The sequence below is a fragment of the Nicotiana tabacum genome, chromosome 24 (assembly GCF_000715075.1).
Source record: "Nicotiana tabacum cultivar K326 chromosome 24, ASM71507v2, whole genome shotgun sequence".
NCBI classification, from domain to species: domain Eukaryota; kingdom Viridiplantae; phylum Streptophyta; class Magnoliopsida; order Solanales; family Solanaceae; genus Nicotiana; species Nicotiana tabacum.
The window spans coordinates 2,276,081-2,348,169 of NC_134103.1; the positions used below are offsets into that span (position 1 = coordinate 2,276,081).

The following is a 72,089-nucleotide window of genomic DNA, read 5'->3' on the forward strand; positions in this document are numbered from 1 at the left end:
TCGACAAGGCTAGAATCGACTTCTCGAAGTCACTCGAGGATGACCCCGAGGTCGTAGAGTCTGAGATGGATACGGCCGCCCTCGCTAATTTTAGGGCAAAATTCCAAATTCCAGTACACATCGATCTGGTCCCGGCTGTACGTGATGTGGTACAAATTCATCGCTCTGGATATTGCACGTTCTATGCGTATCCATTATATGTGGGCTATTCCTTGCCCATTCTTCCATTGGCAGAGGATTTCTGCCGTTTCTACGGCGTTTGCCCGACTCAGATTTCTTCTTATATCTACAAGCGTATTCTCATGCTGACAAAGTACGTGGAATTGGCTGGCAGCGGGGTCTCTCTTCACCACCTGATGCACCTTTTCACGCTGAATTTCTATAGAGGGACGATGTTGTATCTTCGTCACAGTGGAGGCAAAAGCTTAGTAGTAAAGATGGATGATAAAGCAAATTATCAATTCTGGTTTAATTACTTCTTTGCCAAGACTGAGTACGTGGTGGCGAATGCAAATGGATTTCCCAAGGCGTGGAATTACGCTCGTAAGTATTTTCACTAAGTGCTCATTTTCCTCGTTCTGGTCGTGGTCTAACCGTTCTGTCTTTTTCTCCTCCAACTGAGACCGAGCCCCCTTCTTTGGTCGTGAATATTCATGAATGGGTTAGCCAGATCTTACCCCACATAACGGGGATTCGTGAGTGGCCGGCCTTTTTCTAGAAGTTTGGGCCCAAGCTTTCAGCGACCGGTGAGTTTCTGTTCATTGTCTTTTTATTTATGTCGTCCTGGCCTTGTGGTTGCATGCTCGTCATAGCTTTGATAGTTGTCATTCAAATCATGTTTGTAGGAGAAGGGTCTTCGAATAGGCGAAAAGCTCCTCCTTAGGCATTCCGTAAAAGGAAAACCGTTTCTGCTCCTATTGTTGCGGTAAGACCTGCTCGGTCGTCGACTACCCCAACGGGTGTCTCAACCTCGCCTCTACGTCATCTAGTTGACGAAGATGATGAGGAAGGATCGTCGCCGACTGGTGACAATCTGCATCGCCGCAAGAGGCGATTTGTCGGTATCGGCGAAGAAAGTGTCAGCACGGGAAGTTCGGCGATGGATAGTTTTGTCATAAGAGAGATGGCAACCATAGACCTCAGAGTTGATGCCGAGCAGCCGTCTACGATCCCGCCGCAATCGGGGGCCGAGGGATGTAATTTGCTCCTCGAGGCCTGTACGGGTTTTGAAGGGTCGTCGACGTGAATACCTGACGCCTTACAAGGGGTGAGGCATCAGTCTCTTTACCGACCGAGGACCCTTCCTCTCGGGCTGACAGCATATGCAAAAGTGTTACCGAAAATAATTATGAGACGGGCTCCGATATGGATGCCGAGGAAGTTAGGATGATGGGGGAAGGACTTACCCGGCTTGAGGTGGGGTTGGAAGGGAGCACGCGGACCATTGCGATCCCTTTGAACCGGGACCTATTAGTTAATACAGAAGACGTGCTCCCTTCCTTTGGTCCACTTTGTTCTGATGTTAAGGGCAAGACCCTCGAGAAGTTGAAGGATTCCACCTTGTCAAGGAGCATAGCCGGCCTTGCCCTCAGGGTATATTTGGTATTATGTTTCCTTAGTTTTTTTATGTTGATTTTGACTTTGTTCTTACCCTCTCTGGCTTTCTCTTCAGACCGTGATCTTGGAGATTGAAATTTCCCACCGAGAGGAGAGGCATAAAGCTATCTTCCAAAAGATGGAGCGGAAATATCGAGAATATCGTGATAAGCACTGTGAGCTTTGTCGCTGACTTGGTGGTAGTAAAAACTTCCGAGCCCTCCGAAATGAGCTAAAGGAGAAGGATGAAAAATTGATGAAGGTCATCAGAAAATGTAGTGAGCTCGAGGGGGCGTTGAAGGACAAAGAGGAGGAGCTCGAGGTGAGTAGGGCGGTTGAGGCCCAGTGTGCTGACCTTCAGGTCCAAGTGGTATCGCTACGTGACGAGTTGGAGAAGTGTCAACTTCGAGCGGCCGTTTTGAGTAGTGAGGTTGCCGGGAAGGTAGCGGACCCGGAGAAGGCGGAGTTGGCCCAGCTATCGGATGCGCATAAAGCTACAGCTTTAGAGGATGCGATTCATGTTATCCGTTCTAAAAGAGATTGCGCCATGGATATGGCTAGGCTCAGAGAGGAACGGATGGATGAGCGGACTGGGGAGTTAGAAAAAGAGACTGCGTACCTTAGTGATCGAATTGTTGCCATTGAGGCCGAGAAATCATAGTTATTGGCACAACCGTCGTCCTCCCGAACTGCTTTTCCTGATGTTCCTCGGAATCTGCATGAGGAATGGATTCACGTCGAGGCTTAGCTGGACATATTCAGAGATTTGATGGGGACGGGGGCTGTTTCGGATGCCGACTTAGCGAATGCACGTGTTAAGGCACGTGAAGCTCGGTTTTCTTGTGGCTATGATTCTGCCACACCATAATGTCACGACCCAAACCAATGGGCCGCGACGAGCACTCGGTACCTTACTCAACCGAGAACCAACGTAACATATCTTTCGTATCATACTATCATACGTAAGTGAGCCAGAGATGCTGTCGTGAGATAAGTAGAATAAAATATGAGGAAATACTCAATATAGGGTGACCCAACTTGATATACCGACTTATACATATAACGTACTAGCCTATAAGGCCGGCATGATCCTTAATATACTCAGAACATAGGCCGACAAGTCCATACCAGTATCCGTATAGATAATATCTGTCTACAAGCCTCTAAGAGTACATATATATCATAAAGGTCGGAACAGGGCCCCACCATACCAATCAATACATATTCAAATCATACTTACCAAATAGGCAACTTCGGAGCAAGTGGAGTGCACAAACACCTTCTGTTGAGCTGATAACCTACTAGGAAGACTCTCAACCTGCGTATTGGGACCTGCGGGCATGAAACGCAGCATCCCCAAGCAAAAGAGATGTCAGTACAAATAAAGTACCGAGTATGTAAGGCATGACATTAGTATATAAAAGACATGAAAGAAACATGGAGTAAAGAACTCAACCTGTAATTCTAAATAGCTCTGTGAATCATGAAAATTTATAAAGTCATACATGTGCGTATAAATTCTATACCATGCATAGGTATATGCGTACATAACATCATCAAGCCTCTAAGGGCATCCCATCATATCATCTCAGCCACTGTGGGCAAAATCATCAACGTATACCAGTTGATCAGGTGGTGGTGCGTATATAACGCCATAACCTTTTCCCATATCCCATATACATATAATATATGCGTATATAATGCCATCTGGTCATGGGTCAATGTACATGTATACATGAATGAAATGCATAAGAAGAACGTTAATAAGATTTCTCAAAATGTCATAAGATCACTATGCCTTTGATTAATATCATGAAATAAACTTTATCAACTTGCGTATTTTTCTAAGACCCATGAACATATGATAGAATAATAAGACACATGGGGAATCAAGAATATAGACATTCCTAGTATTTCTATGAATAGAGTCATTTATGAAAGTTGCGTATTTTGCTCGTTTCTTTTGTATCATTTGGATCATGCCAAAAGGAAAGAAGGGATAGCCTTAACATACCTTAACTCCATTGAGTCCTTAATACCTTCCAAGAAATTCTTCAAACAACTCAACTCAATCAACCACAGCATAAGGAGATTCAAAATCAGTGTTGTGTAAAGGCTAAGTTCGCAACTTAAACTAGTGGCTTGTTTACGTAAATTTGGGCAGCATCTCCCCTGTAACTAGGCCCTCCTCCAATACCATATACCAACAACAAAAAGAACACAATAATAACAACATGTAAGCATCATTTTTCAACCTTATCTACATCACAATATACCACAAAACAGCCCACACACCCTAATCACTACATACATAAAACGACAACTAAACTAGTGTCAAACAACCTAAAACAATGTGACGACGAACGACCAGCCCACCATTCCGTCATTATATGGTGTTTATCCACACCATTTGTCCTCCAAAACTATGTTAAACAGTAGCAAAATATAGAGCCCAAAGGCAACACAAAACAGCCCACAAAATAGTCCACTACAAGTCAAATAACTCGAACTCACGGCTTCCAATCACCGTCCCGTGAGTTCTAATTATTAGGAAACAAATTTATCAACCTTCCTTGATATTTAAAAACTCAAATACAGAAAGTACTTGTTTTCTTAACTATGAAGTACCTTCCAAATTTCAAACTACAAAGAAAAAAAGAGGCGATATACTAATACTTACATCGTAGGGATCGTTTTAATGTTATCGCTTCTTGATTCCATGTCCGGGATGATAATCTTGTTTAAAGCTCTTGAATAGAGCTTAAGAGTAAAGTTAGGGGTGTTATTTGAGCGTGATCTCTGGAAAAATGGAGAAAGAGACGAGATGGGATGTAAATATCCCATTTTTTTAAAAAGTCAAAAAGGTGCTACTTGGCACCCTATGATTGGCCCTTCTTCCAATGCTTTATCCGGGTGTCGTATGAATGAACGGTTAAGATCATTGGAAATTAAATTCCAAGACCTTCAATTTGGTATATAATATGTCCCAAAAAGACCCCATATAGCACATGAAATATATTTCTAAAAAAGCTCTGTTACAAGGCAAATCCTTAGTCGGTTTTTCCGCAACTTTAATCCGATTTTTCCCAAACTTCATATTTTATATACAAATATCATATATAGTCATATTATGACTTTAAAATTATTTAAATAATGATTAACAAGTCTCATATTCATTACGGCATCTTGGGACGCACAGGGTGTAACAATCTTCCCGCCTTAGAAACATTCGTCCTCGAATGTTAAACTCCCAGAAATCTATAAACATTTTGGCAGAGTCTCCTCTGTAACGGTACTACTACCAACCTAAAGGTTGTGATGTCTCAGTTTGATCCTCCTCCGGAAGTGGAAACAAGTGAGGATACCTAGTCTTCATTTCTTATTCAGCTTCACAAGTCGTCTCCTCCACATTATTGTTAATCCAAAGTACTTTAACCGAAGCTACATCCGTAGTTCTTAATCTCCAAACTTGTCTATCTAGTATAGAAATGGGAGATTCATCATATGATAGCTACTATGTGACCTGAACATCGTCAATTGGAACGACTCTAGAAGGATCTCCGATACACTTACGGAGCATAGATACATGAAAGACTGGATGTACTGACTCCATGTTAGAAGGCAAGTCTAACTCATATGCTACATGGCCTACTTTGTGCATGATCTTATAAGGTCCAATGTACCGAGGCTAAGCTTTCCTTTATTACCGAATCTCATAATGCCTTTCATCGATGATACCTTTAGCAATACCCAATCATCTACCTGAAACTCCAAGTCTCGTCATCGATTATCTGCATAGGACTTCTGATGACTCTGAGATGCTAATAGCCTTTCCCGTATAAGCTTAATCTTCTCAACTACCTGTTGTACCAACTCTGGTCCTACTAACTTAGTTTCCCCAACCTTGAACCGTCCGATAGGTGACCTACACTTCCGTCTGTAAAGAGCTTCGTATGGAGCCATCTGAATGCTGGAATGATAACTATTATTATATGAAAACTCAATAAGTGAAAGATGATCATCCCATCTACCCCTGAAGTCCATCACACAAGCCCGTAGCATATCCTCCAGTGTCTGAATAGTACGTTCAGCCTAACCATCTGTCTGGGGATGAAATGTTGTACTAAGACTTACCTGAGTCCCTAGTCTTTTTTGGAAGGACCTCCAGAAATTAACTGTAAACTGAGTACCTCTATCTAAGATAATAGATATAGGGACACCATGAAGTCGTACTATCTTCCTAATGTAAAGCCTTGCATAATCCTTAGTAGTCCTAACAAACAAAAAATGGCCTGCTTTTGTAAGTCTATCGACAATTATCCATATAGAATTGAACGTACATCGGGTATGAGGTAAGCCTATGATGAAATCCATATTAATAACTTCCCATTTCCAAGTTGGAATCTCTATAGCCTGTAATAATCCAAAGGGTTTATGATGTTCAATCTTAACCTGCTGACAATTTGGGAACTGAGCAACAAACTCTGCTATATCCTTCTTCATTTTGTCCCACCAGTATATTCCCTTGATATCATGATACATCTTCATCGCTCCTAGATAAATAGAATAACGAGAATAGTGAGCTTCTCTCATAACCTGCTGGTGCAACCTTGCCACATTACAACACATAATCGACCTTGATATCTGAGGACTACATCTCCTGTAATCTTAAATGGTGTATTCTCCTTTTGAGGGGATGTATCTCTGCGATGAGCTAGCACGGGATCCTTATACTTGCATTTCGTCACTTCAGTTACTAAAGAGGATGTTGTCGTGTCCTGAATAGTAACTACGGTATCACCTGAGTCCAGTAATCGAACTCCAAGACTAGCTAGATGATGAATCTCATGGTTTATCCCACACTTCTCTGGCTGTAAATATGACAGGCTACCCATAGATCTACGGCTGAGGGCGTCAGCTACTACATTCGCCTTCCCCGGATGGTATAAAATATCAGCGTCATAGTCTTTTAGTAGTTCCAACCATCTCCTTTGGCATAAATTCAATTCCTTTTGATTTAAGATATATTGAAGGCTCTTATGATCTGTATAGATATCAACATGAATGCCAAACAAATAGTGCCTCCACATTTTTAGTGCATGAGTCATCGCGGCTAACTCTAAATCGTGGGTCGGGTAATTCTTCTCGTGAATTCTTAGTTGTCTTTAAACATAAGCAATTACTTTTCATGGTCGTTCTGCCACTTGTTGCATGAATACATGGCTTATCTCATTGCCCACAAATACTAGAATTTCCTGTAACCCATATGATCTCAAATTTCATCTTTTGATTTTTTTTTTCCCGTTCATTAGCCATGATAGGTGCCACTTTCTTATGGAGTGCATAGAATGTTGTTGTGAGACTGTTGTTACAAGACCATTTCTTCTTTATGTCACTATGCTTAAGTTGAAGCCTTCTTCCTTATTCCCTCAGCTAGTCTTTCTTTGTAGTACTTAAGAGAGACCCTTTGACTCCTGTAAAGCTGCGAGCTTAATACATCGTATACCCGAAAGTATTTTTGATGTTTTTACTCGCCTATAATTATCCTTAATTACTTACCTCCGCGCCCTTGTGCTCGTAAGGTTGATTCTAAACTGAAAGTTTTGACTGTCTTCTCAGTGGCACCATTTTTTTTCGTAACACTTATACGTTACCTTTAATAACCCCAACTCCTATCTGAATATTTCTCATGGATTACGATGTCATCATATTTGCGAGACTGAATTCCCTATGTTAGGTTTCACTATGTTTATCTTGCACAACCTACTGATTTGTCTGTATCCTCTTGTTTAGCCATGCCTAGGCTCTTCCTGAATCAACTACTAACTAAACGTTAATCCATTCTCATATCTATATTCTGCATAATCTCTATTGGGTTATATTCTTTGTCTTAAGTTACCTCGCACACTGGCTCCTTATGTATCCAGTGTTCATTTGCACTTATTTATCAATAACATCTAGTGATGGAACCCTTACTGCCTCTCCCCATCATCATGCTTACATAATGTTCTGAAGTCGTATCATATCCGTAGGATGTGAATAAATGAAATCTCATTCCTTTAGCCTTTCTACCACATTCTTCCTTTACTATTCCATAGTTACCTTAACCACATAACTCCGACTTATACCGTATCACACCATCTTCCCTCTTTAGGGGAGTACTAAAATTTATTGCTATAAAGATTTACCTATAAATGTTTCACCTCTTCATATTTGGCGTCTTTTCACATCTTCACGGACTCTTGCTTGCCTTGCAGTAACCCTTTTGTACCAGGGATAATTTAATTTCTAACACACAAAGGTGACACCTAGTGTAACTGGCACACTTAGTCCTTTAAGCTTAACTTGGCTCACAGTGCTCGCTTTAGGGAAGCGTCTTCCTTAATGACCTTTAAAGGTTATTCTTCTATTGTCCATTTAATTATCGCCAGAACGCGATCTCTAAAATTCTCACAGTGTCAACTATTATCAAATCCTTCAGTCCCGAATTCATGTTCAGCTTATCTTATTCACTAGCCCATACTAATTTCTATTGCTCTGGGGGTCTAACTTTTCCTTCTGGTAATCACATATGAGTCACCAACTCATTTCTCGAAATGGGGACATGACTTTATGACTTATACTCTTTTATTGTCTCAAGGCATGTAACTTATTGTCTTTTCCTTCACTTGACTATAGAATCTGTAGTCCTGTCATATTTTGATTTGCCGTTATCATCCATTTATCACATCTTACTCGTAATGCTTCATTTACTTTCTTCTTATTCTCCTGCTAATATTTCTGTCCATCACCTTATTATGAAAACTTCCTCAAAACATTCTTTCACTTTTAGCCCCCCTTGATTCAACTCACTGGCTCTTCGGGTCGCCTAACACTCTCTCTTTACTAGGGACGGGATCCATACAAAGGTAAATATTTATCCCTTCTAGGATTCCAATGCCAATCTTCTGAAATTTCTGAACATTCTAGATTCATATCTGATTGTACTATTCAAGAGTGCACCATCTAGGTGTCTCACAAGGAGAACCATTACCACGTTTGCAATATCCCTCGAAAATGTGAGCTAATGATAACAATCCATCCACAATTTTGGGTTACTCTAACCCCAGCTGGATGCTGATATCCCATCATTCTCTTAAATTATATTTGCTAGCTCCCACATGGCATAACTGAAATGGGTGTTGTCAAGTGAATATATCTTTGTTATTGTTGAAAGTAACTCAGAATGCTTATATTTCTCTGTCTGAATTGTAAATACAGACAATCTTCACTAACTGGGTACCTCGTATCCTTCTTCACCTATCTTCTTTTACTTGTTGAAACTTGTATCTACCTTCTGATTCTCTCGTTGCTTTTTACCATGGGGATAGATAGATATTCATGCCTTAAGGCTCCTTATCAAGAAGCTCACACGTCGTAGTACACACATAATCTACTGAAGGCCTTACATTTACTCATCATATGCATGATGCAAAATCGAGTTCCTCTGACTCAACTCTTCCACAGTCACATTCAATCTCTTACCAATTGTCTTTATGGACGTAGATGTCATTGTATAACGAATAAAATAGAATTTAGGAGTTTGAATTTCTTGCAACTGATCTCTACAACACGATTTAGAGTAAGAAGAAAGAGTGACAGTCCTAAATGCCCTATAGCCTCATGCTTATAAGTGTGGTGTACAACACACCCATAAACAAGACTCTACTAAACACGGCTTGTAGACTCCCTAGGACAGAACTGCTCTGATACCACTTCTGTCATGACCCAAACCGATGGGCCGCGACGGGCACCCGGTACCTTACTCAATCGACTACCAACGAAATGTATCTTTTGTATCATACTATCATAAGTAAGTGAGCTGGAGAGGCTGTCGTGAGATAAGTAGAATAAAATATGAGGAAATACTCAATATATGGTGACCCAACTTGATATACCGATTATACATATGACGTACTGGCCTATAAGGTCGGCATGATCCTTAATATACTTTAAACATAGGCCGACAAGGCCATACTAGTATTCGTATACATGACATCTGTCTACAAGCCTCTAAGATATATAAATATCATAAAGGTCGGGACAAGGCCCCGCCATACCAATCAATACATATTCAAATCATACTGACCAAATAGGCAACTCCAGAGCAAGTGGAGTGCACAAACACCTTCTGCTGAGCTGATAGCCTACTAGGAGAACTCTCAACCTGTCTATCGGGATCTGCGAGCATGAAACGCAGCGTCCCCAAGCAAAAAGGACGTCAGTACAAATAAAGTACCGAGTATGTAAGGCATGTAGTATATAAAAGACATGAAAGAAACAAGGAGTAAAGAACTCAACCTGTAATTCTGAATAGCTCTGTGAATCATGAAAATTTATAATGTCATACATGTGCGTATAAATGCCATACCATGCATAGGTATATGCGTACATAACATCATCAAGCCTCTGAGGGCATCCCATCATATCATCTCAGCCATTGTGGGCGAAATCATCAACGTATACCAACTGATCAGGTGGTGGTGCATATATAACGCCATAACCTTTTCTCATATCCCATATACATATAATATACGCGTATATAATGTCATCTGGTCATGAGTCAATGTACATGTATACATGAATGAAATGCATAAGAAGTACGTTAATAAGATTTCTCAAAATGTCATAAGATCACTATGCCTTTGATTAATATCATGAAATAAACTTTATCAACTTGCGTATTTTTCTGAGGCCCATGAACAGATGATAGAATAATAAGACACATGGGTAATCAAGAATATAGGCATCCCTAGTATTTCTATGAATAGAGTCATTTACGAAAGTTGCGTATTTTGCTCGTTTCATTTGTATCATTTGGATCATGCCAAAAGGAAAGAAGGGATAGCCTTAACATACCTTAACTCCGTTGAGTCCTTAATACCTTCCAAGAAATTCTTCAAACAACTCAACTCAATCTACCACGGCATAAGGAGATTCAAAATCAGTGTTGTGTAAAGGCTAAGTTCGCAACTTAAACTAGTAGCTTGTTTACGTAAATTTGGGCAGCATCTCCCCTGTAACTAGGCCCTCCTCCAATACCATATACCAACAACAAAAAGAACACAATAATAACAACATGTAAGCATCATTTTCCAACCTTATGTCCATCACAATATACCACAAAATAGCCCACACACTCTAATCACTTCATACATAAAACGACAACCAAAGTAGTGTCAAACAACCTAAAAGAATACAACGACGAATGACCAGCCCAACATTCCGTCTTTATATGGTGTTTATCCAAACCATTTGTCCTCCAAAACTCCATTAAACAGTAGCAAAATATACAGCCCAAAGGCAATACAAATAACTCCTACTCACGGCTTCCGATCACCGTCCTATGAGTTCTAACTATTAGGAAACGAATTTATCAACCTTCCTTGATATTTAAATACTTAAATACAGAAAGTACACATTTTCTTAACTATGAAGTAACTTCCAAATCTCAAACTACAAAGAAAAAGAGAGGCGATATAGCGATACTTATATCGTAGGGATCGTTTTAATGTTATCGCTTCTTGATTCCATGCCTGGGATGATAATCTTATTTCAAGCTCTTGCAGAGAGCTTAAGAGTAAATTTAGGGGTGTTATTTGGGCGTGCTCTCTGGAAAAATGGAGAAAAAGACGAGATGGGATGTAAATATCCCATTTTTTTAAAAGTCAAAAAGGTGCTACTTGGCACCCTATGATTCGCTCTTCTTCCAATACTTATAACTTTTTATCCGGGTGTCATATGAATGAACGGTTAAGAGTGTTGGAAACTAAATTCCAAGACCTTCAATTTGGTATATAATATGTCCCAAAAAGACCTCATATAATACACGAAATGGATTTCTAAAAAAGCTCTGTTACAAGTCAAATCCTTAGTCGGTTTTTTCGCAACTTTAATCCGATTTTTTCCAAACTTCATATTTTATATCCAAACATCATATATAGACATATTATGACTTTAAAATTATTTAAATCATGATTAACAAGTCTCATAATAATTACATCACCTTGGAACGCACAGGGTGTAACACACAAGCTGGTGATGCTGAGGAAGATGTGGAAGGGATTGAGCAGGATGCCTGGTATAATGATGAGTATCCCGGCGGCGATGGTGGAGAGATGGGTGGATATGGTGCTGCTGAGTTAGGTAGCGTGTAGTTGTTTTTCTTTCTTTTGCTTGTAATTCTTGAACATACTTTTGCTAGTATCTGTTTTAGCCTTTGTAAGGAACATATTTGAAGTAAGAATTGTCGATTTAATCATAAAAGTTTGTTTTTGGAAATGGTCGATTGTGAGTTGATTCGAACGGGGACGAATGTAAGCTAATTCAAACGAGGTCAAATGTGAGTTAATTCGAGCAAGGTCGAATGTAAATTCGAGAGGTTGAATGCGAGTTAATTCGAGCGAGGTTGAATGTGAATTCAAGCGATGTCGAATGTGAATTAATTTATTGTGGTCGGGTAGACATTGAGGCAAACTTGGGTTCTGCTCATACTTGGAGAAATTTACTTGCTCATAGTTGGAGAAATTTACATGTTTTTTGGGCTGGCATTCCAGTCTCCGTCTATCTAGTCCCTTCATTGGGTGACCTGAAGACGTGTTGAGAGGTTGGCCAATTAACTAATCGTCTGGTGTCTCTTTCCTTTCACATTTCGACTTGGAAGTGTCCCGCTTGTCGCCTAGTTAAAAACCTCCTCGAGAAAACCCAAATGGGACAAAACTCAAGCGAGGGAAAAAGAGTGCGACTTGGAGGATGTTTTTTCTTAAAAGTTGAAGTACTTGAGGTGGGCGATGTTCCAGTTATTTGGCAGTAGTTTTCCTTTCATTGTTTCTAGTTGAAATGGCCCTTTATTTGTTGCTGCCATGATTTTGTATGGGCCGTCCCAATTCATCCCTAGTTTTCCTTCCCGCGGATCTTTACTTGCTTGTGTTTTGGCCTTGAGCATGTAGTCCCCGACATTAAGTGGTCTGATCTTGGATATTTTGTTATAATAGCGTTATGCCTGCTGTTTTTGGGCCAACATCCTTACGTAGTCCATATCTCTTCGTTCTTTGACTTTGCCGAGCTCTTGTCTTCTACTTTCATCATTCCTCTGCCCGCTCTCGTGGGAGTATCGCAAATTGGGCTCTCCGACTTCGACTAGTATTACCGCATCAGTCCCATAGACTAACGAGTATGGTGTCTCTCATGTACTCGTCCTTGGCATTGTGCGATAGGCCCTAAGCACTTCTGGCAATAGCTCTAGCCATAAACCCTTGGCGTCCTCAAGCTTTTTCTTCATAATGTTCAGTAATGATTTATTGAAGGATTCTGCTTGCCCATTCCCCACCGGGCGGTACGGTGTGGAGAGTATTCTTTTGATATGCTACTTGTCAAAAAGTTCGGCGACCTTTTTACCAGTAAATTAGGGTCCGTTGTCGCAACTGATTTCTTTGGGGAGGCCGAAACGGCACACAATGTTTCTCCATATGAAGGCGATCACTTCATGTTCGCGTATTTGGGCGAATGCTCCTGCTTCTACCCATTTTGAAAAATAGTCAGTTAAAACCAAAATAAATCGTACGTTACCTCACCCCGCAGAGAGGGGGCCGTCGATGTCCATTCCCTATTTGATGAAAGGCCAAGGGGAGGTGACCGAGTGGAGATGCTCTCCAGCTTGATGGATTATTGGGGTGTATTTTTGGCATTGTTCGCATTTTTTCACGAAGTCTGCGGCCTCTTTTTTCATGGTAGGCCAATAGTAACATGCCCGTATGAGACACCTGACCAGGGCTCGATTACCTGAGTGAGCTCCACAGTGGCCTTCATGGACTTCTTATAGGAGGTGTCGTGTCTGATTCGGGCCTAAGCATTTCGCTAGGGGCAGCCATACATCCTTTTGTATAGGTCCTTATAAATGATGTTGTACCTGGACGCTTGTATCCGGAGCTTCTTTGCTTCCTTTTTGTCATCTGGGAGTACGTCGTCCTGCAGATATGCAACAATACGGTTGCGCCAGTCCGAGGTTAGATTTATAGTTCTTACCTCAATTCGGTCTATCGATGAGTGGAGGAGGGTGACCACGTTTCCTTCTCCGGTTATGCTTTTAGCTGCTGCCGCTAATTTGGCGAGGCCGTCTGCTTCGATTTTTGTGCTAGAGGGATTTGGTCAAACTGGCACTCATCGAACTCGGGCAATAGTTTGCAGATCTCGGCCTGATATTTTTTCATTCTTTGCTCTTTGATCTGGAAAGTCCTTGTGACTTGGTTAAAGACGAGTTGAGAGTCGTAGTGTAGGATGACCCACCTCGCCCTGTATTTGAGTTCTAGCCTTTACCCTGCAATCACAGCCTTATACTCGGCGTCGGTTTTAGTCATGTCCGGGCAACTTATTGCCTGGCGAACCACTTCGCCTGTCGGGACTTCGAGTACAAGTCCCAATCTGGTCCCCGATGCATTGGAAGCACTGTCGGTGTACAAAATCCATAGATATTGTGGTCGCAGAGAAGTGTGGGAGGCTTCTTTTTTGACTTCGGGCATTATTTTTGCGCTGAAGTCCACGACAAAGTCGGCAAGGACTTGTGATTTTATCGTCGTCCATGGTTGATAAGTGATATCATGCTCGCTCAATTATATGCCCCACTTAACTAATCTTCCCGATAGCTCGGGCTTATGCAAGATGCTTCTCAAGGGAAATTTTGTGACTACTGAGATCGGATGGCATTGGAAGTAGGGTCTAAGCTTTCTTGAAGCTATGACCAAGTCCAAGGCCAGTTTTTTGAGGTGGGGATACCTCGTCTCAGTGTCGGCTAGGGTTTTGCTAATATAATAGATGGGAGATTGCGTACCTTTGTTTTCTCAGACCAGGGCTGCACTCACCACTACTTCGGATATGGCGAGGTAGACGAGCAGATGTTCCCCTAGTTCTACTTTGGCGAGTAACTGTGGTGATGATAGGTAGGCTTTTAGCTCCTTCAGGGCTTGAACACACGTGGATGTCAATAGGAGGTCGTTGTCCTTCTTGAGCACACCGAAAAATTTGTGACACCTATCAGATGATCTTGAGATGAATCTCGACAAGGCAGCGATGCGGCCGGTCAACTTCTGAACATATTTTTTGCTGTTTAAATATTCTGGTATTCCCTCAATGGCTTTGATTTGGTCGGGATTGACCTCGATGCCTCTTTGTGATACTAGGAAGCCCAGGAACTTTCCTGAAGTTACACCGAACGCACACTTCTCAGGGTTCAGTTTCATCCCATATCGCCTGAGTATGTCGAAGGCCTCTTTCAGGTGGTCGATGTGATCTTCTTTCTTTTTGGACTTGACGAGTTGGTCTTTGAATATTTTGGTCACCAACCTTTGGTATGTCACCCCCGCGTTTTTCAGTCCAAAGGGCATCACCCTGTAGCAGTACGTTCCTTGGTGTGTGATGGATGTGGTCTTCTCCTGGTCCTCCTCTTCTATAAGGATCTGATTGTAGCCCGAGTAGGCATCTAGGAAGCTCAGCAGTTCATGCTCGGTCGTCGTTACGTCAATGAGCTGGTCAATGTGAGGTAACGGGAATGAATCTTTGGGGCATGCATTGTTTAAATCCATAAAGTCTACGCACATCTGCCACTTTCCGTTTTTCTTTTTTACCATGACCACATTGGTAACCCACTGGGGATATTTTGATTCCTTGATGGAGCCGTTTTCTAACAATTTCTCGACCTCCTCGCGGATTGCATTATTTATAGTAGAATTGAACTTCCGCCTAACTTGCCTTACCGGGGGGTTGAACGGGTCAACGTTCAACCTATGTGTGGCGATTTCCTTCGGGATACCTAGCATGTCTGCATGGGAAAAAGCAAACAAGTCCGCATTAGCAGTTAAGAATTGACGGAATTTACCTAGTTCTTGAAGCTTGTGGCTGACGTAGGCTATCTTGTTGTGGTCGTTACCATCAAGTTGGGTGGGGTTGAGGTTTTCTACGGTTGATCCCACGGCGTCTATCGTTTCGGGATCTCTGATAACATCCATTTTTTCGTCACATCCCGACCTCGACACTGTTAATTGCTATGCATCCTCTGCTTTACCTCTCATCTGTTGGATATATGTACAATCCTGGGCGATGTGATAGCATTCTCGAGATGTGCGTTGTTCTCCTTGTATGCTGAATATTCCCCATGGGGTTAGATATTTGATAACTTGGTACAAGCTGGAGGGGATAGCCCTCATGGCGTGTATCCAAGGTCGACCTATTACGGCGTTGTACATCGTATCCTGGTCCATGATGTGGAATGTGGTTTCCATAGTGACGCCGCCGGCAAGGACGGGGAGTGTGATTCCCCCGGATGTTCATTCAACTGCATTGTTAAAACCTGTTAGTGTGATGCAGCGCGGTACTATCTTATCCTCGAGTTTCATTTGTGCAAGTACTCGAGGATGGATAATGCATGTGCCGCTCCCATCGTCTACCATAATGCGACTTACATCTGTATCTAATATTCGTAAAGTGATAACAAGGGCATCATAGTGAGGGAAAACCAAACCGTGGATATCTGACTTATTAAAGATGATACTTTCTTCGAGTTTGTCGTACCGTTCATGAGTGATTGACCGTTTGAGCTTGTAAGTTGTAGAAAACTTTACGTTGTTGATTGAAACGTCGTCGCCGCTCCCAATGATCATTTGAATGGTGTGGGTTGGTGAGGGCGATTTCGGCGGTCCCTGGTGTTGTTCATGTCCTCGAGCAAAGTTGGTCCTTCCTCGGTCGCTCAACAATTCTTTGAGGTGTCCTTAACGAAGCATGTTCATGACCTCCTGCCTTAGGATAATGCATTCCTCGGTTTTGTGACCTCGCTCTTGGTGGAATTCGCAGAGGGCGTTTGATTTTCTAGTGCTGGGATCTGACCTCATCTTTTGTGGCCACTTTACTTTTGGTCCTAGCTTCTCCGGTGCATAGACTATTTCTGAAGGTGACACACAAAAATTATGAGCGGATAGTAAATGGGGCATACCTCTCTCGTTCCGGTGAGTCCCTGTCCTTGGCCTAGAAGGGCCCTCCTCGTTGCGGGAGGGGGGCATAATGGAATTTCTGACATATGGCTGATGCCTTTCTCGGTTGGATCGTGGAGCTGCAAGATCTCTCTTGGCATCATTTCTTCGATCCTTTCTTGTTTTGGCTTGTACCGAGGACAATCGATGGGTTGGTCCATTCAGGTCATCTTCGTCGGCACGGACCTCGGCACAGTAGGCATTATGTATCTCATCCCAAGTGGTTGGAGGATTTTTCATTAGCCGACTTAATAGTTTTCTGGTCGCCCTTGAGCCATTCCTGTTCAACCCGTTCTGGAAAGCTGCTACATGCATTCCTTCCGATACATTCGGTAAGGTCATCCTTACTCTGTTGAATCGAGCGAGGAAGTCCCTCAATCCCTCTCCGGGTGATTTTCTGATGGAAAATATATCGTTCAGTCTTGCTTCTGCCTTTTTAGCCCCAGCATGGGCCGTTACGAACTTGTCGGCCGTCTCTTCGAATGTTTCAATAGAGCGTGTGGGCAGCTATGAATACCAAGTTAATGCTCCTCTGGTAAGGGTCTCGCTGAACTTTTTCAACAAGATGGAGGAGACTTGTTCTTTGGCGAGATCATTGTCTTTTACCGCAGTGACATAGTGAGTTACATGATCTTCGGGGTCGGTCGTACCGTCGTAAATTTTCTGGTAAGACGGCATCTTGAACGTCTTAGGTATGGCATGTGGGGCAGCTTCGTCACTATAGGGCGGCTCGACGAACCGACCAGCGTCTCTTTTTGGCAAGAGTTTTGGGGCACCCGGTATTTTGTCGACCCTCTCTTGGTGTTCTCTCATTTGATCCCGAAGTATTTTGTTTTCATTTTTCATTTCTTCCATTTCCCTTAGAATGGCCGTAAGGTTGTCGTTTCCTGCGTTATTAATATTGTGAGTGATACCTGCTACTGAAGGGGAAGGGTCGTGCTGCTTGGCCACTGTTGGTGCAATGCAAGTCCATGCATTTTCTCTATCTGCCTCCTAGCGGGCTTGTTTAGGATGTCGAACAGCTTATTTTTCAGCCAGGCCTCGAGTAGCTTCTTCACCGCTGGTGGCGCCTCTTCCGTTGTGGACATGGAAGCTCCTTTACCACGGGATGCTGTGATACTGTTGTGAGGGAGGGGTGATCCACTCCATCGGGAAGAGGTGTTAGGCATTGTGTCTTCGCCTTCTGTTTCAGAGACCTCATTGATGGTGTTTAAGAGGTTGGTAGTGAGATTGGCCACTGCCTTCATCCTTTCTTCTCCTCTTTCTGCCAGTCAGGTCTGGGTGTACAAGGAAGTAGAATCCTTTTTTTTTGTGAACTGTGCCAGTTATAGATCTAGAAAAAACTAAAGATTAAACTAAGAAATCCCCACAGAAGGTGCCAAATTGTTTGACCCAGAAAAGTAGATGTTTGATTAAACTAACTAATTTAATAAAATAAAGAGGCTAAATCTAATTGATGATAATAACTTCAGATCTATAATTGATTGACACAGATAATGCTAGAGCAAAATTGAAAGAAGGAGAAAAGTGGAATGCGTTCGATGTTCCAAGATTCTTGATGATGGAGGAATATTGAGTAATAAATAGCAATAAATGGCATTAAAGAAAATAAGGAGAATGATTCCTCCAATACTGAATGAAAGGGATGATTCTTCTTCTAACAATAATGAATGAAAGATCGGTACTAGAATGTAAGGACCTTTTTTGGATCTAAAAGAAAAAGTGTGGAATAATAGATCATTCCCTCTGTTTAGAAAGGTAATAGTTGTCTTTTGTTCAGAAAGAATGTTAGTCTTACAAAGTATGTTTTCCCTATGAGAGCCCCCTCTCTTACCCCTCTCCTTTTTCTATTCACAAGGACATGCCCCCAACTAATTCTAAAAGTACAAGTATAAAGAATATCTAACGGAATATTCTCTTAAGGTTCTATTATCAAACTAGTTGTTACTATTCCTTATGATACTTGATCTCGGTCATGATTGGCTTGCTCCGCGATGGGTCCCATTAGTTACTGTTCGATCTCGACCATATCGCTTTTCACGATACAGCTTTGCGTCAAATCCTAAAGGAAGCAGATTTTTGGCCCATACACAACTAGCAGTTAATACTATTGAAGTTCGTTTCTTCATCATATTGAAGGTAACCAAAATATGCAGAGATAAACCTGGAAATTAGCAATGAACAATAAAGCAGAAAACTAGAATTTATTTTCTCTGCCATGATCGCACCCACATTAGGGTCGTGAGACTCAAACCCAAGACTTCTGGTTAAGGATGCAGGAGTAATAATTACTCCACCACAATCCTTATTGGTGATTTTACGATCATTGCTAGCTTTTTCTTTGAATAATTTTAAACAAAAAACTTGATACTAATTGATAAAACAATTAAAACAACCTAAAAATAATCGAATACTTTGGGGTGTTTTGTCAAAAGGGAAAGGCTACATAGTTTAAGTTTAGTTAATAGATAGAAGGGGCGACAATATCGATGGTCACTTGAGAGAATATAATAAAGAGAACAATGTTGGTGTATCTTTCAGCAAGGGACAAAGAGTGTTTAATTTCTTTGAATACAAGAGTTGGTAAAATTCAATCAATTCGCATCATAAATCGCAACCTCTTATAAGTTGCATTTGTAGAATACGATTTATAGTCTCAATTAACGAATTTGACTTATAAATCGCAAATAGGATCTCATTTGGTAATTGCGACTTGTATATCACATTTGTTCTTTCATGCTTACATATCCATTTTGATTTTGCGATTTAATTGACTTATATATCTCATTTGTTCTTTTATACTTACATATCCATTTTGGTTTTGCGACTTATATAAGCTTATCGAATGCGTTTTTCCTAAGTTTCCTGATTTAAGAACTATATTTCAGCTAGTGACAAAGAGTGTTTCTTTCATACAAGAGTTGGTCTAAGTTGAACGCTCTCCGTTTAGCTTCCGATTTTTAAAAAACAATTTGAAGTCATTTTCTGGTAACCTTGAAAAATATTGAGAAAGTGATCCAATAGGTATGAATCTCATAAATTATCATTACAATCCATGTTGAAAATATAAAAATAAGATCTTTGCAATCAACTGCAATATAAACTATCAAGATATATGGTTAAAGAGTCCATAATTCAAATGGTCACTTAATTATCCCTAATTATCTAGTAAAGTTATTTTTCTTTCGTTTATAACAGAAAAGTCACTTAACTATGCATATAGCACTCAGAATGTCACTTAACCAAATTTCTCAAACTTTTGATGGCTAAATATCTATTTACCCTCTAAATTTTTATTTTTATTTTTGTCTTTGTTTTTAAATATCATGATTTTTTTCTTTTTAATCTATATTATAAACTTACCTATAGAACAAATAAATTTTATTATAAAGTAAAAAGTGTAAAATATTTGTTAAGCATATATAATATTGAAACAATAAATAATTGAGCATAACTTTTAAGCATATATAATATATATTATAAAATATATCTCTATTTTAAATTATTTATATTAAACGTATGGAATATAAGTTTTCAAAATTTTTATTCTATTTTATTTTCAATTTTGTAATTTCTTTTTTGAGTTTTTGCCATTACTATCAAAATCATTTATGCGAATAGATTATTCTAATTAAATTTTTTATTGTGCTCAATTATTTTATATTCCAACATTATATATGCTTGAAAAATATTTTGCACGTTTTACTTTATGAATAAATTTATTTGCTTTATAAGTAAGTCCATAATATAAATTAAAAATAAAAAATAATATTTGAAATGTAAAAGAAAGAAGATAAAGGTTGATAATTTATAGGGTAAAATAGATATTTGACCTTTAAAAGTTTGAGAAATTTGGTTGAGTGACATTCTAAGTGCTATAGGCATAGTTAAGTGACCTTCCTGTCACAAATAAAAGAAAAATGACTTTACGGATAATTAGGGATAATTGAGTGATCATTCGAGTAATGAACTTTATTGTTAAATAGATGAGATCGCTCTTAACTTGAAATTTGGTAGGGAATGCATTTAAATTAATCGATTTTTTTTTGTTTCCCCATATTCGTTGTGATCCGACTAAATTCGAATTAGTGAAATTATTTTTTAGTCGAGTCAGTATTCTACTCTACAAATATAGTATTTAAAAAAACGAAAAAAGCTAAATATGCTCATGTACTATGAGAAAAGGTTTAAATATGCCCCTCGTTATACTTTGGGTCCAAATATACCTATGCCGTAATACTATTGATTCAAATATACCCCTCTTCCGTTAAGTTTGTCCAAGATAGATATCCAATCTTACGTGGCACTAAAATTTGATGAGGTGGATGTCACGTGACATGCCACCTCAGCACCCCTAACTCATTTTATAAAATGGATTAGGGGCAATGGTGGTAGAGGGGAAGAAAATTTTAATGGTGGACAAAAAAATAGAAGGGAGGGGTAAAATGGGTTAGGGGCGCTGACATGGCACCCACCTCATTAACTGTTAGTGCCACGTAGGATTAAATGTCCACCTTAGACAAACTTAACAGAAGAAGGGTATATTTGAAACAATAATATAATGGGGATATATTTAAATATTTTTTTCATAGTACAAGGGTATATTTGGACCTTTTCTGATAAAAAAGTTGCAAAGTACAAATAACTTAGACCAGGGAAATAAACAAAAAAAAGAAGAAATTGCTCGACAAACCAAAAAGAAAGTGGCATTTGGTACTTGTACTTAGGGGTGTACATATGTCGGATTGGTTCGAATTTTTCAATTACCAAACCAAACTAATTGTGTCGGGTTATTAAATCTAATGACCAAACCAAACCAATAAAAGTCGGATTTTTTAATCTCGATTTTTCTTGGATTTTTGGATTTTTTTCTTCATAAGGTCTTCATAGCATAAAACGTAGAATTTACGCTCCAAATATTTCTTTAATCCTAGTATGGAAGAACTATGCAAGGTATTTTTAGAAGAAAAAAAATATGAGATGAGTCATGACATTGTACTAAAATATTCAACAATAAAGATAATAAAATCGTATAAAATAAATATTATTAATAATCCATAATGAGGATTACATAATCTAAAATTACTAAGTTGTTAAAATAAGTACGACTAATAAGTACTACTACCTCCATTCCAATTTATGTGAACCTATTTTATTTTTGGTCCGTTCCAAAAAGAATGACCCAATTCTAAATTTGGAAACAATTTTGCTTAAACTTACAATTTTACCATTAATGAGAAGCTTTTATAATCACACAAATACTTTGGGTCCCTTTTTGAATTGTTTAGGACCACAAATTCCAAAAATTTTTATTTTTTCTTAAACTTTGTGCCTAGTCAAACAGGTTCACATAAATTGGAACGGAGAGAGTATTATTTTACTTAAACTTACAATTCTACCATTAATGAGAAGCTTTTATAATCACACAAATACTTTGGGTCCCTTTTTGAATTGTTTAGGACCACAAATTCCAAAAGTTTTTATTTTTTCTTAAACTTTGTGCCTAGTCAAACAGGTTCACATAAATTGGAACGGAGAGAGTATTATTTACTTGACTAAATGCCAAAAAAAATAAGCTATATATTTTATCTAAAACATGAAAAAATTAAAAATAGATATACAACACTATTGTCATTCTTAATACACTTAGATGGAACGTCTTTTGTTAGCATTAGTTTCGATTTCATTTTGGTTTGGGATTTATTTGAGTTACTAATATTTATGAACTATAAAATTTATTGGAGCATTCAAAAATTATAAGTCCAAGCTTGAAATAATACGTTAAAAGATAAGATTATGAAAAAATTTAAGAAATATTTATAAACGACACTACAATAAATATTTTAATGTATTAAATATATTAAAAAGTTCTATACATGTAATGTTGGGTTGGGTTGGTTTCGGTTTAACTTTTTTTTAGTTAAAATCAAATTAAACCAAACCAATTATGATCGAATTTTATTTTTAATATCAAACTAAATCATAGTTGGGTTTTATTTCTCGGTTTGATTCGGATTGTCACTTTGGTTCGGTTTATCATTTTTCTTTATACACCTACTTGTACTAACAAAACCTTAAAAAAATTGTACTTTCTTTAGTTATTACCAAAATCAGATCGAAATCTTTCCCTAAATCTCTGAAACTTCTATACCTCAAATTTGACCTTCATCTTTGTCTTGTTCTCCCCCATTTCTGTAACTTTTTTGACATATATAACCTCTTTTTTTTCTTTCACTTTACACAAAATTTTGGTCATGACTTTTTGCTCTGTATTTTTACTGCTATTCTTGATTCTATTATTTTCAAGCTTTGAACAATCAGTTTCAGTTTCAAGTGGATCTCAACGTGTGATTCTTCGATCAATCATAAAGGAGAATAACCAAGATGGTGACTTTGCTATTGATTTAAATACCACCAACTTTGATACTGTTCTTAAGGAGACTCCTGCCCCTTATGTTATTGTTGAATTCTTTGCTCACTGGTCAGTTCATATAAAAAAAATTATTTTTTGTTGGCTTTTTTTTTCTTTTTGGGTTTTTGAGAATTAAATGTTTCTTGGAGGAACCATGTTGTTTAGTGGAGACAAAGTAATATAAATAAATAAATCTTTTTTTCAGGTTTGTTTTGTAAATGGGATTTTATGGATGAGTTTTTTGTTCTCTTGGGTTAATAACTGAAAATCTTAATGGCCCATTTTAGATTTTTTTTTTCTTTTTTTTTTTTGTTGTTATATTGATATAATGTAAAAATAACATCTTTTTTTATAGCAAATTATGGGATCTACATGTTGAAGGTATAGTCAAGACTTCTCTATAATAGCATTATGTAACAGTAATTAACCGTAAAAACTAAGTTTTTCATTCTATGTTATGTTATAATATATGTCCTATATAATAGCATTTCATTATAGCAGCCAAAAAATATCGGAACAAATGAGGCTGTTATAGAGAGGATTGACTGTAGTTTGTATATAATGTAAAAGTAACATCTTAGTTTGTTTCTGTTACTTGGTAAAGTTAGGATGTTCTTTTGTTTTTTGTTTTTGAGTTTGTGTGATTCTGGGAAGCTGGTGAGCAAAGAAGACATTATAGGTTTTGAGGGGCATATATAAAGATTGCGGTTTTTAAAAAAAAAAAATATTCTTTGATCAGCTAGAATACAAAGATTGTAGCTTTGTGGATGAGGGTTTAATTTGGATTGACTAAAAAGCTTAATTTATTGGTATAAATTAATCATGTGCTGGTTGGTAAAATCTTTCATTATGCTGGTGCTAGTCTTGTATTTTCGCTTCGGTTTTCTGATTGGTTCGCTTGTTGTTGCTCTTTACTTTTATTTTTCCTGCGCCATGGGTTTACCGGAAACAACCTCTGCCTTCTTAAAGGTAGGAGTAAAGTCTGCGTACACACTACCATCCCCAGATCCCACTTGCGAGATTACACTAAGTTTTTTGTTATTTTTGTTGTTGTATGGTTAAATGTCAATATAAGAGTTGGCTATGTTCTTTTTATTTCACCAAACTAAGAGTCGAAGGTGCTTCACAAGTTTTTGCAACTATTGGTTCTATATTCTACTTCTTAGTTGTTTAACATTCTTTAGTCAACTTGTTTTGCAATGAATTTCCAAGCTAGTAGAAACCGAATTCAGCGATGCTGAATGCAGTTTGTCTCAGTATAGGGAAAACGTAAAACGTTATCTTTACTTGTGTTTTTTACTTTGTAATCGTTGGCTGACTAATCTTGAGGTTGCTAGAGTCTATTCGTAAATATTCCTTTGTATTTCAAGTTCCTATTTGTATGCCATGTGATTCTTACTTGAATCATTTTTACTTGTCTTGCAGGTGTCCCGCTTGTAGAAATTATAAGGTATTACCTCTATCCCAAAAATGATGATCGGATTCAAATTACAAGAGTCAGACTTTGACAAGTTTCAATGTAGATTAAACATTAGGTCTTATATTTATAAAGTTATAACAATATAGTTGTTACTTATATTTATTTAGTTGTTACTTCTTGTTGCCACTGCTTCTTTCATATTTTCTTTAGCTGAGGGTCTATCGAAAACAGCCTTCTCTGCCCTCCCAGGATAGGGGTAAGGCTGCGTACTACATCCTACCCTCCCCAGATCCTACTTGTGGGAATCCACTGGGTTTGTTGTTGTTGAATACCCATAGACTAATAAATTCATAAAGATACTAACAAAACAGATAAAAACCGAACACTTGAGAAGTTAAAAGAAGAAAAAATTCAGACGGATAAAAAACAAATGATGATGAAGTCATGTTTCCAAATGAAAGTGGGTAAAATGGGATAGGATGAGTAGATTTTTGTTGTAATGGTTCTCATAGAAGTAGCAATAATTTTGCAGCCACAATATGAAAAAGTTGCAAGACTCTTCAACGGGGCAGATGCTAGTCATCCAGGAATCATATTAATGACAAGGGTAGATTGTGCATCGACGGTATTGCTCTATGCTTTGTTTATGCTTCTAAGAAAATGCTCAATATTATCGATAATCTTTTCTTTTGCTTGATATGTTATTCTACGCCATTAGGAAGCATATTGATACCTTTTCCATTTTTCTGATGATTTCCCGCGTTAATGAAAATTGTTCGTCTTTGCTTAGGTCTTTATGATTTCAAAGTTGTTTCATATCATATGTAAAACCATGAGTTATGCTCTTTTACGATCTACTTAACCTAACTGATTTATTCCCATCACTTATCACCTTTTTGGCAGCACAGATAAATTCTAATCTTTGTGACAAGTTCTCTGTGGATCATTACCCGATGCTTTTTTGGGGTCCTCCTAAGAAGTTTGTTGGTGGTGGTTGGGGTCCAAATCAAGAAAAAAGTGAAATACTTCCGATTGAAAATGGACGAACTGCTGATGTCTTGCTTGGCTGGATCAACAAACAATTGGGAAGGTATAAATGAATGTCGTTTATAGGTTCTTTCCTTCATTCTTAACAACAATGAAGGAAACGTATGTTGCTAAGTAGTTAACAGGAGAGACTATGTTTTTTTTTTCGTTTTCGCTTTTAAAGGATAAAGTTGTAAAGTTCAAAAGTATAAAAGTTAGAATTTTGGCTTTATATTCTGTTCGAACTGGACTTCACTTTGGGACCGCTAAGAAGGTAATGTGAGCATTCCGTTTAGTTGGAGTAATTAGGAAGCGACAGGGAGGCTTGGACGGGCTTTATATATCATGAACTGCGTAACAAAAAAGATCTCTGCATCATCAAATTCGAAATAATGTTTCGATCTTCGACAACCACAACACTATAGGATGATGTCCTCTGAGATTTCAGTTGGATCTTGAAATTAAAAGAAAAATAGTAGTCTCAACTTCTAAACTACCTGGCGGAGTTGTACAAGCTATGAACAATAGATTGGTAATCCCATATTTCTCTACAACAATGATGCACTGGTAAAATTACTCATACAACTATATATCTAGTGATGTAATAATGTAACAGAAGTTGAGGTTCTCCGTATTGAAGAATGTGAAACTTGAGTGTATTTTATCACAAGCTATTGTTCACGTTATCATTCATTGTGCACTACTGCATAATAAGATGCTCCACTTAAAAGTTATTCTCTGATATGTCTTTGACTAGCTTCTGCATTCTTCTTTCCTTCAACTTTGAACTCTCAGCTCATATGGCTTGGATGATGGAAAATACGAGAATGAGCATCTTCAGACAAACACTTCAGATCCTGGCCAGGTTACTAGACCATGACTTTTGATTCTTACATAAATGAAATTTAGGCTGCCTCTTATATACTTCTTCTTACTTCTGCAAACTTTTGCTTGTGAAGATTGCCAAAGCTATCTATGATGTTGAGGAGGCAACATCTACTGCCTTTAGTATTATTTTAGACCACAAGGTAAAGGGCTGAATCCTCTGTCTTTGTTAGATCAATAATTTATGTCGACCAACTTTAAGGTGTTAGTCCTCAATCCGTGCAGATGATTAAACCAGAAACTCGGGCATCACTTATAAAGTTTCTTCAGCTTTTGGTTGCTCATCACCCTTCTAGGAGGTTTTCTCCTATTCTTTGGTGCTTTTCCGCATTATTGTAGGCTTATAACAATAACCACGTTTCCCTTACATGTGGAGTCGTATACTTATACTAGGTGCCGGAAGGGGAGTGCAGATGTACTTGTTAATTTTGATGATCTTTGTCCATCATCTACGATGTTGGTTAACAATGAGGAAGCTGAAAGTTGTAGCAAAAAGGGAGCTATAGGAAATTACCAGATTTGTGGTAAAGAGGTTCCTCGCGGATATTGGGTAGGTTACTTAACCCTGCTTCTTTACTGTAGCTGATGCATCTGGTGTTATTATTTAGTTATATATTCTTTAGATTTTTTCTGTTTCAGTTTCTTACTGAAAGAGGGAGTGTAACTAAGATGAAGTTTTTATGATGTAAAACTTATTGTTAAGTAGAAGTGATGTAATGTGTAAAATGTTTCTCCACAACCATGTTAAAAATAGAATCTTTTTATTCCGGAGGTTACTCATAGTAGAAGATTTATACTTCAAAACAACAACAACAACAACCCAGTATAATCCCACAGTATAATCCCACCCTGGGGTAGTGTGTACGCAGACTTACCCCTACCTTGGGGTAGAGAGGCTGTTTCCGATAGACCCTCGGCTCCCTCCCTCCAAGAACTCCCCACCTTGCTCTTGGGGTGACTCGAACTCACAACCTCTTGGTTGGAAGTGGAGGGTGCTCACCACTAGAGCAACCCACTCTTGTCAAGATTTATACTTCAAAAACTAAATGAAAATTGCAAAGCGCCAATCAGGGCAAAAGCTTGCCGAGGGACTCTAATTTTCACTACTTAGGTGAAGTTTGTGAAACACTTAAGTTTATGAAAATATGCTTTCTATATCTCGCAAATTTGTGTATGACAATTTATTTTCTACTGCAGATGTATTGTCGTGGCAGCAAGAATGATACTAGAGGTTTTAGGTAATGGATCATTCATGTAGTCTCTTCTTCGCATTACAAATTTTGTGATTGTATATTCACCAAAAACTGTAGTAAAAAAATATGTGCAGGCAAATGAAGCCTAAAGTGCCCGTTTTCTACCATCTGCTTATTTCCGCCGTCTTTTGTCTTTCCATAACTTCTTTTGATAACTAGCAGAACATAAAACAGGTCAATCAAAGAGAAAGGCTGAAGTTTGATCGTTCAGTGATAATATGCTTCTATTAACATAATACGTTCACAACTTTAATAGAGTTGTTGTATAGATAAAATTTGCTTTGGCAGTTTCCTTAGCCACATGACGTTTGTTTCTTTGCAGTTGCGGTTTGTGGGTTTTGTTACATTCACTCTCCGTAAGAGTGGAGGACGGAGAAAGCAACATGGCATTTAGAAGTGCATGTGATTTTATACACAACTTTTTCGTTTGTGAGGAGTGTAGGCAACACTTTTACGAAATGTGCTTAAGGTAAAAATGTTGTTTAGATTCGGTTTGTTTGTCAACTTATTCTGTCCGATTATTACCTTTTTGCTATCTGCTAATCCAAGTCAGGTAATGGTAACTGTTCTGTTCGAATATTCCTAATTTTCAGCGTGTCTACTCCGTTCAAGAAAGCACGTGATTTTGCCCTCTGGTTGTGGCGTGCTCACAACCAGGTTAACAAAAGACTGATAAAAGAAGAAGCATCCCTCGGAACTGGCGATCCTGAATTTCCAAAAGCTATTTGGCCTCCAAAACAGCTTTGTTCCTCGTGTTACCTCAGCCCAAGCAAAACAAGTGAGGAAAATAATAAGATCGATTGGGATGAGGACGAGGTCTTCAAGTTTTTGGTCAGTTACTACGGGAAAGAACTAGTAACTCTTTACAAGGACAATGAACAGCAAGGCGGTGGTAAGACTGAAAAAATAGTTGCCGAAGAGTTGGTAGCCTCGACAAATGCAGTTGTGGTTCCAGTTGGAGCTGCGTTGGCTATTGCAGTTGCGAGCTGTGCATTCGGAGCGCTTGCGTACATCTGGCGCTCACGACAAAAGAATCGGAAGTATAAATATATATACTCTTTAAAGAATATATGATTACATTGTAGGTATAACATATAATTGATATGTAGGATAGAGATAGAGGAGTTTCTACTCATGGTAGGTTGACATTCTTATCTTTTTGTCTCTTACCGGAACATTTCAGGCCACGAAGAAGCTGGAACTGAGTTTGTTAAACGGGACAGATCGCTCATCGCTGTAATTATATTTGACAAACAAGTCAAATGAGGCTTTATAGAGAACAAGTTGAGAGGATTGTATTGTATCACATGTGCTGGAAATTCATGTGCTTCTTTCCTTTGCCTATTATTACCGTCTTTTGGGATGAATAATTGCAATATAATTACACAGGCTATGGCAAGAAAGGGCAGCCCAGTGCACTAAGCTCCCGTTATGTGCGAGGTTCGGAAAAGGAACGGATCACAAGGGTGTATTGTATGCAGTCTTATCCTATATTTCTGCAAGAGGTTGTTTTCATTGTTCGAACACGTGACCTCTCAACTGGCAGCAACTTTATCAGTTACGCCAGGGCTTCCCTTCAATTACACAAGTTATGCTGATAATGAATATCTTTTTGGACACCGGCGGTGTCACGGCCAGCTTACGCACCTTGACTATTCCATCGGGTACCTGGGAAGACCTAGTGTTTTAAGTTTTTGCCGGGATATGTTATTAAATGGGTGCATTTTGATGTTTAAAAAAAAAACTCAAATGATTACATGTTGGGTTCAAGTTGGGGTCTTCTCTTTCTCTTTTCACACCCTTTAATACATAAAAGTTAGCTTTAGGCATTGCAGTGGCGAAGATTGGATCAGCTTTGCGAAACGTCAAAATATTTTGAAACAAATTCAATTTCTCGGAATAATTAATAATTAGTAGATTATTTGATACTGGAAGGGTTTGTAATGATTTATGAGATATTTCTTACTTGATGTTTACAGTATCCTCGATCTCATTGATTGAGCTTACATTTTTAAGATAATGTTTGATTTAAATGTGTCTCTTTTCTAGTCAATTTGTAAACAACATTGATTGTGAGTTGTGACAATGGATTGTACTTTCTTTAATATGTTCCACTCACAGACGAGGGTACCTATTAGGTATTGGATATTTAGTCACGACACGTCTCATATTATTGAATCATTAATAATTAGAGGTCAAATATGATTCATGCAGTCACAACGTAATGGTAGATCAATTATCCACCATTCATAATTGATGCCCTGTCGAGAACGGAAGTAGCGAATCTCTTTCTCTTTACTTATATAATTTCGAAATTATCACACAAGAAAAATTCAAGTGAAACAAAAAAATTTATTTTAAATAAGACGCCTTCAAGATGTTCAAACTTGGCAGAAGTAAAAAAGAAAAATTCCGACAAAGGGTGTTCAAGATGTTCAATATATGTTATATATATCTAAAATTTAATATTTTACTTATATACACAGTATAATTTTTCGTAATATCTCGAACAAAGAATGTTCTAGTAAATAGAAGGTGATCATTCAACCACCTGTGATACTAAGACCAATAGGTTCAAAATGAATTTGTGCCGCAAATATTAAGCAATCTACTCTATGTAGGTGTCCTTTATTTCATTTATGAATAAGGCTGGTCAGCCACTTTTCTAGACCAAGATCAATAATTTCTCCTAAATATCCTTAGTTTCCTTTTTTTATTTTTTGTAATCTTATATTTTGCTTATTTATTTGGTGAGTTGTGGAGGGTGGAGGTGGATTGGGTAGGTTTCTTTAGACAGTAGAAGAGGACTTTGAACAAATCTAAGTTTTTAATGTTTGAGTTAGTGGAATAGAACTTCCCCCCTTGACCATTCAAAGAATATGAGTCTTCCCTTTCAACATAAAAATGAGAGTTTCTCTATATAGAACCACATGGTTCCTTAAAGGCTTCACATTGTCTCTTCTTTCCCAAATAATTAGATATAGTAAATAAGTTAGGCAAACAGAACTTTCTCAACCATGAAACACCAACTTCAATAGAAATGCAAGAAAAGGTTGCGTACACTATCCATTGAAATAATTTGTGCACGAGTAGATCATATATATACCGTCAAGGAGTGCGGTGGGATAGTTAAAATGTTTTTACCTAATCAGAAGCATCGGATTTGAACTTTATAACTAGAGCTGTCAAAACGAGCCAGTCCGACCCAGCCCAACTCAAGCCTCGTGGGTTTTTAAAATTTGGTGGGCTAGGACGGGCCAGCTCGCCATATAAATTGGCCTTAAAATGGCCAGCCCAACCCAGCCCTAAGAGGATCGCGGGCTAGGGCGTGTCGGCCCTTCAATTTCTTTTATTAAAAAAAAAAATCTTTAATCCTTAAATATTTTTTCTGTGACATAGTCGATTAATCATGTAAACAATTTCTGTTTACTTAGAGCGTACAAAAAGTTTAATATTTGACTAGGATTCTCGTAATTGAAATTCAAATTCTGTATATCTCTAGCTCTTCTTTTTTAAAGTTACATGAATATTTTCTTAATACTTTTCTTTCATTTTTCTCAGATTAAAGGATTGCTTCAATAAGTTTATATGCTGAGATTTTTTAATTTAGGATTAACATCATTTGCTGATTTTATCATTATAATCCATAAAATTTTTAAAATTCTTGAAATTTGCTAGTGGTCAATTTTCTTTTTGTATTTAAAATCGATCTTTTCTATACTGAAGAGCAGTTTAATATTAATAATGTATTAAAGTAATCCAAACTGATCATTGGCCACTTGAAGTAATATTTTCTTTTGAAGAAAGATTATTATTGGCCACCTAAAACTTTTCGAGTTCGTTATTAGTTAAGCAAAAGAAAAATTAATTTTGTCATATTACATGCATGTCAAAAATCTAAATTCTAGTTGATATGAAAGGGTAAATGAGCAATCTGGGGTTGGGGAATATAGTTAATGATTTTTTTAGTTTTTAGTTTTTTTAAATATTAAATATTTAATTAATTTTTGGCCCACAGGCCGGCCCAGGCCCACCTAAAGCCTCAAGGGCCAGCGGGCTATCTTGGGCCGGGCTTATAAGCCTCAGTTTTAAATAGGCTAAAAAGATCCTAGTCCAACCCTACCCAAATAGCGGGTTGAATTAGGCTGGCCAAGCCCATTTTGGCGGCGGTATCTATAACTAAAGAACCATTCCGACTTCCACCGAAAGCCTTTTTCTCTCCCTTGGGGGGTAAGGCACTAATACAGTTTGGTCGGACCGGTGAGTTTCAGATACAATGATTAAATTAAAAAAAAAATCATTTATAAAACACTCACTATTGCACCATAAGGAAACCAACTTTTTTTGGCTAGATTTTCTATTCCATCAATGTGTTCATATACATAGTTGAACTTAACTAACTGTACAAAGATTTCTGACTAATTCACAAACTTGAAACCTTTCTAATTGGAAACTTGAAATCTTGTTCTTTCTATGCCCTTCTTGGTTTCTTCTTTTTTTCATTTTTTCCTTCCTCTACATTAGGTATTTCTTCAATCTACAACTTCTTTGACTGCTGATCCATCTTTCACAATCTGAAACACCAACTGCAGTACGCGCATGCGTTTTCATTTCCCATTCATCCATCCTCTCTGCAGCAATTTTTATGCAGCAGGACGCTGTAATAATAGTAGAGTAAACGTCACCTAACATATATCTACTACTTTCAAGGGGCATCGATGATGGGAGGTTGATGTGACAGTATCACGGGGCCAGATTCTTCATCAGACGAGGAGATGGGCAAAATAGCCTGTATTGAAAGGATGAATAGTTTAATTACTCGGACACAGTATATTGGGGAGGAACCTAAGAGAAAAGATGCCATATCACTCACCTGCTGGCGTTGGCGTCTGTGGCAAGACGTTACTGCTTTCATTATGATGTAGATAGGCAGAACAATGCCGGTAATTCTTAGCATTAGTAGCTGTTGGCAAAGGATAATAAGTTAGATACAATCTGGTGCAAGTGGACGACAATGTGAATTCACATTTTCTCTAGCCTAGTACCTTACCATGACCAAAGGGAACGAATAGTCCCCTCCTTGATTCACTATGATGGGAAGAGTGTGCCGTAAAACTAGAAGCAGCATAAACTGTTAAGAAAAGAACAAAAAGACAGAGAATCAAATTGCTGCATGTAAACTTAGAACATTGACTAAACGGTATCTCCTTGTTTGCGGAGTACAAAAAAGTTGTTCCAAATTCCAATTGGGCTAGTGATACTATAACCAACACAAGAAGTGGTGGGGGATCACATTGATTTACTTGTTTGTATAAAGTTTGGCCAGACACAAATTCTAGTGATTAGAAAACCACGTGTTCTTTTCATCATTTTGTGTTTGCTTATCTTGTTCGGCCAACATCAAATGCACTAACATGTATGCAGATAGAGAGAGAGAGAGATTATACAATTATCGCAACTGAACGACAACACATCATGCTTCTTGAAGTAGAAACCGCATAGTCATCATAGTCAGAGTTGATGAAATCGCGATCAGTTGAAACCACTGCTATCAGACGAGGATTATTCAAGTCTCTTCTGACAATTCCCCAATTTCCCCTGATTAAAGCACCATACACATGGTAAGCTAAAAGCTATATGGAATACGGAACAGAATATTTGAAGTCCTAATAATTACAACAAGAAAGACGAAGAAGGATACCTGAAATTCATCGGGATGCCTCCAAGTCGAAAAATAGGGGGAGGTGCTGTATAACCAGGCCTAAAAGGCTGTAATAAACACAAAATCCAACATAAGGATACTATTTACCAACATCAACTGAAGAACCAAGCACATGTTGTACAACAGAAGTGAACCAAAATTGTAATACACCTAAAAGGAAGGATGGAGAAAAGGTTGCTTTTGTATAAACGCCCGTTTAGCTTGTAACTTTAACATAAAGAAAACTTAGAGAAGTTGCCCACCTGATGGCATATCTCACAAATGGTATCACCCTTCTCATTACACCACCTTTGCACGCATCTACGATGTGCATACTGAAAGAAAACCAAGCACAACCATGAAGAAGTTGCAGAACACAATATGAGCAGAAGATATAATAAAAATGTTAGAATAAAATAAACAATTTTGGAGATGTGGAGAATAGGTAGGAGCGTCTCAAATTCGAAGTTAAAATGACATGCAACAAGTTATTATATGAGCATCACAGAAGAATCAGACATTAGAGAGTACTTTGAAGTAAGTACATAAGTGAAAATCCTAGAGCAAAGGTCTCTTTATCTGCTTCCCCCAACTTCTCTTCCATTTAATACCACATTCTGGCAAATAGGATAAGTTGGTAGGAATAAGAAGATAGCTGACTCAAAGACAGAGGAACTTCTCATGCCAACTAAAGCCAAAAATGCAGCAACATCACCAACCATCTCTGTTAAGCATCTGTACTGAAAACTACTTGAAAGTTGATTGTCTGGCTTCTTCATAAATTCCAAACATTTTTCCATATCTCCTATTTGTTTTTTACTTGCTCCACAATGTAGGAGCGTTGAAACAGGTGCTCCTTCCCCAACTCACCAGGGGGGCAAACCGAGAAAAGATAGAGGGATGAGTTTAAAGCATATTCAACATAATTTATGTCACAAAAGTGTGTTTTACGACAAGAACCTATACCGTTCCTTGAGATAGAAAGCTAATTAGGACAGAGCTAGCGCTCGGAATCGTGAGCTTTTAATGATGTAAAACATTCTAGTACTTAGCTAGTATGTTGCAGTAACAAATTGTAACCAGAAAGAAATTGAAAAAATTAACATGAACATGTGAATGTTTAAGTTAATACATAACAAACGATATTGATTTGGAAGGAAGCAAAAGTTACAGGAACACAATTAATAAAATGCATTTGTAACAATATTAATAATATCTTTTATTTATCCAGACTTGTCAAAAGACAGAACCAGTTCGGCACTAGACCTGACGGCTTATTAGAAATAACATGAGCTAATGGAAGCAAGCAACTAATTGCACACCAACTTTTGAGTAGTAGGAAGAAGAAAAATGTAACTGCAAATACTCAATAGGCACAAGTGCACAACTCACAGTTGATTTTTAAGTTCTAGCAGCATAAACTAGATCCAACAACAGAAAAAATGAAACACCAATAGACAGCATACAACGACAATTATGTATCAATCCCAAGCAAGTTGGGGTCGGCTATATGAATCTCCAGTTTCCAAATCGCTTCATTTTAAGCTCATCTCAGTCAAATATAGATAGCAACAACAAACAACAACAACAACCCAGTATAATCCCACTAGTGGGGTTTGGGGAGGGTAGTGTGTACGCAGACCTTACCCCTACCATGAGGTAGAAAGGCTGTTTCCAATAGACCCTCGGCATCCTTCCCTCCAAGAACTCCCCACCTTGCTCTTGGGGTGACTCGAACTCACAATCTCTTGGTTGGAAGTGGAGGTTGCTTACCATCAGAGCAACCCCTCTTACAGGCTAATTGGGTTACTTTTGCAAGCTCAACATAGAAAAATAGTAACAAGGCTCAACAAACCTTCAAACTACCGCAGCAAGAGCAAGGAGTCTCCATATTTGAATCCATATCTTCATCTTGACATATCCTACATTCAACCATTTTCCTAGGAGTCAAGAAAGGATCAGATTCCTGAGAAGAGCAATCAGCCACTGGATCGTTCGTCGTTGATGTTGCTAGTTGTTTCTGGTTTCTGCTTTCAATTGCAGCCTCCAAAGTTGATTCAGTTAGCAGCCGATCAACCAAAAACACAAAATGATCTCCCATCCTTTTTTTTGTCAACAAATATCAACTAAGCACACACTTTTTCGAAATGTGATGTAACAGAAACAGTGATGCCTTAAACAATCAGCTTTCCACCAGAAATTGCCTGAAATTAGAAAATAACAGCAAACAAGTTGCCTTAGCACACAAAAGTTGTTGCAATCAGAATTGTCAAAAAACCAACCAATTATACAAAAGTACTTTTAAAAAAAAAATAAGGGGTAAGAGTATTAAAGTCATAAAGGAATACCAAATGGCCAACTTCCAACTACAAAACAATACCCAAAAAAAAAAGGCATAAGGTTTGAAATAAAGGACACACAACTTTAATTCAAAAAAGTATGACAAATTTGAATCAAAGACAAAATAAGGAGCTTAGATAAAGAAACTTCCTAAAGGAAACAAAAACACCCAACAATTAAAGAAAGTTACAAAAAACAAAACCAAGAAGAATAAATCCAAGCAAAAAAAAGTGAAAGTACCATGCAAATAACAAAAGGGAATAAAAAAAGATTGAAACTTGGGAACTCCAGATGGCAAAAAAATTAGCTTATGAATAAATTTCAAGCTATTAAGACATAAAAAAACCAAATACCAAGAAGAATAAAAACAAGCCAAAAAAAACATGCAAATAACCAAAGGGAATCAAGAAAAGTTTGAAACTTGGCAACCCCAGATGGCAAAAAGTGATATTTTGAATAAATTTCAAGCTATTAACACACAAACATAAAATTAAAAAAAAAAATAAAAAAAAATTACCCAGATGCCAAAAAGTGATCTTTTGAATGAATATCAAGCTATTATAACAGAACAAACATGAAAAAATATTGAGAATTTAAGGGAATAAAACACAAAATCAATACCAAGAAGAATAAAACTAAGCAAAAAAAGATAGTACCATGTAAACAACAAGAGGGAACCCAAAAAAGGTTGAAACTTGAGAACCCCAGATAGCAAAAAGTGATCTTTTTAATAAATTTCAAGCTATTATCACTCAAACATAAGGAAAAACAAAGTACCCCAGATGCCAAAAAGTGATCTTTGAAATGAATATAAAGCTATAACAGAACAAACATGAGAAAAAATTGAGAATTTAAGGGAATATACTGAGGCAAAAAAAGAGACTTACAAGAAGGGGATCGGATATCTACAAGCTACGAAAGCTCTCTTTATAACTTAAAAAGATCTCTCTCTTTTGAAATGAAGCAAGAGATTGAGTGTCTTGGTCTAAAATTCAAAAGAATCACAGAAATAAAAAATGGGGTAATACAGTATATAAGGCTATTTATACTATATACAAATCAAGATTTGATTTGAAAAAAAAGGAGTTAGTAAAATAATGAACAGTATCTTTTCAGGTTTCGAGCCATTCAAAACGTGTCTCCTCCCCTTTGTTTCTCTTTCATGCTAATCACCATTTTTTTAAATATTAACACTCTTTCTTTTCAAATTTGAAACCCCACTTCCTATACACAAGGACTCCCCTAGAGAAAGGGAACCTAGAACAATATAAAAAAGCTGAAGTTATTAGCAGTAGAAGGTAATTTATTTTATTTTATTTTTAAAATTATAAAATTTATTTTAATGACCTGATAGTATAAAAAATTATATTATTATTAATATGTATAATTTAAACTATTAAAATTATCTATTGTTGTAGATTGATTTTATCTGATATGAGGCGAGGGTCTTCGAAAACAATATGGTAGAGGTAACACTTGCGAACATTATACACATAACCCTCCTCATACCTTACTTATAGGATTACACAGAATATGTTATTATTATTGTTATATCGAAAAAAAAGTTTATATACTAATAATGCATAAAGCTTAAACTAAAAAAATAAATAACAACAACAAAAACAAAAAATTTGATATTCTGTTTGTTGTCTTTGTGGGGCAGTGAATATGAAGGGATCGGTCTAAGACACCAATAAATGATGAGTTCATTAAATAATGAAGTTGAAATAATTTCCATTTTTCCGTTTCAAAAGCTATGATTCATGCAACTCATCCCCTAATAATAGTTTCATTAATGTTATTGATTACGTATCTTGATTGGATTAAATTATACTCCCTCCGTTCAAATTTACCCCCTCATTTTAAAATAGATTTCAAACAGTTTCGTAAATCAAGATTTTGGCAATTTTTTTATTTTATAATGGTCATGTTGAAAAACGATGCAGTAAATATGCCAAAAATAATTAAAATATTTGGAATGAAAATTACATGATGATGCATGTCATTTTCATTTCTTTTTTGGTCGAGATAATGCATGCGAATTTTATTTCTCGAGTTTGTCAGTAATGTTTTGTATTTCCCATGTTATGTACATTCAAATTGTATTTCCCACGTCGTATACATTTTTTTAACGTATAAACTGAAAATGATTTGATCAGATCGAACAAACGTATAAGATATTATGAGTTATCCACTTGAAAGGAGAAATATCTTCAAACTAAGTTTTATTAATTTCAGATAAAGTATAATCCAAATAATCAAAATCATGACACGTCAGCATAGCTGATTCTCATAATTTTCCCAAATTTTGTTTTTTCGAATAGCAATTTGGAACTTGCAATTTTCTAAGGATCCGATTGTCCATAAAAAAAATCTGTTTTTCGATTTTCTTTTCTTAAAATGTGTTTGTTCATGAAATTTTGCAAGTTTTTAAAAAAGAAATTCGAAAATGAGTTTTCCAAAACCATTTTTCCCACTCATAAAAGTGCAATTTATTTTTAAAGTGAAATGCATATTCAAACATAATTTCAAATTTTAAATATATTATTTTTCAATAAAACTTCAAATATTATTTTTTTTTCTCAAAGATTACAATTTTTATGTCCAAACGCCTACTAAATCTACTTTTAGATTCAATTTCAAAATATCGAACTAACTATTGGGACAATCCCCGTAAATAAGCCATATTACAAATTATTTGCTATACATGGATAAATGTTATAAGGCAGCACTGAGATTTATATACTTCTTTTCTTTAATTATGGGAAAAAATACCTTCCCTAAAAAAGTATTACTAGTTATAAGGATTAGAATGATTACAGGAATAAAAAGCTGGTTACCAACCAAATTATTCTGATTAACTTAATAATAATTAATATGCTTCGAATCCAATTAAAACTGTGTATGCCTTTTATTTACGTAATATTTCTTTTAGCAGAATATTATTCCAATATCTTTTAACAAATAGAAGAGGTGAATTAGTCGGACCAACAGAAAGAACAAAAAGGTTTGAACGTATAATAATGTTTGAGCCATTATCTGAGGGATCTACTCTTTGTTTTCATTCTTTTAGTTTGATTTAGTCAAATGCAAAACTGTCTATATTTTATACTTTACTTTATCCTTATCTGCAATGTCATTTATTTTACCTTACTAATACAAATGATTTCAACATAAAATTCTACATGAGTATTAGGAGTATTATGATTGGTTTGGTAATACACAAGAAAAAATAATGGTATTATACATAACTTAGCATAATGTCTGGTTGGCTTTATTAAACTCCGCATTGCTAATACTCATATAAGTTACGCAAGGATTTTTTGTACTATTTTATATATATCTAATAGAATATTAAATAAAAACACATATATTAACAATACATGAATAAGCATAACTAAAAAAAAAGGCATTAAAATAATCAATCCATACTTTACTATATATCCACTGCATAACAAGCCCTGCATAGTACATAAATAAATTGTAACACCTACATACAATTAATTAAATGAATAACACGTATATTTAAAAAGATCAACTTAATTGGTAATGAAATTGCAGGATAGGAAAGCCAACTAATTCTGAAAAGAGAATGTTGAGGTGGTTCAAGAATAGGACGTTGAATTTTTTTTCATCAGAAATGAGGGGCTTTTAGTTAGTTGGCTAACTTTTGGGGTGTATTTTGTAATTATCTAATCTCTCTAAATTTTGGATTGTACGTGTTAATTTGCGAAAGAAACTAAAAATAAATAAGTATTGTTAACTTGTAATCCGAGGTCTCTCATTGGTTTGGTTGGTAACCTTCTTAAACCAATAAGGAACCTTCTAATTATATCTCATGCATTAAGTCAACTTCATCATGCTTCCCTCATTTTCTCCTGTATATTATTACATGTAGCAGAGCCATAATTCTTATTAAAGAAATTTAAAATATAAAAAAATAAATACACGAAAAATTTATGAAAATTCAATATTTAGTATTTTCACATAAAAAATAATTTTAATCTTCTATATAACTTAATTTTTCGACGAATGAGTTTCGAATGAACCCCTTCCCACCCGTAATTTGGTTAAAATTTCTTCCCTCTTCTACTTTCCTCTCCTATACACTATTCACGTACCCATCAACTGAAAAATCTGAAAAAAGAATGGGGTTAATTGGTCAATATGTTCTAACTTCTATACTTGGTCCTTCAAATTAGTTCAAAGAATAACAATAATAAATCCAGTTACGTCATACAAGTGCGGTATGAGAATGATAGTGTGCATGCATACCTTATCTCTATATTAAGAGGATAGATTAGATTGTATCCGATAGACCCTTGGCTGATCAGGAAGAAAAGAAAAAAAATAATTCAAAGAATAATAGTTTTAATCACTTTTCAGGCCTAAGAATCTTTAAATCCTTGAATTTATCAGAGTATTTCAAGCTCTTGATTCAACGATATTCCTCAAGTTTTCTTTACTCGTTCCTTTTTTTAAAAAATAATTTTTGGAACAAAAGAAAATATGGAAACGAATATATATGGTAAACCAACCTCTCTAGAAACGGCAACAAAAAGAGAATTTTGACCTTGTAAAACAACTTTGGCATGTAAGAAAATCAGATTTAAACAAATTAGGTACGGTTGACCAACTAGTTTAGGACAGTTAGGTATGCATGTAGTCGCATGCAAGAATCTTAGGAGTCATAATGTTGACAATAAAGATAATTTTATAGGTACCTCGATTAATTTTTTAAAATATATTATCATAATCATAAATCAGTGGAGGAGCGAGAGTTATTTACGGGTTCGGAGAACCCACTATTTTTTGCTTATATTTTATATCGGTATTAGAATCCGTTAAATATATGTGTAAATAATTAATTGTGAACCCTATTAATTAAGATAAGTTATGAGTTCTGTGATGTGATAAGTGTAATTCGCATAAATTTTAAATTTTGATTCCGCTTATATCATAAATCATTATTGAAATAGTAAAAGTATATGTTGTTACAGGTATCCTGATTCTAATCCTTTCAATAAATTATTATTGATGTTACAAATAAGGAATTAGTTAACAATAATTTACATTTATCAGAGCATATAATTCTACGTAACTTTTATTTCTTTGGTTTTTAGCGACATCGAGTTTTCCACGTGGAAATGGACCTGAGTGCATGGTCCAAATTAGACTTGAGCACATCCCCAAAGTTTCAAAGTTAAACTTAGTCAAAATACATAGTTTACCCATCGACCTTGCAGCGAAATCTCGGTTATACACATTTGGTTCATGAAAAACTTTTTACGCACTCAATCTTTGTAAAATGTGTATAAGACACACCATTTTTGTGCTTGACCGATTTTTCAGATAACGTGAAATTCACGCCCTAATAGGGTCGTGACACGTGTCATTGACTTTATAAAGGAAAAAATATATTAGAAATTACAATTAAAACTCATCTTCTTCGTCTTTCCATTTTCTATCTTAAACACCATTGTGCCACCATGGTTGTTTGTGAGAAAGTTTTCAACAACACCAAAATGCAACCACACTATCTAAACAACTAGTCGAAAATAATCGAGCAACAAATTTGAGTTCAAGAACCCAATAATCAACAAGACCCAATTAAATTTTCAAGCTTTTTTCATACCCCAACAATGGTTGATTCAAGATTTTTTCACTAAACCTTCAATACTACTATTAAAACTTTTAAATCTATCACAAATAAATAATTTTTATAATATTTGAACAATAAACCAACAAACATCGTTCAATTTTAGATCTAAATTTTTATGTTCTTTCAAAAATTCTATTTGGGGAAGAAGATGAGGGAGAGGGTGGTCTGAGGAAGAAGATCAAAGGGAGGGGGAGGGGTTCCTGTGGGGAGGGGAGACAAAAAAAGGGATTTTTAACGGGATCACGCGCTTTTTTTGTGTGTGTAAATAAGCGAGTGCTATCTGATCAAAAATAGTATGTGCTAGACACACTTTTGAAAGGTTAAGTGTGTAAACGATTTTTCGTGAAGTAGAAGTGTGTAACAGAAATTTTGCTACAATGTTAATTGATAAACTATGTATTTTGCCTTAAACTTAATTTATGAGTTTGGACTATAGAGGATTATTATTTGATCTGAAAACTTTCTAATTCATAATCTTTTTTAAACTTCATTTTGGTTTGTTAATGACACAATTTTAGGGGAAAGTGCACTCGAACCTATTTTCCTTTTTCTTTAATTTTTTTTAGAGCAGGGCCGACTTGTTAAAGCTCAAGCTTTAGGCCCCCAACTTTAGGGCCCCACTTTTTACCCTATAATGTTTTTTAAAATTAAGTATTTTTACTCTTATTACATGTATGTTGATAAAAACTGAAAAGGAAAAATACCTATATTTCTTAAAAGTGGACCCTTAACATGTATATGCAAAATTTATGAAAGGAATCAAGTGATTATATCTTTTTCTCCTTAAATATTATGTAAATTTTTCCACTTTTTTTCTTGGTTTCTACAATATTCAATTCTTTTTTTATGTTTCTCAGTTCTCACCGAACGTTATTACTATTATATTTTTCCTTTTGTGCCTCCAAAAGATCCTATTGTTCTGCATTTTTTGTCTATCGAGCTAAAACTTACGAGAAGTATATTGTGAAAGCAACAAATATTTATTTTCACGTCAAGTTAATGAATCAGGTTCTTCTATTCCAACTTTTTAGTATTAATTTTCATCTAAAATTTATTTTTCTTGATATTTCAATACGCATGCATATGTTATCCTTTTAGTATTTATCAAATTATAAATATGTCAAATACAAAGTATGAATCCGGTTATTCAAAACTTAAGGGGAAAAAAAGTTGAATCATTGATATAATCCCCCAAAAGAAGAGATGATAGTACTCTAATCGATATACTCAATAAGATAAAAAGACTTGATTCTTTTTCAAATAATTATATTGCTTATAGAATAATGATATCAGTTCCTGTAACAATTGCCTCTGGCCACCCTCGACCACAAACTAGAAACTTGAAAGAAGTTTTTTAAAACTAAAATTGATAAAATCTTACTTAAAATCAACCATGGCGCAAGAAAGGTTGAATGGATTAGCTATATTACCGATTGAAAAAAGATTTATTGGAAGAAATTTATAATAAAATAATTATTCATAATTTTGCATCTCAAAAAGTTAGAAAATTAGATTTTAAATAAATTATAGTATATAAGATTTTTTTTTGGAAAAAAGATTAAAGGCCTCTTGTGTTAGTTTGGCTTTAGGCCTCCAATAGTGTTGAGCTGCCCTGGAGAGAGAGAGAGAGTAGGCGTGCGCTTTGGGTAAGCAGGCCTACGCATAGGATTGTCATGTTTACTTAGCCCAACTTTTAATGGAAAATGACACTAAATAACCACTCTCAAAACTATATTAGTGCTCTTAAAATAATAGCCGAAACAATATATACACACACATTTTTGTATGTTATATACAGATTTTATACACTTTTGCGGCTACATGATGTAAATAGTTTTAGCTGCGAGCTAAAAGTGATCTTTGCCCAACTCTTTATGATGACAATTTGATTACTTGTGAATCTGTCCAATTTCATTACATATCCATCCCAACTTCATTACACATTCAATTTTTGCCTTTTTAGAAGCTAACCCACTTCTGACTTTTTCTTTCACAAAATACACCATTATATTTTTGTTTATCATTTTTTGATTTACTTTTTCTTTTATTTTGAGTTTTGAAGAATTAGTCTGTTCACGTTAAAATGGTAGCTGAAGTTATTTAGTAAAAAGTGAGCATAAAATCGAAAGGAAAAACTTTTTAAATGGTTGTGGATAACTTACTTGCCTCGTAATCCAGAAAATGTTACTCAGAAATTTAATATTTTGCCTTCTAAATGCATAATATACGATTGGTTTGCATAAAATTTTGAAAAGATTTTTTTTTCTATTGAAGGCTAACCAAAGATTTATAACAATAAAATTTATGATCTCACGTATATAATACTTGGAAAGTGGCTGTCTGTCCTCTGCATCCACCGTCACTTTGTGATTCTGGGTGTCACTCTTTAAATATATAGCTTTTTTATATCATAAAATACCAGTATATACATGAAATTCTACCCGAGTGTCTAGATGGCGTACCACCCACTCTTCTCTATATAGATCCGCCTCAGAGTTAACGAAACTAAGGAGCTAATAAGCTATTAAACACGAGAATAAGATAAATGATTAATGAAATCATCAATCACAAAGAACACCTGAAATGGGTTTTATTATCATAGCCTGAGAATTCAATGGCTGATTATGTGGAACCAAATGCCCAGCATCCAATACCACAAAATAGCTTAATCTCTCCCATGAGATCGAGTATTTAATTTGTGACGTATCGAATATAAAGTAGATTATGAGACTAACGTTCACTATTTCAAGTCAATAAAAGAAAAAATAGTTTCTTTAAATATGTCTAAAATAGGTGAAAAACAATAATAAACACGTGATTAAGGAGGTGTATTTCTTTTACCAAGAAGAAGAATAGGAGGACAAAAGAAAATGGACTCAACTTCAAGACTTTAACCGTATGCCAAATGTGACCAAAGTAAGGCGATTCTTGATCAAACTTGATGAGGAAAAATTATTTGAAAATAGGAACAAAATTACTATTAGATAAATCCAAGTAAGGATGAAATCTTTCTATGTTTAATCTGATATCTCAAATTCAAAATGAAAAAATTAAAAAATTTCTGTTAAAGAGCTTGGCGACTTTCCCTTTTAAAGATCCTACCTACACAAAATATTATTTGAAAATAGGAACAAAATTACTATTAGATAAATCCAAGTAAGGATGAAATCTTTCTATGTTTAATATGATATCTCGAATTCGAAATGAAAAAAATTTAAAAAATTATGATAAAGAGCTTGGCGACTTTCCCTTTTAAAGATCATACCTACCCAAAATATTATTTGAAAATAGGAACAAAATTACTACATATTAGATAAAGATGAAATCTTTCTATGTTTAATATGATATCTCGAATTCGAAATGAAAAAATAAAAAAAAAATCTGATAAAGAGCTTGTCAACTTTCCCTTTTAAAGATCCTACCTAACCAACGTGCATCCAAATTAATCAAGGGTCATAAAATTCAATATTGGATAGTTGAGGAAACATACAATATACTTCTTTCGGCCCATTTTAGCTGTCACTTTAGCTAAAACAAATTATCACTTTTACGAATTTAAAATTAAATTTGTTAATTATTTTCAACTATACTCCTAATATTAAAAAAATATTTTTTTTAATAATGCTCAAAGTATTTAATATAAATTACTTAGTAATTATATTTTTTATATTTTTTTTTAATGAACATAAAAAGAGTTAAAGCAATTAAGATGGGACGGGGGAGTAATATTATGAAAACATAGTAGGATAATTTGAAATCCCAATAACAACATTAGAAAAACGTGAAGTTGAAGAGTTTATATACTACTACCTCAGTTTATTTTTACATGCCACGTTTTTTACTTTTCACGCCTATAATAAATGAAGTACATAATTTACTAGGATACCCATATTAATTGATATATATTTTTAATAATTTTAAAAAAATAATTTAAAATGAGTAATTAATATTGTGAGTATAATATAAAAAAAAAATTATCTTTTTCTTGATATACTAAAAGTGATAAGTAAAAGTAAAAATCTATTTTTAAAATATTAGACAAGTAAAAATGAAAGTATGGAGTAGTATACAACTTTAATTATTTGATTATTTGAATAAAAAGTTGACAAGTAAAAATGAAAGTACGGAGTAGTATACAACTTTTTCTCATATATCAATTATTTAATTATTTGAATCCAATGGATAAGGTTCAACCTTTACACAGATCCAGAGGATTGAAATACTCACCCACCGAAACAGACTAATCATCAACCGTTAACCAATCAGCTTAGGACAAGCGCCCACCAAATTTGGCTCCGCCCCCTTTCAGACCAGAAAAATTCTCCAAATTCAAAAGTCGATCTCCTATTTCTCGAAAAATCGCCCATTTTACAGAATATTCGAATTTTCGTTTCCTAATATTACACTCACTGATATAAAAATAAGCAAAATTTCGATAACTCTTTTTGATTTAACTCCCAATTCTGAATTCTCCTTCTAGAATATCCCAATTGTTGAAAAAGGTATGTTTTCCTTTCTTTTTTTCTATTTAAATTCAGTTTCTGCTTGTATTTTCAGTTTTATTTTGCTTATTGTAAGTCAAAGTGTGTGGATCTGTGGTTTTAATTGTTGGTTTTCGCTATTTCTATCATTTTAGTTTTACATTTTTCATGATTATTTTTAATGTTTTATTAATTCATAGAATATCTTTGGACAAAAAGTGGAAATATTAAAGTTTGTTTAGCTCTTGTGTGAATTTAATGCAAGCAAAAGTTCCTAGATTTTTTGGAGATGCAGTGCAGCATATAAATTATCATGCAAATGGATTATGTAACTATTGGAATAATTGTATGTTGGTCATTTAAGGAGACTCGGAGGAATTTATTGTGTCTTTAAAAGCTCTATTACCCGGGCATATTTTGTTTGGATTCTGATCGATTTTCTAGTTATTTAGATAAGTGATTTTTTGATTGCTTATTAAAATAAACTTATCATTTTCATTATAAACATAGTTATCTGGTAAAAGTGATTATTTATGCATTATTATGTTGCTCGGATCTTCTAAACTGTCGCTGTACTGATGTCGGATCCTCCAAAAATGCATAACTTTTGGAGTACCCGACACGTACTAGCCGGCAGTTTTGAAGGACCCGAGCTACATGGCGGCACTAACTAAACATTGATTCTGTAAGAAGTTACAACAACAACAACATACCCAGTATAATCCAACAAGTGGGATCTGGGGAGGGTAGTGTGTACGCAGACCTTACCCTTACCTTGTGAGGATAGAAATGTTATTTCCGATAGACCGTCGGCTCAACTAACTAAACATTGATTCTGTAAGAAGTGAGTTTTTATTAAAAAGTTGATTAAATAGGTAAAATAATCAAAACTAGAGTGCACTCAAGGGTGTGGCCCAGTGGTCAATGAAGTGGGAAGAGAACCGTGAGGTCTCAGGCATAAATCCTAGCGGAGGCAAAAAACACTAGGTAATTTTTTTCCATCTGCGTAAATCTTGGTGGATAGAACTACCACGTACTTGTGCTGGTGGGAGGCAGCAGGTACCCAGTGAATAGTCGAGGTGCCTATACACCACCGACATAAAAAAGACAATCAGAACTAGATCCCTCCTAGTCATGTTTAAAGACGGGTTTCAAGTAATTTCTTTGGTAAATTTTGGTGAGTTTCGTTCAAGCACCAAATTTATGATCCTCACCTTCTGAATCGGGAGAATCATGTTTATTGACAAAGACTGTATTAATTTGCTATGAATGTGGTAAATCTGTGATGTTGCACTTATTGCGTTTAACTTGGGAAAAAGTAGTTGTTTTACTTAAACTATGGAAGGAGGTAACCTAATTTCTTGTTGGAGTCTGATGTATTTTTATTTGGACGTGGTAATTTATTGTCTTGAACTTTTGTTTTGTGGTAGGAGTAGGACCCCTAATATCATTATTGTGGCCAAACTTCTGCGTCATTATCAATCATGAAGTATCTGGAATACACCCCTCTTGATCGGTAAGCTTTGCCATATAATGACATTCAAATAAGTACTGAAGTTTTTTAGTTGGTTGGTTGCAGTGAATTAATTTTATTTACTTTTACAGGATAAATGATTTTCTGAGTCATGTGAATCTTGGAGAGCGAACAATTAAAGGATGTCTCGAAGCGTACTCTTGTAAGTGTTTTTGATGACTTCCGAGTGTAGTGTCCTTGCATCTGGACAACCTCATGATGTAAAGTATACTTTGCCTATTGTGTTTAGGTAAACATACTGGAACAGACAAGAAACTTTCGCTTAGCTTGGAGAATGAGGTAATTTCAATTGATGAAACCCATCTATTACTTTGTCTGTTTACTCTTCACTGAGGCTTGGTGCAATCACGGCGCAACACTTCATATGTTTACTATTTTGCAACACCCTATTATGGAACATTTGTTTTGGCATTAAAGGCTGATAGGTGAAAGAAAGTTATACAATTTTGTTAACTTCATTAAAAGATTAAAAATAGGAATCCATGTATCTAAGTATAAAATAGAAGGCCTCTTTTAGTTTTCGCTGATGAGGTAATTGCTTGTATGAACATGCTCTGGATTGAGCACATCAAGAATAAACGACATGGGCTCCTATTCAATAGCCATTAGCCTTTGCAATCCTGAAAACATCACAGGGAACTTACAGAGTTCAATCTGTATATACCAATTTTTGTTTTATTTATCAAGGCCAATCTACAAATAGATGTACTGGTGCTCTGCTTTGGATAGTAACAGGCTTTGACTGTGAACTCCCTTTCCCATTCAGCTCTACTTTAGTTTGTCTCCTCTGGGGTTTTGTGCTTGTTCCAGTTTAAGTAGCAACTCTATTAAGATGTTTAGCTCTCAATCCTGCTAATACCTTCTGAACATAATGCCCCACGAGTTCCCAGTTTTGCAGTAATCTATGCATGCTTTAGGGTGCATCACAAGTTGGAATTGTTCTTGGAATTCTTCCTTTAAGGTATATTTGTCTTCTTCAAGGAATTATTTCAATCCATTTGTCATGCCAGAGGCTAATATGTTCTTCACCTCCTTCATCAAAGTAGATGTGGAGCTGAATTATTCCCAATATATGTGCTTCCAGGGTGTGACCCCACGTAAGGTGTTGTCACCTTTGTGCACCAGTGATTCTGCTCTCCAAATTTAGCAAGTTCAAACCCTTTTCCTGAGTCCCATTATCATTGTTAAATCTTCACAGCCATTTCATTAGTGAACTCTTGTTATGAGCTGTCAGATTTCTTACTCCAGGACCTCCATTTTTTTTTTGGGCAACACAACTCTGTCCCATTTCTTTAACTCGTTTTCCCTTCCTCGGGTCATTGCTTGGTGTTCTCACAATGATTTGTAAGGCTAATTTTCTTTCCTTCTTTTTCTCATGTTATGCTCCTCTTATTTTGAGTTTATGGATGGCAATTTTGGAACGGTTTCAGAGTATATGTGATACTTGTAGGGTTCCTCCAAATTTTGTGTGTGTGTGGGGGGGGGGGGGGGGTATTACGAATCGTCTAGAGGGTGTAGGCCAGATGTGTCGCTTGCATGATTTTGATTATAAATGCTTTTTTTCAATAATGGTGGCATCCGAGCCAGCTTATGCGCTCCTTGATTATTCCACCAGGTACCTGCATCTCTCCCAAGAATAGGTACTGGGTATCTCTGCCCACCAAATGGGATGAAATCACCTTGTCCTTTTGACTATAAATGCTTCTTATCCTGGTCTCTACTCTTCTGTCCTGCTTAATTGGCAATCCAACCTTTGACTTAGAGAATAGAAGAGCTTTAACACATGAAGAATTATATTGTGCTTATCTTGATGTTTGCATTCTTATATTTTCTTTTTCAGTCAGACAGATAAAGAAAGTTACACCCAATATGTAGACATCATAGTACGAAGCTTGAAACATTAAATCTCACTATTTTCAATCATGAAAAAGCCTTTTTGTGCTCATTATCGTATATTTATTTTTTTATATTCTGCACCCTCCCTCATGTTACTGAAGCTTCATTTATTTATTTATTTTAACTTCAGTTGTTTATGATAGTACCCAGGAAGTTGTTGGTCCGATTTTCTTCTTGTTGTGTCGTTACTAGTAGCTAATACAGTTTCTTCTTTCGCGGGGTTATAAAGTAACTTTTGGTTGCAGATTTTTGATTATCTTGGAAGATCTTCGGACACCGATTCTTCTTCACCTGTTGAATATCTAAGCTGCAGATCGAGGTGGTGAATCCAGACCTACGGCTGGAGTATTAATCTGAAACAAGTGTATATTGGTTCATAATGTAATTTTTTTCTAAATTTTTGTTCCAGTCGGAAAACGTTGATATATCTACTCCTTACTCTCTATCACATGTATCCAGATTATGACTTCAGGTAAGTCTCTAACTTATGTTGAAAATATCTTTTTAAAAAATATTTTGTACTTATTAAAAAAATGAATAATCCTCTTGTATTTGTAGTAAGCTGACTGGGTGGATTATGGGTAATGCCACTGTCAGCTTCTTTGGCGACGTGGCATCCCGCTTTATAATCCTCTCTTACAGCTTTGGGAGTGTTGTCAGATGGTTTGACAGACAGTTTAGATGACTGTTGCTCTTTAAGGAGCTGAGAGTTCAAGTCTCTCCATTTCCCAATGCAATACTCCAGTTGTCTTGTTCGTATTCTGCCAATGCGTGTGCATGCAATTTATCCCTGTTTTGCTATGACTTGCCAACTTTCTGGTTTACCAGTGCAGTGAAAGCTCACCAGTTTTTCACTGAAGAGAGCTGGGACAGTTTTAAGCAGATATTTGACATCTACATGTTTGAGGCTTCAAAGGTATATGCTGGGAAGATATTGGCGATTGCCTTGGTTGTCATGTTGCACTTTAATAGGAAATCATCTTCCCTTGGGTCTTACTTGGTTAGCATTCTTATGATTAAATTGCATAGAATTGGAGGTCAGATAGCTAATCAAACAAGGTTGTTGTTTGGATTTATGCCCTTAATGGACCAAAATCAGATTAATTGTATTTTTTTCTGAATAGAATTAGACACCTTCATTTCTTTTTGATGTTCTAAAAGCATCTGTGGAGCAATTTGATTAGGCTATTTTATCTTTTCCTTGTTTTCTGGGGAGGGTAGTGAGTGTATTATACGCCGCAATGGAGATGGCGTTGTACCATATTCATTTTAAGGCTTAGCAAGTTATCAAAAAAGAGAACTTTGAGCTTTTTGTTTAGGTATCCTATGATTTGGGTTGCAGGAGTGGCTTGATGCGAATGAAGGCAGTCCTCTGCTTGAAACTCTGTACAAGGCTTTAGACGAGGTGAGGTATTTTATTAACATAAAGAGAAGACCAAGAGAGAGCATGGTAGTTGCTTAACTTATTCGCACTGCAGGTTGTGAAAGTTGCTGAATGTGAGATCTACACTTACAATCCAGAGGCAGACGCAGATCCATTTCTTGAGAGAGGAGCCATGTAAAGTTTTTATATGAATTGATCCCCTTTGTTACCCAATCCTTTTTAAGCTGTGTCAACTTTCTGTGCGAGTTTTCTATTCTTCGACTTATCATCTAAACCATCTGATTGAGGTCCTCTGTGGCCCCTCAGACAGCTAGATGGGCAAAATTGAGTATATGCACGTCTGGTGACTACATTTTACTAAGTAGCTAAAAAGTCAAACTCCTAAGTTCAGAAGGACACAACCTTTCAAACATTAGAATGATAGAGTGTGAACGGTCATTTTTGTTTTTTTGAGTGGCCTGCCGGAGAGGGGCTGGGGGTGGGGTGGGGGAGGTCGTCTGTTCATGTGTAGGAAGGAACTAGACAGCCCAAGTGGAAAACTTTGCCGACTTTAGTAATTTAAAAAGACTGTAGCACATGGTCATATTTCAACTAAAATATTGTCCAAACAAGGCAGATGGCACTTTGAGTTTTATTTAAATACTCCCTCTATTTCAATTTAGATGATACACTTTCTTTATTAGTCCGTTTCAAAAAGAATGACACATTTCTACAATTAGAAATAATTCAACTTTAAACTCTGCATTTTACCCATTTTACCCTCAGTGAGAAGCTTTTATAACCACACAAATGTCAGTCTAACAAAACTTTTAAGACCACAAGTTTCAAAAGTCTTTTTTTTCTTCTTAAACTTCGTACCGAGTCAAACGAATTCATCTAAATTGAAACGGAGGGAACATGTTGGTGAGATAGTGTAACCTTCTAGATGGTATTAAAAGAGCGACAAGATTCTACTTGCTGGTCAAATTTCTTTTTCTAAATGGTAGTGCATTAATACAAGTGTTTATGTCTTTTCCAGATGGTCCTACCACTTCTTCTTCTACAATAGAAAGTTGAAACGTGTTGTGAGTTTCCGCTTCAGCTGTGTGAGGTGATTGTTTTACCCTTCTATGGTTTCAGGATGCGATATTCTACTTTTCGCTGAAATAATACCTTTAGGCCTGATCAACTGCTGTTTATTGCAGTAACTTGGTTGGTGAAGGATTTTTGTTAGACAGCTCAAGTTTTGAAGATGACGGAGAGATATTCGATGGCATGGACATGTGAATACAGCATTTTGTTAATGGCACGTTGTTGATGTCGTATAGGCTTAAACCTTGTATGAAAATCAGTTTGTACAATTGACAGTAGGTACTGAAACTGTATCGTAAATAAGCATCGTCTAGTTCGGAGGTTGAGTATGTCATGAAGATATGTAAAGTTATGCTTGGCAATACCGTTCCTTCCTTGTCTGGGCTGCTTGCAGTTATTTTTGTTATTACGAATTCAATTCTCTTTCTATGTACCACAGCCTTTGTAACATGCTTTTGTGGTCTTTCAAGGCCCTCTTTTTCGTTGAAATTATTGAAGTTGTCCTACATTAGTTGAGCGAATGAGATGCTGTCTCCTTATATGGTCTTGTGTAATTTTCATCTTTGAGGTTGAGTTAAACTCAAGTCCGTTATACTCGTTCCCTATTTTTAGTTTATCCAATGTTGGGGTTTCTATGTCGTATTGTCTACGGTCTAGATGTCCCGACAACAGGGAATATGTTAGTCTCCATTTATGGTTTTGGATGATCTTCACTCCATGTGTAAGTTATATGGTTATGTCCAGGTCTATTATTCTTTAACAGGAACATTGTGCTATTTATAAAAGGAAGTCCATTAGTGTGTTCATATACAATCATTCTCGTTCGTTAGTTTAACAATTGTAATGGGTGGCCTTCCTTTTGACAAATTAAGCACTTTAAAACGTGTTAGTCCCATTTGGTTATTCAGAAATAGAACAAAATATGCTGTGAAACTGAAAGAACGGTGTGGCTTTTGTTCTGTTTCTCGACCTGATTCTTCTTTGCTGTTGGCTAAATAATTAAAATCGAGAATTTCTTTTTGGTCATTTTAGAGATATAATTATTTGTCCATTATACTTGTTGAGACACCAGGAATTAGCATAAATGAAAGAAAGCTGCCATATGCTATTGAATATATTCCACATGACATTTAATTTAACTAGTCTTAGGGTACGCGCTTTGCGTGTGTACCCTATATAAGTGAATATACGATCTTACAAAATTAAGTAATTATTATTAAATAATGTGTTTGAGCTTTTTAAAAAATTAAAAGAAAATATAAGTTCCTAAAATTGATAAATGATGATCTAATTTAGCTAGTTCAATAAATAAAGAATTCTACCCTGTAAAAATTCTTATATGCTTTATTGTGATTTTTGATGACTTATGTAGGAATATATGATGAAAAGTATTGTTATTTTTGTTACCTAATACTGAAATCAGTCAGAAATAGGTTGGAAATCGTGTTTTTTCGACGGATTTTCGATTAAAAAGTGTCGGTAGGAAAATACGTGGTCGCAATATATTTGTGACAGAATCAGTCTAAAATTTGCGACGGATTCAGTCAGAAACTGATAAATATGGGGACATTTGAAATTAAGCCATTTGCGACTGAATCAGTCGCAAATTTAGCGACTTATTCAGTCACTGACCATAATTAAAAAAATAAATATAAATTAAAAGTTTCGATTGAAAAAATAAATATAAATTAAAAGTCACTGACTAAAACAGTCGTAAATATTGATTATTAATTAATTAAAAATATCGAATTTTTTCATTTACAACTGATTCAGTCGCAAATCTTAATTAAATTTTGTTAGAAATTTTCAATTTGCGACTGAATGAGTCGCAAATCTGGATAAATTCTGGTGAAATTTGCAATTGATTCAGTCGCAAATTTGGGCATTTTAAAGCAGAATTCTGTTGTATTTCTAATTAGACCACCTACCAAATATAACATCCAACCAAACACCTAACAACCAACCAAGAACCTAATATAACAATCCAAAAACCTAATATAATAATACAAATTCAATATTTACTACAAAACGAACAGTAGTATTTATAACAATTCAACCAACTAATCAAACAACATAAATTGCACGTCTCTGACTTCATCTCTAAAACATTCAAATAGCCTATTCAGAATCAGTCTCCTCCTTAGACTGAGATTCCATTGCACATCCTTTCTTGTTTTTCCTTTTTAACAATTTTTGGATCAAAGCCTGAGTTGCTTGAAAATCTTGCGATATTTGATCCACTTTTTGACGCATAGCTTCAATGTCTTCTTGGAAAACTGATGCCCCAGTGAATACTGCTGGTGGTGGACGACTGAAGGGTGATTGTGCTCCAATCCTGTAGACTCGACCTTTATTTATTATTTTCATGAGAAATAAAGAAAAGAAAGTAAAAGAAGTAAGAAAACAAAGAAGCAACTTTCAAACTAATACCAAAATAGATAATTACATAATATTTATACCTTAATTCATGCCACCAACCGCCTGTGTCAAAATTGCAGTCATATCTTCCGGGCCGGCTGAGTTCCTTCAGGCTGAGTTTGTCGCCATGCATCAAGATCAATATGTTACTTGTCCTGAAATAAAAATAATACACGTTATATAAATAAAATAAACCAAGAGGGAAAAATAATATAGTGTTGGTATTGGGATCGTATAAATGTCTCTGAAGCACGCGATTCGACCCATTATTCTCTTGTGCCGCCCTTCTTCTTCTTCTTGTGGGTTTCTGCAAAGACCTCAGCATAAGTCACATCTCCTCCACGTTCCTTTTTATATATATATATATATATATATATATATATATATATATATATATATATATATATATATATATATATATATATATATGTGTGTGTGTGTGTGTGTGTGTGTGTGTGTGTGTGTGTGTGTGTGTGTGTGTGTGTGTTCAATTTGCATACTTGTAAAACTAAGAATATTTTATAATGAAATTACCATTCTTAAACGATGGGATGCAAAGCTAATTGAACCTTCAGTATGCAACGCTCCACCCTTCGTAGAAGCTGTGTTTAACTTTGCCTGTTCAGTCTTCTTCTTCTTCCACTCAGGGGTGTTCTACTTTGCGAAGAGCTGACTTCAGATATCTTCACATATCTAATCAGGCCTGGTGTCACCTCTCCTAGCAACATGATGTGAATCTGATATCTGCTTTTGTGCTCTCTTCTCGAAGTTCTCATTCACCAGATTTTCAAGTGTAGGCTGCCATATGCACCTAACCTGCAAAATTGAATAAATAATATTGGACGAATGAGGGTAAGTATTAATAAAAATTAATTTATTCTTACCTTAAATTATTGCCACATATTCATTCTGATCCGGTACGGTATCTGCCTCCAGAAATTCCACGGCTCATGAAAAAACGGCTTTATAGATTCCACCACCATATACGTGGCCTGAAAAGATGGCAAAAACCTGCATTTAATTTAACATATAAAATGTTATTAAATTCATTATATGCAAAATTTTATTGAAAGATTTTAAAATGAAATTGAAGGAAAACTCACCCGTCGCAATGGAGAACGATAACCAGCCGATGAAGATGATCGTACTGTACAGTCCCTCCAGTACACTGTCTCACGGTACTAACAACTGTAGAAGTACCGATAGATGGGGATGCAGCTGCGTGAGAGCCTCCAATATCCAAGTTAGATATACTTGGAGTGGATGATGATGGAGATGATAATTGAGTGGGCGATGTATAAGGCACAAAAGATGAACCACCATGCTGGCTACTATGATGGCTCGAGGATGCAATCGGTGGTGAGCCACTGAACTAACTAGTAGGATCATGCGGAGAAAAAACTGAAAAATAAGGCGTGGGTATAAAATTAATGGTGGTCGAAGCTGAGCCACCATGAGAAGGCATGGAGTAATACTGAAGCGAGCTAGACAGGGGAGGGACTTTGAAAAAGTAAGATGACTGTGAAGCTGGCATGGAAGGACGATGATGCATAGGAGGAGGGCTCATATTTGGTGTAGGTGGAGGAAGCTGACTTGATCTAGAAAGTGTATTTTTTCTTCTTAGATTTTTTTATTTCTTTACCGCGAGAATCCATCTGTGTAATGAATATAAAATATTTACATGTAAAAAAAAATTAACATAACAAATATAAACATAAAGTATGCATAATAAATATAACAATATAAAAATAAAAAAATGAAGATGTCATTAATAATATAAAGTAATTTTATTACATATTATAATCAAGCACATCATAACATATAAATACTGAACAAGTCATAAAACACACAAATAGCTTAATCCTTATCACTTGTTTCATTTTTATTTTCTTCATCATATAATTCTTCATTGCTTGTTTCATTTTCATCATATAATTCTTCATCCTTACTTGTTTCATGTTCATCAATTGAATCTTCGTCCTTATTTTTCATTGATGTTCCCTCACCATGCTCAGTTAAAATTGATCTTAGGACCGAAGGATCAAATTCTTCGTATAGGCCGTTGCTATCCTGCAATTCATCTACTAATTCATCATCCACTACTGTTTCAATACTTGAAATATCATTTTGGTACGCTACATCCAATGCATCCTTGACTTTAACTCTATCCACGGGCTTAGATTTTATCACTACCCGCCATGCGAACTTATTCTTGCACAAAGGATAAGGTACATAATATACTTATTTCATATTTTGTGCAATAATAAATGGGTCATAGAGTCTATACCTTCCCGTGTGCTTTATTTCAATAATTGTGTATTGAGGATGCACTTTCGTACCTCTATTTGGTGTTGGATCATAGCACTTACACCGAAAGAGTACCAATATTTTCTTTGCCAACCCACTTTATACTCAAGTTCTATGATCTCGTGAAGCACACCATAATAATTAATATCACATCGACTTTCACACACACACACACTACTATTATTTGTTTTCTTACCCTTAGACCATTCTTCTGTATGAAACTTTTACCATTAATACAATACTTAGAGATCTTTCTGACTCTAGGATCAGGTCCCCATGCTATATCTTACAAAAATTGGTCATTTACGCCACTAACTGGATTATGAAACTATAAAAGATAAAATAATTTAGAATTATTTAAATATATATAACTTATTATAATTTACTGTTAATAAAATCATATTAAAAATTAAGTAACACTTACAAATTCTTTAAACCATTCCGAAAACTTTGGATAAACAAGCTCTTGCCTATATGTACCCACATACCAACTGTCCGACAAAATAAAAAATTTCATTACTTAAAATGATGATAAATTTTTAATATATGTCGGTAATAATATAAATGTATACTTATAGTAAGGTTGGACCTCTGGTCAATTCAAAAGCACATGTGTTGTAGCTGACTTTAGTTCTATCTTGCTCAAAAATTATTTTGAACTATGTTTTGGACCGCCTTTACCTGGTTGATTGAATATGAAAAATAGTGGATACGAAGGATCGGTGCCTCCATCGTCATGCCGATCAGGTCTATTTCTCAAACATGGTGTTCATGTTCAAAATACTATGAACAAAAATAAGAAGTTTCTCTAGCCACATATGTCTCACATTTGCCAATAATACTGCATATTAGCATTATTTTTAGATGAAATAATATTAAAATGAAACACATAAGGATTAATGATTAATAGTCATTAATTACCTCTCAAATGGATACATCCATGTGCATTGAACTGGCCCTCCAAGCCATGCCTCTTCTGCAAGGTGAATTGGAAGATGTTCCATCACGTCAAAAAACCAAGGGGGAAAACTTTCGCCAACTTGTTTAAAGTTACGCGAATGTTACTCTCCATGTAAGTTAGGTTCTCCACCCTCAAGGTGCTAGAATACAACTCCTTGAAAAATAAGCTTACCTCTGTGATGGGCTTCCATATTCTATCAGGCAATGCATTAAATGCAACATGCATCAAAGATTCCATAAAAATGTAAAAATTGTGGCTTTTCATAGACGTCAACTTTCCTTCTTTCATGTCAACACACCTAGATAGGTTTGATGCATACCCATCAAGCATACTCAAATTATTAACCCAATCACAAATCTCTCTTCTCTCCTCCAAGGTGAAGGTAAAACTGGCCTTGGATTTCTGAATTTTGTTGTTCAAATATGTCAGGTACAACTCACTTCGCTTACAATATTCCTTTAAGTCCACCCTGGCGTTCAAGTTATCCTTTGTCTTATTGTTGACATCCATCACAGTATTCAACAAGTTATTAAAAAAATTCTTCTCGATATGCATGACATCAAGATTATGCCGAAGAAGATCGTGCTTCCAATAAGGTAACTCCCAAAATATGCTATGTTTAGTCTAATTGTGTGTAACACCATAACCATGTATCTTATTAGCCAAGGAATACTCTGTTACCTTAGGTAGATCCCTAACTATATTCCAAATCTCTTTTGGAGACGAGACGGATGGTGGCTCCTCATAATCAGTTTTGTTATTCATAAATGCACTAGTATTTCTCTTGAACTCATGATCCATTGGCAAGAAGCGGCGATGGCAGTCAAACCATGTGTTCTTACCTCCATGTTTCAAAGTGAATGCCTTTGTATCTTCATTTACGCTATCAAAATTCTCCCCATGAGCAGTCCACACATAATAATTTTTCATAAATCCCTTTTTTAAAAAGATGACATGTAACAACATCTTCTTCGAATAACTTAACATAATTGCATTTCACACAAGGGCCCCTAATCATTCATTCAATACGAAAATCATCAAGTGTCCTTACCTTAGCAATAAATTCAGCAAACCCTTCTTTAAATTCATCCCTTAACCCCATACGATTAGGATGATTCCTATTATACATTCATCTACGATGCGCAAATGCCATCTACACAAACAAAAAAAATTAGAAGTTGACATATTTATTTTATTTATACTACTTACTAAGTTATATTCTCCCAAAGGCTATCTAAACAGTTTAATTATATATTTTACTATAATACTTGGGTGGTTTCAATATTAATATGTACATTAAACAATTGTAAGATAAAAAAGGTCCTAAAACATAAAAATTAATCTAATTTATTTTAAATTAGCATATGATAATGCTCTAATACTTAATTGATTGCATTTTCTTCATTTCGTACGAATAATAAATAATATAATTAACACATAGATAAGCCATGGAGAATTTCCAATCGAAAAGCCGAAACATAGAAGTATTAGCACTTAAGTTGTTTCTTAACTAACATAACTTGAATGTATAAAAATTCTAACTCTTTAAAATATTGTTCAACTCTAACTATTATAACCTAAATTATAAGAAGTATTAGTACTTAAGTTGTTTCTTTAGTTTTTTTTTTATATAAACAAGAATTTCATACTTATAGAATATACCCAAATTATTCTAATTTTTTTTTTTGATTTACTATTGGATACATACAAGTATACTAGCCATTTTCACAAGAACATCTAACTAAAAAGAAAAAAATAGCTAATTAATCTAAACAAGTAAACTTTTAACAAGTCACTATATAAATATTATATTGCAAAAATTATTGCTAATTTATCTATACTATATTGCAAATTATATAGCTAATTTATACATACTATTTTGTTAAATTAATGCAAAAAGAAAACCCTGAAAAACGACCAACAGATCTGCTGCCGAACCACTACCTGAGGGGAGATGAGCCGCCGAATTCCTGTACCAAAAACGAATTAAACAATTTTAGAATAAAATATTTGGGAGAGGGGGGAGGCGGCTGGACGGGGAAATGGAGCGGGTGAGGGAAAGTGAGAGTGAGAGAGGGGGAAATCATACCTTATATAGTTAGATTAGAGGAGAAAATCAAGAAATAGAGTGGGTGGGGGCAGAAGAGGCAGAGAGGGGAGAAGAGGGAAAAAAATAGAGAAGAAAGAAGAAAAAACGGGTTAGGGTTGTATTAAAAATAGATTTACGACCTAATCGATCGCAAATTTGAAATTTGAATTTTCAAATTGCGACTGATTTGGTCGCAAATCCCGTTGACCAGTCAGACTTCGTTTTTATTGCAGATTCCGACCAAATCGGTCGAAACATTTATTTTTTTTAATTTTAATTTTTGCGATTGATTCAATCGCAAACCATAAAAAATATTTTCGCGGTATTTTTCGCGTAATTGAGCGACTGAATCAGTCGCAAATTTGAGCCAAATTTTTTTAAAAAAAGTAACATGTATTTTTAATAAAGTTTTCGACCGAATCAGTCGAAAATTGCGACTGAATTAAATCGGTCGGAATTATTCAGTCGCAATTATATTTTAGTATGTGGAAAATATAGATAATTTTTTAACTCCATTACTTCTCAAGCAATTATTCTTTTCTTAATTAATTTTTGAATAATATTTCAAAATTACATTCAATAGTTAAAAAAATATTTAATTAAGTACATACCTCTTGCTTTTAATAGTTACAACCTATAGAAGCTTCTCCTCATAAAAATAAGTTTCCTATAAGAAGAATGAATGTCTAAACATATTTTATATGGGAATTGCCGTGAGAAACTATAAGGAAATGAAAAAGTCTTACATAATACATAGTTCATACACAAAAAGATAGTAGTTCAAATATAATTAAGACAATAATTTTAATTCAAAATAAGTAAAGATTTAATAACTAAAATTTTAGTTGATTTCAAAATCATAAATATTAGAAAAATAAAAATTAAACTACAATTTTGTCTATTGTGAAGACTATTTTAAAAAGGTAAAAAAGGCGAACGACATTTCGTTAAGGGACTTCGTATTTTTAATATAGTATAGATGTTTCTAGAAAATAATATATAATATCAAATATATTATTTATATATTCTATACATATTTATTAATAAAATATTACTATTATTACTTTTAGTAAAAAAAATAACATTTATTCTTGAATCATATATACAGGTACTATTTTTAAGAGCTATTTCAATCCTAGTTTTATTATTATTGATATTTATATTTTGAAGTCAATAAATTACAAAATTATTTGAATTCTTAATTGGATGTTTTCTAATGCTATACGAATTGTATAAACACTAAAATAAATAAGTGTATGAAACAAAAGCTGAAAATAAGAACAAAATTCCGTCGTTGACATACATGAGATCTTTCACATGTTTCCTTTCAAATTATTTTTTAAATGTTTTTTTCTCTTTAGTATAATACTCCTAAATTTGAATGGAGTTAAAAGCAAAAAACTTTATTAAGAAAAAAAACCCTTAAAAAGTGGACGAAACTTTCCTAATTTGGATTGAAAAGTGCAGGAATTCTAGAATTAAAAAATTAAACTCCTAAATATTAGAAAAATAATTAAATTACTACTCCTAAATATTATAGAAATAATTAAATAAATACTCCTACATATTAGGAAAATAATTAAATGACTATTCCTAAATATTAGAAAAATAATCTAATGACTATTTTGTCCAATGTGAACTATATTTTAAATGGATAAAAAAGACAAACGACATTTCGCTAAGGGCCTCATGTTTTTAATATAGTACTAGTTTTAGTGTACGCACTTTGCGCGTGTACCTCATACCAATAAATATAATTTTTTTTTAAAATCATACAAACATATATTATTAAAATGGATTTGAGTTATAACAAAAATTAAAGATATTAAAAGAATCGTGAAAGTAAGGGATCAAGAGTTTCTTGTTTATTGAGCCTAAAATATCAGTTCTTTCTTAACTCTTTGTATTAGAAAAATAATTATTTAATGTGAAATCTATTTTTAATGATAAAAAAATCGATCAATATTTTGAATTGGAGAGATATGTTTATGTTTTATGATAGAATTGTTATTCAGTAATTAACGATAGCTATTTGATATTGAAATATCTTACTAACATTGATGAATTATCTCCAATGGAGGTTAAAATTGTAAGCTTGTTTTATTTTATCATTATCGGCCATTTATGCGTAAGGGAATCATCCATTTATTTTCAGTCAAATTCCTTGCTTTCACATGCACCATATAATTATGCATAGCGAATTTTTTAAAAAATAATAAAGCATATGTAAACGACAATTAAAATTTTTGATCCGAAAAGGAAAAATGAATGGGTCTGACCTTGGACGAAATAATTACTCATATCCACAAAGTCACAAGGATAAATTCCTATTGGCAGCACACTGCACATATTTTTATATCACTTGCCAATAACTCTCTATCGAGATAATCACATTAGCTTGCTCCATTAAAAATTAGGGTTTATATTTTCATACATAAGAATATAAAACTTAAAGGAGCATATTGTGAAGAAAAACGACACTCATGTAAAAATCAGGGCCACAAGTTTGTTTGAAGTAATAAGTGTATTTTTACTTTTTATTCATTGAGTCCTTAAAAAAAGAATATGTAGATATTAGAAAATGTATAAGGCACAAGTTATAATTCAATTAAATTCTAAGTGTTATGAAAATAATTGTATTGTGGATGTTCATTTATTACTCCGCTATAGATAATCTTCCTGAAGAAGATTATCCATTTAGTACTCTGTTGAAGTTTATCTACAAGCAGCTGATGCAGGCAGGTTGCAAGCAGCTCAATGAAATGATTTGCAGCAGCTTCTTATTAAACAGGCAGGTTGCAAGCAGCTCATGCAGACAGCTTACAAGCAGCTAAAGAAAAGCCTTGCAGCTGCTTCCTGAAAAGCCTAGCAGCTGCTTCCTTTCTTCTATAAATAGATGAGTTTTCAGTTCTTTATGTACATGAATTTGAAGTTGAATAATATATCAGTTTCTCTCTATACTTGTCTTTACTTTACAGTCTTTATTTTATAACACGTTATAAGCACGAGACTCTGCCATCTCGAGAAAATACTTGAGTTTGTAGCCCTGGATATATCGGGCAAAAGCTACATGTCTTGGGTGCTTGATGCCGAAATTCATCTTGATGCGATGGGTCTGGCAGACACCATCAAAGATAAAAATCAGGCATCAAACCAAGACCGTGCCAAAGCAATGATATTCCTACGCCATCACCTTGATGAGGGCCCCTGAAAATGGAATATCTTACTGTTAAAGATCCAGTCATACTGTGGAGTAATTTGAAAGATAGATATGACCACCTGAAGATGGTCGTTCTTCCACAGGCACGTTATGATTGGACTTATCTAAGACTACAAGATTTTAAATCTATCAGTGAGTATAATTCTGCTATATTCAGAATTATTTCCCAATTGAAACTATGTGGTGATAATATTACTGATCATGATATGTTGGAGAAAACTTTCACCACTTTTCATGCCTCGAATATGCTCCTGCAGCAGCAATATCGAGAGGTGGGATTCAAAAAGTATTCTGAACTTATCTCACATCTTCTTGTAGCCGAGCAACATAATGGGCTATTAATGAAAAACCATGAAAGCCGACCTACTGGTTCTTGTCCATTCCCAGAAGTGAATGAGACGAACTTCCACCAAGCTAAACGTGGAAGAGGACGTGGCCCCAGTCGTGGTCATGATCGTGGTCGGGGAGGAAACTCTAATCGTGGTAATAATAATGCACTAAAGGACCCTCCTCACCACCAGCGGTGGAAAAGGAAGGAACAAAAGCATGAAGCGGTGCAAGAAGCAAAGCCAGAAAATGCATGCTATAGATGTGGAGGAAAAGGGCACTGGTCACGTACATGCCGTACGCCAAAGCACCTGGTTGAGCTATATCAAGCTTCCCTGAAGAAGACAGAGAAAAATGCTGAAGCAAATTTTATTTCTGAAGATAATTTAGACTTCATGCATTTGGATGTAGCTGATTACTTTGCACTCCCAGAATGAGAAACAAGTCATGTGATCGGTAGTGAATCTGTAGAGATGTAAATATTTTAATTTTTGTTATTTGTAGTAGATAGTATAGTTATGTAATTGTTGAACATAAATAAAAGTTATAATGTTTACTATCATATTTATTTTGTTTATGTCATTTTGAAAAATATGGATAATCTTCAAATTATGTTTGGATCAAAGACCAATCATGATGATATTTGTGTAGTTAATAGTGGAACAACTCATGCCATATTCAAAGATCAGAAATACTTTTCTTATTTGCATAAGGAAAAAGCAAATGTTTCTACAATTTCTGGTAATATAAGTTTGATTGAAGGCTCCGGAAGAGCTATTGTATTTCTGTCTAAGGGAACAAAACTTATTATCGACAATGCATTGTACTCCTCCAAGTCCCGAAGAAACTTGTTGAGTTTTATAGATATCCGCCGAAATGGGTATCATGTTGAGACAATAGATGAAATGAATGTGGAATATCTTTGTATTACAAAGAATATTTCTGGCCAGAAATGCATTGTAGAAAAGTTACCAACTTTATTTTCTGGCTTATATTATTCAAAGATTAGTACAGTTGAAGCACACTCTATCGTAAACCATAAGTTTACTGATTCAAATACTTTTGTGCTTTGGCATGGCCGTTTGGGCCATCCTAGATCAATAATGATGAGACGAATTACTGAAAATTTGAGTGTGCATCCATTAAAGAACCTGAAGATTCTTACAAATAATGAATTTTCTTGTGATGCTTGTTATCAAGGCAAAATGATCACTAGACCATCACCAATGAAGGTTGTTGGCATTGAGTCCCCTATCTTCTTAGAACGTATACATGGGGATATATGTGGACCTATTCACCCACCAAGTGGGTTGTTTAGATATTTTATGGTCCTAATAGATGCATCTTCAAGATGGTCTCATGTGTGCCTATTATCATCTCGCAACCTGGCGTTTGCAAAGTTATTAGCCCAAATAATTCGATTAAGGGCACAGTTTCCAGATTATCCTATAAAGGCTATTCGCCTTGATAATGCTGGAGAATTCTCATCTCAAGCTTTTGATGATTATTGTCTATCAGTTGGGATAAAAGTTGAACATCCGGTAGCTTATGTTCATACTCAAAATGGCCTTGCAGAGTCATTTATTAAACGACTGCAATTGATAGCAAGACCACTACTTATGAAAACAAAATTTCCCACTACTGTTTGGGGGCATGCTATCTTGCACGCAGCATCACTTATCCGTCTCAGACCAACACATTATAATAAATATTCTCCGTCACAATTAGTTTTTGGTCATGAACCAAATATTTCCCATCTACGAATTTTTGGATGTGCTGTATATGTGCCAATAGCACCACCGCAGCGCAGTAAGATGGGCCCCCAAAGAAGGTTAGGAATATATATTGGGTTTGAATCACCCTCTATTATTCGCTATCTCGAACCATTGACGGGAGATTTATTTACTGCTCGATTTGCAGATTGTCGATTTAATGAAACAAATTTCCCATAATTAGGGGGAGAGAAAAAGGAAATCATAAGAGAAATTGTGTGGAAAGCTTCATCATTATCTCACTTTGATCCACGTACCCCTATATGTAATCAGGAGGTCCAGAAGATCATCCATTTACATAATATAGCAAATCAAATGCCAGATGCATTTACTGATTTGAAAAGGATAACTAAGTCACATATCCCTGCAGAGAATGTACCTATTCGAATTGATGTCCCAGCAGGACCATCTATTAGCATGAGAGCTAGTGAACCTAAAGCACGCCTGAAGCGTGGTAGGCCTATGGGTTCTAAGGATCGAAATCCTAGAAAAAGAAAATCGACAAATGATCCAAATGATATTATGAAGGGATCTCCTGAAGAGACCCAAGATCTGATTAGTTATGAGATTCCTGAAGAAATCAATAAACCCGAGGCTCAAATGAGCGAGGAACTTTTAATAAGTTCTACTGGTGATGGGATTAATTTAAATCGATCTGAAATAGTGGTGGATAATATTTTTGCATATAATATTGCACTTAACATTATGCAAGATAGTGAGGATTTTGAACCCCGATCCGTCGAAGAATGTCAACAAAGATCTGATTGGCCAAAATGGCAAGGGGCAATTCAATCAGAATTGAACGCACTTGCTAAAAGAGAGGTCTTTGGACCAGTAGTCCAAACACCTGCTAGTATAAAACCAGTTGGTCATAAATGGGTTTTTGTGCGAAAAAGGAATGAGCAAAATGAAGTTGAAAGATACAAGGCTCGCCTTGTCGCACAAGGATTCTCACAACGACCTGGAGTCGATTATGAAGAAACATATTCACCCGTTATGGATGCCATAACATTTCGATATCTCATCAGTTTAGCCTTACGTGAAAGGCTTGAAATACATATGATGGATGTGGTTACAGCTTATCTGTACGGGTCACTTGATAATGAGATTTACTTGAAAATCTCTGACGGATTTAAAATGCCTGAAGCATATTCAAAATCTCGGGAAATGTACTCAATCAGATTACAAAGATCTTTGTACGGTTTAAAACAATCTGGGCGCATGTAATATAATCGCCTCAGTGAATATTTGTTGAAAGAGGGTTACATAAATGATGTTATTTGTCCATGTATTTTTATAAAGAAAATGACATTAGAATTTGTTATACTTGCTGTTTATGTTGATGACATAAATCTTGTTGGAACTCCAGAAGAGCTCCAAAAGGCAACTGAATATCTTAAGAAAGAATTTGAGATGAAAGATCTTGGAAAGACAAAACTCTGTCTTGGACTGCAAATTGAATATTTAGCAAATGGGATCTTTATGCATCAATCTGCCTATACAGAAAGGGTCTTAAAACGCTTTTACATGGACAAAGCGCACCCATTGAGTATACCAATGGTTGTTCGATCACTTGAAGTGAATAAGGACTCGTTCCGACCTCCAGAAGAGGATGAGGAACTCCTGGGTCCTGAAACACCCTATCTCAGTGCAATTGGTGCACTTATGTATCTTGCTAATGCTACAAGGCCTAACATAGCATTTTCTGTTAATTTACTAGCAAGATATAGCTCTTCTCCTACACGGAGACATTGTAACGGGATTAAGCATATATTGCGATATTTAAAGGGAACTCTTGATATGGGTTTGTTTTATGCTAACAAAGATAGTGCAGATCTTGTTGGTTATGCAGATGCAGGTTATTTATCTGATCCCCATAAAGCTAGATCTCAAACCGGGTACGTGTTTACATGTGGAGGTACTATCATATCATGGCGCTCCACAAAACAATCTATTGTTGCTACTTCTTCAAATCATGCTGAAATAATAGCTATTCATGAAGCAAGTAGGGAATGCGTATGGTTGAGATCAATAATTTATTTTATTCGAGAAAAATGTGGTTTGGAATGTGAGAAAAGACCCACAATTTTATACGAAGACAATGCTGCATGCATAGCCCAATTGAAGGGAGGATTTATAAAAGGAGATAGAACGAAGCACATTTCACCAAAATTATTCTACACACACAATCTTCAGAAAAATGGTGACATTGATGTGCAACAAATCCGTTCAAGTGACAATCCGGCAGATTTATTCACTAAATCTTTGCCAACTTCAATTTTTGAGAAGATGGTATACAAGATTGGAATGCAGAGACTCAAATATTTGAAACAAGGTTTTCATCAGGGGTAGTAAAATATGCGATGTACTCTTTTTTCCTTACTAAGATTTTTTCCCACAGGGTTTTCCTTATAAGGTTTTTAATGAGGCATCTAGAAATGCGTATTACTAAATATGTGTACTCTTTTTCCTTCACTAGGATTTTTTTCACTGGGTTCTTCCTAGTAAGGTTTTAACGAGACACAATATCTTTTAATGAATATCCAAGGGGGAGTGTTATGAAAATAATTATATTGTGGATGTTCATTTATTACTCCGCTATAGATAATCTTCCTAAAGAAGATTATTCATTTAGTACTCTGTTGAAGTTTATCTACAAGCAGCTGATGCAGGCAGGTTGCAAGCAGCTCAATGAAATGATTTGCAACAGCTTCTTATTAAACAGGCAGGTTGCAGGCAGCTCATGCAGACAGCTTACAAGCAGCTAAAGAAAAGCCTTGCAGCTGCTTCCTGAAAAGCCTCGCATCTGCTTCCTTTCTTCTATAAATAGAGAAGTTTTCAGTTCATTATGTACATAAATTTGAAGTTAAATAATATATCAGTTTCTCTCTATACTTGTCTTTACTTTACAGTCTTTATTTTATAACAAATTATAGTTATTGAAGAAACTAATAACCTGGCGGAGAAAATAGAAAGACACAAGTTTTGAGTCAGATGGTTATTTTCCTTAATCCTTTCTCAAGTTCTGTATATGAAAAAGAGTTACTACAATATAAGTGTTTCTCTCCTAGGTTTAGTATAACTCTAATATTCTATAATATTTGTATAACCTGAACCATTACAAACTTGATTTTGACATACGACAAGGAATCTTTTTACCTTAGTTATTCTCCACTGAGATAGACAATACTGTAAACGTTGGATTACTTTATTCTCCATTGAGATAGACAAGAAAGTTCATATGATGACAAAATAAGAAGATAAATAGTTAGCAAGCCAATTTCTTTGTCTATACACATGATATACTTTATGTCCACACACTTAAGCAACTAAAAAATTTCATTTTTCTATGCACCTTACTCTAATATCACATGTCAAACTCAATGAGCAGCATAATTATATGGGCGTAGCTATCGGCAAAGGATATGTATTTGAATTGATAAAAGAAATTAAATTACTTCTAGAAAGACTGATTAATTACATTTTATGAGTGCGACAATTATAAGAGCATATTATAAATGATTCACTAACGTCATATCAAAACAAATTAAATAAATAATACAACTAAAGCAAGAAGATACGCAAGATCTCATAGTTTATTCTCGATTGAAATAGATGTATGTAGTTAAATTTTAAGAGAGAACTCATGCAATGAAGAAAATTTGATAACCCAACAATAGATGCAGCAAAATAAACAAAAACGTGATCCGTCATATAAAGGGAATAGGAGGTTCAACGTGTATGGCTACAAAACTTTAAATTCCTTACAAAACCTTATGTATAGGACACAATATTTCAAAGAATTAGAAGTTTGAAAGGGATTAGAAGTTCTTGCTAATTCGTACAAGGCAAGGGATTTATATAAGTAATATTTTGGTGGATTCTAAATTCCTAAATATTAGGAGTTTTTACATCTTTTAAATAAGGAAGGATATTATTGCCAAATTTTTTAATTAATTTGAAAGTCTTAAATATTAAAAATATTATTAAATGACTATTTTATCTAGTGTGAAATCTATTCTTAAAGGACAAAAAAGACGAACGACATTTCGCTAAGGGTATTCGTGCTTTTAATATGGTAATAGATAATAGATATAGATAGATTAAGGTATTTTTGAGGAAAAGGGAAAGATTAGGACAAGTGTTTTCTTATTCTATTGTTTGACTAAACCATTAACTTAATTTGCATTTGCATGAGCATGGACGCGAGATAATGTAGGCACGTGCCTATTACCACATGTTAAATATTCGTTGATCCTTAATCAGAGGTTTCGGTTCGAATTCTGGAAATGAAAATGCCTTTGCCACGAGCTATTTACCCTCAAAGTGAAATTGTTTAGTACGAAACCGAATTAGTCGGGTCCCAAAGCCAGTACGTATGTGTTAACCCCATCATCTTATCCCTCCCCAGGCCAACCCCACGGGAAAAGACAAGAATAACCATAAAAGAATGAAAAAACAATGGCCAACATATGAAAAGTAGGTAAGATGGATAATACTTCGAGCATTAAGGTTCAAAATTATTCAAAAGTAAATAAATTTGAAAGCTTATAATAGGCCAGTTTAAAAATTTAAACCAACCTCAGAAAGTTTAATATAAACATATTTATGTATGTCAATGCAACGAGAATCTTGAAATAGCTATAATCAAATAGGTAATGTCCTTCAATAACAACTTGACAATGTAAATTCTTTTATATAAGAGTACTGAAATTTCGTGCAACTCCAAACCAATATACTAGGCTTATGCTCAACTTTTAAGATTAGACCGTTTGTTCTTTTCCCACTTCCCAAATATATACTTATATATAGAAGCAGATAAATTACTCTTTATTTTTAATAGTAGGGGGGGGGGATTAGATGCCTAAAATGATGCTTAATTTTCTGTGTATTACTTTTTAAAATGCTCAACTTTTTTGTTTCTAGGCTTTGGTCTAGTGGTAAAAACATAACGTGTGATATGTGAGTTAGGCGTATGTCACGAGTTCGAGCCCTTTCATAGATAAAAACCTGATATTTAAGCAGAGAAAGGTGAAGGAAAAGTCCATTATCCACCAAGTCTCGAACCATACGCTACGCTACTAGTTTTTGAAAATTTCTCGATTATAAAAAAAAGCTCACATTAAAACACTAGGGATTATTGTTCTTCTAAGAGTCAAACTCAATACTAAAATGGAGAATGTAAATATGAAACTAGTGAGCAATTTGTGTGGTCATTATAAGCTAATGAGGAATTGAATAATAGCTAATAAAGTTATATATTCGAACAATCTGTAACATATGGGAATATTCCAATTAAAAAGTAGTAGAAAACAGCTAAACGATATTTGTAAAATTGGACATTTTGCATAAAAATAATAATGACGTGATGGAAAAGAATTGATTTCATATTGCTTTTGCTTCTTGGATGTTTACTATATATGTTATAGCTCATTTATGCATTTAAATGTAGCTAACCAAACAAGAAAAGCTTAAGGATTTCAACAGATTGCTGAAAATGAGTTGCCTTCAGAAATGGAAGACAATATTTGCAATGATTATTGTTGAATTTGGTTTTGCTGCTGTAAATGCACTTTTCAAGAAAGTCCTCAATGGAGGAATGGACCAATTGGTGGCATCAACATATAGGCTTGCAGTTTCTGCTATTTTCTTGGCCCCTTTAGCATGGTTTTTTGAGAGGTACGAGTTTAACTTCTATGTACTAATCGTAATTTAAAAAAAAAATTATATTAGGTTACCTCAAAGACAATTAGATATAAATATTCATAATGAGTTTAATTTTTATACCCTAATATTATAATTTTTACACTATAAGACCACCTTAACAATAATGACAAGTAACTGCCTAAGATATGCGAAACTAGTTACTTTGAAGAATAAGGGAAGTAACAAGTTAAATTACACTGAACGTGTGAATAATTCTAACACTGTCAGTATATATAATTGCTCAAGTAGCGCAAAGTAAGTGGAGCTATTTACCTGAAAAATAAGATAGACAACTTGCTATTAATGTTAAATTATATCGTTAGTCCAAATATTATTTGTGGTCAGAGATGGAGTTAAAAGCCAATATATAGGTTCAGGCATATTCAATAACTTTTGTTCAATTTTATATTTGCATTAAGAAATTCATTAAATATGTACAAAAATTAAATTCAGAACTCCATTACTAACGTATGATATTGCCATCCTGAATTTTAGGACCTCTATTTGCGGTGTTAGTAGATACAAGTTAAATGCTTAGAATATATATTTCCCAAAGCAGCTAGAAGTAGGGGTGTACAAAGAAAACCAACAAATCGCACCAAATCGATAATCCAAGTCAAACCAAGAAAAAAAATCCGACTATGGTTTGATTTGGTGTTAGAAAAAAAAATCCGACTATAATTGGTTTGGTTTGGTTTTAACTAAAAAAAGTCAAACCGAAACCAGACCAAACCAACCCGACATTACATGTATACAAGTTTAAAAATATGTTATACATAAAAATAATAATTATAATATAATTTATAAATATTTTTTAAACTTATTCATAGTTTACTCTTTTAATATATTATTTCAAGCTTGTACTTAGAACTTTTGAATGGTCAAATATGTTTTATATCCAATAAAAATTAGTAACTCAAATAAAACCCAAAGCAAAATCAAATCAATACTAATGCTGACAAAAAAATATTCAATTCAATACTAAGAATGACAATAGTATTGGATATTTATTCTTTTTAGTTTTGCATTGGTTTAGACGGTGAAAATGCATAATTTACTTTTAATATTATTTAGTCATGTAATTAATACTTAGTATTTATTAGTCGTACTTATTTTAACATGACTTAGTACTTTTAGATTATGTTTATTTTTATTATGGCTTATTAATTAGCAATATTTATTTTATGCGATTTGTTGAGTATTTTAGTATAATCATGACTCATCTCACATTATTTTATATTATTTTATTGGATTACACTTATATAGTTTTATCCTACTAGGATCTAAGAAATATTAGAGCACAAATTATAAATTTTATGCTATAAAGATTCTGTCGGAAAAAACCCAAAAAATTCGTGAAAACCGAAAGACTCGAGAAAAATCGCGATTGAAAAATCCGATTTTTGTTAGTTTAGTTCGGTTCATAGATTCAAAAATCCGAAACAATTAGTTTGGTTTAGTAATAGAAAAATCCGAACCAACCCGATTTACGTACACTCCCAGAAAGAATAACATCTTTGCTTTGCCTTGCAGAAAAGTGGCATCAAAATTAACGGCTCGCATTATCTGTTC

General features: G+C 35.2%; 4 protein-coding genes across 14 annotated transcripts in view; 3 read left to right on the plus strand and 1 right to left on the minus strand.

Annotated features, from left to right (window-relative positions):
* The first annotated feature begins 22,736 nt into the window (after window positions 1-22,736).
* LOC107794882 (sulfhydryl oxidase 2) lies at window positions 22,737-29,576 on the plus strand. 7 transcript variants are annotated; one of them, XM_016617436.2, is made up of 12 exons: window positions 22,737-23,133; window positions 24,490-24,514; window positions 25,017-25,109; window positions 25,393-25,574; window positions 26,306-26,375; window positions 26,470-26,538; window positions 26,621-26,694; window positions 26,789-26,945; window positions 27,593-27,633; window positions 27,971-28,117; window positions 28,242-28,688; window positions 28,832-29,576. In XM_016617436.2, the coding sequence occupies exons 1-12, from the start codon at window positions 22,907-22,909 to the stop codon at window positions 28,851-28,853; spliced, it is 1,554 nt and encodes a 517-aa protein (XP_016472922.1). In that variant the 5' UTR covers window positions 22,737-22,906; the 3' UTR covers window positions 28,854-29,576. The 7 variants fall into 7 exon arrangements, with proteins under 7 accessions (XP_016472922.1, XP_016472920.1, XP_016472921.1 ...); XM_016617434.2 differs by having other exon boundaries at window positions 28,242-28,733; window positions 28,832-28,951; XM_016617435.2 differs by having other exon boundaries at window positions 28,242-28,729; window positions 28,832-28,951.
* Window positions 29,577-31,928: 2,352 nt separating this feature from the next.
* On the minus strand, window positions 31,929-36,792 carry LOC107794884 (uncharacterized). 3 transcript variants are annotated; one of them, XM_016617438.2, is made up of 8 exons: window positions 36,577-36,792; window positions 35,205-35,553; window positions 33,613-33,684; window positions 33,350-33,417; window positions 33,096-33,246; window positions 32,699-32,779; window positions 32,522-32,611; window positions 31,929-32,437 (listed from the first exon to the last, which is right to left on the minus strand). In XM_016617438.2, exons 2-8 carry the CDS (start codon window positions 35,448-35,450, stop codon window positions 32,354-32,356), a joined length of 792 nt encoding a protein of 263 aa, XP_016472924.1. In that variant the 5' UTR covers window positions 35,451-35,553; window positions 36,577-36,792; the 3' UTR covers window positions 31,929-32,353. The 3 variants fall into 3 exon arrangements, with proteins under 3 accessions (XP_016472924.1, XP_016472925.1, XP_016472926.2); XM_016617439.2 differs by lacking the exon at window positions 36,577-36,792 and adding an exon at window positions 36,346-36,484; XM_016617440.2 differs by lacking the exons at window positions 35,205-35,553; window positions 36,577-36,792 and adding an exon at window positions 34,997-35,135.
* Window positions 36,793-45,648: 8,856 nt separating this feature from the next.
* LOC107794885 (uncharacterized) lies at window positions 45,649-52,221 on the plus strand. 2 transcript variants are annotated; one of them, XM_016617442.2, is made up of 11 exons: window positions 45,649-45,853; window positions 47,263-47,348; window positions 47,438-47,508; window positions 47,596-47,645; window positions 49,508-49,581; window positions 49,672-49,734; window positions 50,091-50,178; window positions 50,605-50,667; window positions 50,741-50,820; window positions 51,665-51,736; window positions 51,831-52,221. In XM_016617442.2, exons 2-11 carry the CDS (start codon window positions 47,317-47,319, stop codon window positions 51,910-51,912), a joined length of 675 nt encoding a protein of 224 aa, XP_016472928.1. In that variant the 5' UTR covers window positions 45,649-45,853; window positions 47,263-47,316; the 3' UTR covers window positions 51,913-52,221. The 2 variants fall into 2 exon arrangements, with proteins under 2 accessions (XP_016472928.1, XP_016472929.1); XM_016617443.2 differs by having other exon boundaries at window positions 45,714-45,853; window positions 47,269-47,348.
* Window positions 52,222-70,219: 17,998 nt separating this feature from the next.
* Window positions 70,220-72,089, plus strand: part of LOC107801748 (WAT1-related protein At3g30340-like) — a 7,172-nt gene continuing 5,302 nt past the window's right edge. The window contains exons 1-2 of one of the 2 annotated variants that reach the window (XR_012706617.1): window positions 70,220-70,490; window positions 72,051-72,089. The exon at window positions 72,051-72,089 is cut by the window's right edge and continues 24 nt beyond it. Coding sequence is in view for 1 of the 2 variants with exons in the window: in XM_016625127.2 (XP_016480613.1) it covers window positions 70,309-70,490; window positions 72,051-72,089 (221 nt within the window). In the remaining variant the exon portion in view is untranslated. The remainder of the gene's footprint in view (window positions 70,491-72,050) is intronic. The other variant, XM_016625127.2, reaches the window with a different exon arrangement.

Bases quoted from the DNA above. Each gene is read 5' to 3' on its own strand.
- LOC107794885 (XM_016617442.2), top strand. From the start codon at position 47,317: ATGAAGTATCTGGAATACACCCCTCTTGATCG. The intron at 49,582-49,671 runs GTGGTGAATCCA...TTTTTGTTCCAG, and splicing joins TATCTAAGCTGCAGATCGAG to TCGGAAAACGTTGATATATC. The intron at 49,735-50,090 runs GTAAGTCTCTAA...CTGGTTTACCAG, and splicing joins TATCCAGATTATGACTTCAG to TGCAGTGAAAGCTCACCAGT.
- LOC107794884 (XM_016617438.2), bottom strand. From the start codon at position 35,450: ATGGGAGATCATTTTGTGTTTTTGGTTGATCGGCTGCTAACTGAATCA. The intron at 33,247-33,349 runs GTATCCTTCTTC...TGCTTTAATCAG, and splicing joins GGCATCCCGATGAATTTCAG to GGGAAATTGGGGAATTGTCA. The intron at 32,612-32,698 runs GTAAGGTACTAG...CTTTGCCAACAG, and splicing joins ATTCGTTCCCTTTGGTCATG to CTACTAATGCTAAGAATTAC.
- LOC107794882 (XM_016617433.2), top strand. From the start codon at position 22,907: ATGACTTTTTGCTCTGTATTTTTACTGCTATTCTTGATTCTATTATTT. The intron at 25,110-25,392 runs GTATTGCTCTAT...TTGGCAGCACAG, and splicing joins GGGTAGATTGTGCATCGACG to ATAAATTCTAATCTTTGTGA. The intron at 26,539-26,620 runs GTAAAGGGCTGA...CAATCCGTGCAG, and splicing joins GTATTATTTTAGACCACAAG to ATGATTAAACCAGAAACTCG.